Source organism: Homo sapiens, chromosome 5, assembly GCF_000001405.40.
Source record: "Homo sapiens chromosome 5, GRCh38.p14 Primary Assembly".
NCBI lineage: Eukaryota > Metazoa > Chordata > Mammalia > Primates > Hominidae > Homo > Homo sapiens.
In genome coordinates this window covers 28,534,620-28,606,708 of record NC_000005.10, presented here as the reverse complement: position 1 = coordinate 28,606,708, position 72,089 = coordinate 28,534,620, and the positions used below count along the sequence as shown (strand labels likewise).

Genomic DNA, 72,089 nt, shown 5'->3' with positions numbered 1-72,089 from the left:
AATAAAAGAGAAGAAAGATTTTTAAGATTTAGTTTAATATAAATTATGGTATATGGGTTTTATTTTCTCAGTTATTCTTATTAAACTGATTTTCATGAATTTCTAAAAAAAGTGTTTATAACAAAACAAACCATTGCATATTTCCTACAGCTACTACTAAGTAAATGCTCAAGAAAAGATAAATCCTGGAATCTAAATATTCTAGGCATGGAACAAAAAATTTTGAAAGATACATTTTTCAGCATGTATCTACAATTCCTTTAATTTTCTCGTTATAGAATAGCATTGTGTGCCCAAAATGTGTTCTTCGTCTTGAAGGATCTTTTTTGAAACAAAAACAGAAACTGAACAATACTAAGCCAAGCAAGTTACAACTTATTGATCACTCTTCATACTCCCTATCAATCAATTCAAAAATATACATTTTTCTCTATCATTTATTTTCTTCTATTTAAAATTTTTGAAATGTAGGAGATAGAATATAGATACATATGCTGATGACGGTTAGAAAATTAGGAATATAGCTACCTATATATTATAAATTATCACTTAACACTACCAGTTCTTATTATAGTTCAAACAGGGTTTCATATTCATATTTTGTCTATGTTCTTTTATAATATCAATATATTATTAATATTGAGTTGGTCATTTTTTAAAAAATACCTATTAGGTAGATACATTTTCTAGCTATTTGAATGGCTACGATGTAATTATCATATTAAGAAACATTTATAGGGTGTTCAATGTATGTCTTGAGCTGTACAAATGAGCATCTTATTTCACAAAACCTATATGTAAGAACATTTACTATACTAATTTTTTCAATGGGTAATTGAGGCACAAATAGCATAATAATTTATCTAAGTTCACACAACTAATTATTGGCACAGATAAGATTTGAACTCAGGCAATCTCGCTTCAAAAACTGACTATCCTATAAAGTTTTATTGTTTCTTTTTTTTTTTTTTTGAATGTTAAAGTCTAAAGCAAGTGCCCTTTTTAATGCTGACATTCTTGCTTAGAAATAAAAAATTATTTGAAGTTTTGCTGGTCAACAAAATAAAGTATTTCTATACCTCTGCTTTTACTTTTTTGCAGGGCATTTTTAGAGTTTTCTGTCATTATAACACATGGATAATATGTTGTAAATAAGATGTCATTTTAATATAACACATAAATGGTTTAACATTTTAATAACAATTTTGTTACACAGATCAGTAAAGGAAAACATACTTTTTTTTTTTGAGACAAAGTCGCTCTATTGCTTAGACTGGAGTGCGGTGATGTTACTATGGTTGACTGCAGCCTAGACCTTCTGGGCTCAAGCGATCCTCTTATCTCAGCCTCCTGAGTAGCTCGGACTACAGGCCTGTGCCACCGCATCTGGCTAATTTTTTGTTACTTTCTTTTAATTTTCGTAAAGACAGAGTCTTCTTATGTTGCCCAAGTTGGTCTTCAACTACTGGGCTCAAGGGATCCTCCCAACTTGGCCACCCTAAGTACTGCAATTACAAGCATGAGCCACTGTGCCTGGCCCTAAAAAATACTTTAAAAGTTTTTATGAAACTTAATTTCAGGCTACAACTGAAATCTCAAAATTAGTTTGTAAAGTTTCTTATATTTTCTGAAAATTATTTTGGTTTATATTGGTTTTATAAGCAAATATACAAGTTATTTCGTCTAATATTCTTTATAAAAAATCCACTAATGCAATGAGATTAAAATATAATAAACATCAAATAATAAATTAGTACATAAAAAAGAGTCAAATTACAGTGTATAAAACTTAGTTATGCCAAAGAGAAGCTGTAAAAACTGAAATTAATGTCTATTTTTAATTAGAAATTTTAAAAATAATTGGAAGTTACTTAATTTTAAAATTATTTTTGGAATGCAAATACATATAATTCATAATCCATATAGTTAAATTAATTATTTATTTCAATATCTTAAAAATGAAGCCTTCTATACCAATGGAAAAGAAAAAAAACAGGTATTTTAAGTATATCTTTTCATAGTTGTCTCCAACATGATTGATTAGCTGTAATTTTTCAATGACTAAAATTAGAAGATTTATCTGTCTGTATGAATGCTCCATTTCCTTTCCATAGCCTGTTGGAACATGAGTGTTCAAATGTTAACATAGTATTTTACACTTTGTATACCCTTAATGATAATGTCAACCAAAGTTTTATAAACTGAATACCTGTGATTTGAACTGTGGAGACCTTTATATAGTAGAAGGACCTTCAGGAATAAGTTGATTATTTTTGGCTGTCCCAGTAACCAACTAAAAACATTATACTTTTGACTGCCATTCTCAGTTTTCCTAAGGTGTTCTACCAAAGCAAAAACAGAAGCAGAATAAATTTATAATACAATTACTTCTGAAATAAAATGAGTTGAAAATGCACAGAAAAACAATAGTACAGTAGTCCTCCTTATCCCAGTTTTACTTTTCATAGTTTTCAATTACCAGTGGTCAACTGCAGTTTGAAAATATTCAATGGAAAATTCCAAGAATAAACAATTTCTAAGTTTTGAATTGCGCACAGTTCTGAGTAGCATGATGAGATTTTTGCCCCATCCCAGGTGGAACTGAATGTGAATCATCCCTTTGTCCCACAAATCCATGCTGTGTACGCTTCCCGTGGGTGAATCACTAAGGAGCTAGCTGGGTTATCAGATCAACTGTTGGTATCACAGTGCTTGTGTTCAAGTCACCCTTATTCTACTTCATAAGTGCAAGAGCAGTGATGTGCAGCAATTTGGATATGTCAAAGAGAAGCTGTAAAGTGCTTCCTTAAAGTGAAAATGTCAAAATTCTCAACAGGGAAAGAAAAAATATATACACTGAGGTTGCTAAGATCTATAGTACAATAGGAAATGTTAAGAGAGGCCGGGCATGGTGACTCAAACCTGTAATCCCAGCACTTTGGGAGGCCAAGGCAGGTGGATCATGAGGTCAGGAGATTGAGACCATCTTGGCTAACATGAGTGAAACCCCATCTCTACTAAAAGTGCAAAAGATTAGCCGTGTATGCTGGTACCCACCTGTAGTCCCAGCAACTCAGGAGGCTGAGGCAGGAGAATCGCCTGAACCTGGGAGGTGAAGGTTGCAGTGAGCTGAGATCGCACAACTGCACTCCAGCCTGGGTGACAGAGGGAGACTCTGTCTCAAAAAAGAAAGAAAGAAAAAAAAGAAATGTTAAGAGAGAGGGACCATATTCACTTAACTTTTATTGGAGTATATTGTTATAATTGGTAAATTTTATATTAAATAATGTTGTTAATCTCTTTCTGTGCCTAATCTATAACCTTTATCACGGGTATGTATAAGAAAAATCATAGTACAGGAATATATAGCTTTCAGTACTATCCATGGTTTCACGCATCCACAGAGGGTCTTGGAACATATTCTCCATGGATAAGGGGGACTACTACTGTTCTGAAATCTTAGAACACATAACCTATTAATAAAACAAAAACAAAAACTGGTTACTGGTGACATAGGGTATATTTTTGGAAAGCAGATATTTATTACATGATAAAAAGTATGGAATTTCTTCATATAAAGATACTGTATTTCCCTCTTCTTCACATATAGGAGGCGGTTTAGGAACTATAATAAATCACATTATATATCATACTTTCTATGTATTTGGAAAGTAAGAAAAGACGTATCTAAATAGTGGATCACTTTGGATATATTTGTAATACTTATCATTTAAAATGCTTAAATTCTTTAATGTTTATAAAACTACAATGTGAAACTTTCAGCCAAGCCCAATATTGTTAATATAAAGACAGAAAAAATATATACACAGACAGACTACACATTCCTTGTAAAGTATAAATCTAAATTTGTGTCTTAATCATGGCCCTGAGTGTAACATAATTTTTGTGGTTGAAAAAAATGTATTCCTACCATATCCTTGCTACATAAACGATTAATCTAGGAAGAAATAAAGAAATAGGATTTTTACTAACACAATTTCTCTTGACCTACCTGTGACAAAGACTGTTTCCTTTGAGTAAACCTTTAGTCAGGTACTTGAGTCCTTCTTGACTTGTCCTGACCTCAGACATTTCTCTGTCCTTGTAGAACCCTGTTTGAACAACAATCTTGCTGAGTCAGTGAAGGAGTAAAAAAGATTCCACCCCAAAATATGCTGCTCTAGCCTATCGCCTATTTTCAATAAAAACAATGCCCCCAACAAAAAAATAAAGCCAAACAAGCAAACAAAAAAACCCAAGGCAGGTTCAAGATCACTCTTACTTTAACTCTGTTTTTTTAAAAACAATAGATGAAATTACCGTGTGAAATACATATTCTCTATACCAAAAGTAGTAGCGTTCTTGCCATTAATAATTAGAAGGTGAAGATAAGAAAAATCTGTACAAATAAATCTTGTTAAACTAACCTTTTTCTTCTTAGTCACTTCTCTAACCAATAAATGACTGTAACCGAAGCCCCTTTGCCTCACCACATTTCACAACCACTCTTGTTTAATTCAGTAAATACGAGTTGGACTCTTAACTGCCTCTTTGGGTCTTCATTTCCTTATAAAGGCTCTTATGCTGAGTAAAATATATGCAGTTGACCCTTGAATAATGCAGATATTAGGGGCGTTGACCCTCCACATAGTTCAAAATACATGCATAACTTTTGTTTCCCCCCAAAATTAACTACTAATAGCCTACTGCTGACTGGAAGCCTTACTGATAACAGAAATAGTCAATTAACCCATACTTTGTACATTGTATGCATTATATACTGTATTTTTTTTTTTTTTTTTTTGACATGGAATCTCTCTCTCTTGCCAGGCTGGAGTGCAGTGGTGCGATCTCGGCTCACTGCAACCTCGGACTCCCTGGTTCAAGTGTTTCTCCTCCTCAGCCTCCCGAGTAGCTGGGATTACAGGCACGTGCCACCACACCGAGCTAATTTATTGTATTTGTAGTAGGGACAGAGTTTCACCATGTTAGCCAGGATGGTCTCAATCTCCTGACCTCATGATCCGCCCGCCTCTGCCTCCCAAAGTGCTGGGATTACAGGCTTGAGCCACCGCGCCCGGCCTATATACTGTATTCTTACAATAAAGTAAGACAGAGAAAAGAAAATGTTATTAAGAAAGTCATAAAGAAGAGAAAACATATTTACTAATCATTAAGTGGAAGTAGATCATCACAAAAGTCTTCATCCTCATTGTCCTCACATTCAGTAGACTGAGGAGGAGGAGAAGCAGAAGAGATTGGTCGCTGTCTCATGGTGGCAAAGACAGAAAAGGTGGAGGCTGTGAAAAGGGAGGTAAGAGGCAGACACACCGGTGTAAATTTTATTGAAAAACGTCCACATATGAAAACCGCGCAGTTTAAAATCTTGTTGTTCAAGACTCTAGTATATTAAATAAATCAGTGTGTTTTCCTCCTACTTATGTATATTATCTTAATTTAATTCTCAGGTCTAGCATGGGACCTTAAGAGGGAAGGGATAAAGTTTTGTTTTCCCTACATTGGTTTAGTAAAAATTCCCCAACAATGGTATAATACCTTATCACCCTGGCCTGCCTTCAGCAATAATTCTATCAAGTCAGATTAGCCAGAAATACCTTGTTTTCAATGTTTCCTCATAGTGAGTTTTCATCCACTTATATTCACCCTGCTTCTTAATTATAAATCCCTACTTGCTCTTGTTAGAGTCAGATTTGAGTCGAATCTCTCTTCCCCACTGCCAGACACCATTGCAGCAGTGCCTATACCGATCACAATGGCCCCCTTGAATAAAGTCTGCCTTACCGTCTTTAACAAGTGTCATAAATATTTTTTTCTTTAACATCAGTAATAATTTTGCTACGCAAAGGTATATTTCAGACATATTAAATGACAGAGCAAATGAGAAATAGAATTACAAAAGCAGAAGAAAATATAAGAGAATTAAAGCTGATTAAGGTTTGGATCTCATAAGGTCATTATAAAATTGTTGGAAAAAAAACCCAGAAACATCCAGTTGTATAGATAAATGGAAAGTCTATTTAGAGAGCAGTTAAAACCCCATAACTCCAGCCCTTTCAGAATACTGAAAGTTGATTTTCAGGAGATGATAAAGCCATTAGACACTTGTTCAATTCAAGCATGAAAATATATGAAAATCTACATACAGAAGCTTGTGTCTTTTAGCAGCCTCCCTGAATGCAACAATAAAATCACTGCATTTCTTCAATAAAATGTTATATTTCCCCATCCTTTATAATTTCCACCAGTCAATAGGCATTTCTATGCAATTGTAAATTACATTTCTATGCAATTTCTATGCAATTGTAAATTACAGTGGGTCTCAGTGGGTGTACAATAATCTCCAGATGGCTGAGGAAATCCTCTATTATTAAAAAAAAAAAAGAAAAGAAAAACAACAACAAAAGAGGATCAAAGAAAAACGCTGTAAATGCCTGGAGAAAAATCAATCCAAGACAAAACAAAAAGAAGAAAAAAAATGAACAAGTCTTGGAATCCTCTAAGATAAAGAAGTTGTCTACTAGGAGCAACATAATTAATTGCCAATTAAAAAGTTAAAACAGGCCGGGTGCAATGGCTCATGCCTGTCATCCTAGCACTTTGGGAGGCCAAGGTGGGTGGCTTGCCTGAACTCAGGAGTTTGAGAATAGCCTGGGCAACACGGTAAAACATCGTTATCAGGGGAACCAGCCCCAATATTTCACATTGGTTCTTTTCTATTTCCCTAAGTGTCAGCCGGTCTGAGAAATAAAGGGAAAGAGTACAAAAGAGAGAAATTTTAAAGCTGGGTGTCCAGGGGAGACATCACATGTCGGCAGGTTCCCTGATGCCCCCTGAGCTGCAAAACCAGCAAGTTTTTATTAGTGGTTTTCAAAGGGGAGGGAGTGTGTGAATAGGGTGTGGATCACAGAGATCACATGCTTCACAAGGCAATAAAATATCACAAGGCAAATTGGGGCAGAGCACCAGGGCAAAATTAAAATGGCTAATGAAGTTTCGGGCACGCATTGTCATTGATAACATCTTATCAGGAGATAGGTTTTGAGAGCAGACAACCTGTCTGACTAAAATTTACTAGGTGGGAATTTCCTCATCCTAATAGGCCTGGGAGGGCTATGGGAGACTGGGGCTTATTTCATCCCTTACAACAACCATGTAAGACAGACATTCCCAGAGTGGCCATTTCAGAGACCTCCCTATAAGAATGCATTCTCTTTCTCAGGGCTGTTCCTTGCTGAGAAAAAGAATTCAGTGATATTTCTCCTATTTGCTTTTGTAAGAAGAGAAATATGGCTCTGTTCCACCTGGCTCTCAGGCAGTCAGACCTAATGGTTATCTCCCTTGTTCCCTGAACATTACTGTTATCCTGTTCTTTTTTCAAGGTGCCCAGATTTCATATTGTTTAAACACACATGCTTAATGAACAATTTGTGCAGTTAACAAAATCATCACAGGGTCCTGAGGCAACATACATCCTCAGCTTATGAAGATGATGGGATTAAGAGATTAAAGTAAAGACAGGCATAGGAAATCACAAGAGTATTGACTGGGGAAGTGATAAATGTTCATGAAATCTTCACAATTTATTTCAGAGATTGCAGTAAAGACAGGTTTAAGAAATTATAAAAGTATTAATTTGGAGAACTAACAAATGTCCATGAAATCTTCACAATTTATGTTCTTCTGCCATGGCTTCAGCCAGTCCCTCCATTCAGGGTCCCTGACTTCCCGCAACACTCCGTCTCTACTAAAATAAAAAAAACTAGCTGGGCGTGGTAGCAGGTGCCTGTAGTCTCAGCTACATGGGAGGCTGAGGCAGGAGAATTGCTTGAACTGGGGAAGCGGAGGTTGCAGTGAGCTGAGAGTGTGGCACTGCACTCCACCCTGGGTGACAGAGAGAGACTCTGTGTCCAAAAATAAAAATAAAAATAAAATAAATGCATGATAACTTGGAAATTAAAAACTGAAAGCAGAATTTTTTAAAGAATTAAAAAGAACAGTTGAGGAAATTTTTTGAAGTGTAGACAAAAACATGACAAATAATAGAAATTATATGGAATTGGTAATGTTAGTAAATGAGCAGTACAACGTAACACTAAGAAACAGAACTGAATGGGAGGCCGAGGCAGGCGGATCACAAGGTCAGGAGATTGAGACAATCCTGGCTAACACGGTGAAACCCTATCTCTGCTAAAAATACAAAAAATTAGCCAGGTGTGGTGGTGGGTGCCCATAGTCCCAGCTACTCAGGAGGCTGAGGCAGGAGAATGGTGTGAACCTAGGAAGCGGAGCTTGCAGTGAGCCGAGATCATGCCACTGCACTCCAGCCTGGGGGACAGAGTGAGACTCCTTCTCAAAAAAAAAAAAAAAAAGAAAAAAGAAATAGAACTGAACATATAAACATTTAACATGATATAATAACATGGGGGGCATTTCACAAAAGTGATTAAAGTTTAGACAATACATGGAGAATTTGCCATTCATATTGATCAATATAACTAGAAACCTATCATATACCATATATCACATGATTAAAGTTATACATGTAAAATTCAAAATTTTATTTTTGGGTAAAATATAAGAATTATATAAGGATTCATAATAGCAAAGACTTGGAACCAACCCAAATGTCCAACAATGATAGATTGGATTGAGAATATGTGGCACATATACACCATGGAATACTATGCAGCCATAAAAAAGGATGAGTTTATGTCCTTTGTAGGGACATGGATGAAGCTGGAAACCATCATTCTCAGCAAACTATCACAAGGACCAAAAACCAAACACTGCATGTTCTCACTCATAGGTGGGACCTGAACAATGAGAACACTTGGACACAGGAAGGGGAACATCACACACCAGGGCTTGTTGTCGGGTGGGGGACTAGGGGAGGGATAGCATTAGGAGATATACCTAATGTAAATGACGAGTTAATGGGTGCAGCACACCAACATGGCACATGTATACATATGTAACAAACCTGCACATTGTGCACATGTACCCTAGAACTTAAAGTATAATAAAAATATATATATATAAAATAATTATATAAGGAGATATTTTTATGATATTAGGTCTGATAAATTTCATTATAAGAAACAAACTTCAAAATCTTGAATACAATTATGAAAGTATTTTATAAACTTGTTCTGAAGAATTTCTTTGAAAAGATTAAAAATGCATACTTATATCACACAATTAAGGAAATATCAAATCATCAATTTTTTTAAATCTGTGAATAAAAAAAGTTATATCTAGTGATATTTCAAATAAGAAGAAAATACCTTTTAATGTGTATAATACTTGAAAACTTTAAAGAATTTTGTAACATAAAGTCTTGACAAAGATGCTAACTGTAGAAATTTTTTATTTTATATTCTCAGGAATATGAATTGTACCTATGACCATTTAGCAAAGCAATTTAGCAATATCTAGTTAAGCTGAATATGTGACTATTCTACAACACAGCAATTCCAGTCATTTGTTGTAGCATTCTAATAACATGTTTCACATATATTTATATACAAAACGATTGATCAAAATGTTAAAATTATCATTATTTTTGTAAGGCCAAATATTTGGAAATGACATGTAAGAACATCAACAAAATTCCGCCCCGTCTGGGAGGGAGGTGGGGGGGTCAGCCCCCCGCCCGGCCAGCCGCCCTGTCCAGGAGGGAGGTGGGGGGGTCAGCCCCCCGCCCAGCCAGCCGCCCTGTCCGGGAGGGAGGTGGGGGGGTCAGCCCCCCGCTCGGCCAGCCGCCCCGTCCGGGAGGTGAGGGGCGCCTCTGCCCGGCCGCCCCTACTAGGAAGTGAGGCGCCCCTCTGCCCGGCCAGCCGCTCCATCCAGGAGGTGAGGGGCGCCTCTGCCCGGCCACCCCTACTGGGAAGTGAGGAGCCCCTCTGCCCGGCCACCACCCCGTCTGAGAGGTGTACCCAACAGCTCATTGAGAACGGGCCGGGATGACAATGGCGGTTTTGTGGAATAGAAAGGGGGGAAAGGTGGGGAAAAGATTGAGAAATCGGATGGTTGCCGTGTCTGTGTAGAAAGAAGTAGACATGGGAGACTTTTCATTTTGTTCTGTACTAAGATAAATTCTTCTGCCTTGGGATCCTGTTGATCGGTAACCTTACCCCCAACCCCGTGCTCTCTGAAACATGTGCTGTGTCCACTCAGGGTTAAATGGATTAAGGGCGGTGCAAGATGTGCTTTGTTAAACAGATGCTTGAAGGCAGCATGCTCGTTAAGAATCATCACCACTCCCTAATCTCAAGTACCCAGGGACACAAACACTGCGGAAGGCCGCAGGGTCCTCTGCCTAGGAAAACCAGAGACCTTTGTTCACTTGTTTATCTGCCGACCTTCCCTCCACTATTGTCCTATGACCCTGCCAAATCCCCCTCTGCAAGAAACACCCAAGAATGATCAATAAAAAAAATAAAAATTAAAAAATAAATAAATAAATAAATAAATAAAGAGAGAAAAAAGAGAAAAGAAAAAAAGAAAGAAAGAGCCCCTCTTACAACTAAAAAAGTCTGGGCATAGCAGAACAAACAAACATGAAGACTTTCAAAGATGATGCTGTGGTCTGAAGGTTTATGTCCTACTCAAATTCAAATGTTGAAATCCTAAACCCCCAAAATGATGACATTAAAAGGTGGGGCCTTTAGGAGGTGAATAGTTCATAAGGGTGGAGCCCTCATGAATAGAATTAGTGCCCTTACTAAAGTGGCCTGAAGAAATGTGTTCCCTCATTCTACCATGTGAGGACACAGTGAGAAGACACTGTCTATGAGCCAGAAAATGGGCCCTCATCAGACTCTAAATCTTCTGGCACCTAGATCTTGGACTTCCTAACCTCCAGAACTGGGAAAAATAAATTTCTATTGTTTATTTAAAAAAAAAAAAAAAAAAAGAACATTAACAAAATAACGGATAAATAGTCATGTAGCTATATAAGATTTTACATCAGAAAATAATCAGAACCTTACATATGTCAACATGATTAAATATTGCAAACATAGTATTTATCAAGGAAAGAATGTTATAAAAAGAAACAGATATTCAAATCACTTATATTTTGATATATGCAAACCACTAGGTATAATTACAGATTTAATTATATCTAATTATAATGTTAGATCTAATTCTATCTAATTATGATTATGATTAGAAATAATTCATAGGTGGATAAAAATGGATGGATAGATAGATAGATAGATAAGAAAAGTCACATATGGTAAGGATAAATACAAGCCATTCAGAATAATTGCTTGTAGTATTGAATTGTATTCCTGAATGACATTCACAAGTTAGAAAGAAGTTCTAATAATTACAACATTATTGGGAAGTTACAGAAAAGACTTTAAATCAACTTTTAACATTTGATTTATTCAGTTGATGCATGATCATTATTATATTACTAATAAGCATTACAAATAAAATATTTTCTTATAGAAATCATAATTTTAAACTTAATATTGAGAAGGTAAATGAAGAAATAACTAGAATTTTTGCCGTATAAAGTATATTAAAAACAAAACCCCAAATCCCAAAAAACAGATGCCAAAATAAGAGGCCCTTCTCTCCTACTGCTAACTGAGATCCATAAGCTGTGAACAATAAATGATAAACATAGCACTTTTGCTAAATTATATATATATAAATATACACATTCTCTCCTAACATCCATGAAGTATTACATATTCACATAATATTTTTAAATAACATGAAATATCAAAGTTATGAGGCAGGTGATATACACAGATGATGATAATCCGGGAAAATTTTAATAAAGGTATTATTTTTAAAGGTATGGGTAGCTGTAGGTAAAGCAAAGCGATTGGCTAGTCAACTGAGCCTAGTTGCAACAGAGTTAATACCTCTTTTAAACTGGGAAGAACAGGGATGGTAGCAGGGGAAGACGTATTTACCAGAAACTAGAACAACATCACATAGAGAAGAGAGCCTTGAGAGAGCCAATGATCTTTGACTAAAAAGCAAAGGTAGCAGGGGTTTAAAATGGTGAAAAAATAAATAAATATTCAGTTTAAAGCACATTTTACATGATCCCATATTCATGAGCTTTAGGTTACTAGTAATGACCCAGTTCCCATTGCATTTGCACTCCATTAACAACTGAAAATGTGTTTTATTTGGTTCCCGAGAAGTGATTCAGCATTCATTATCATATAATATGATTGTTCAGTGGTCTTATTTTTATTGTTTTTCAACAATTTTCCATTGACTAGAATTATTAGGCAAAAATTCCTCAACCAATCCCCTGAATTCCAAACTTAAATATCCTTACTCAAATTATGTAGCAGAAACTCTGTTTCCTCCTAATAATCTAAATCAATAACATCAATCAATAAAATAAACTCCTCTGCCTGTTAATTCAGGGGTACTGGTATTCTAAAATTGCCAGGGACTGACTTAGCTTCTAATTCATCAAAACTGTGACAATCTTTCCTATGGAAGCAATTCTCTCCTGGAAAGTAAAATCTCCAAAGCAATGGAGCCACAGGTTTTGGGGATCAGCAAAAATTGCATCACGTAGGGTTTATAATTGCACCTCACTATATTGGTTTCTGAAGTTGTGTATCTAGACTGTGAGAAAGTCTGCAAAATATATTGCACTACAATTTAAAAGCATTTGCCACAGAGTATAGGAGTGTACCTCAGCTTTACAGCATGTTATTTTCCAGGCAGTACCATAAATAACTTCTTGGTGAGCTTTCCAACCATCAACCCAATGGCTCTGGGTGATGGCTAGTGAATTCCATGGCTGTGAACCCATTGCTATATTTTCTTTGCTGAGGAATATGCCCAATGATCAGAGGCAATCCTGTGTAGGGTACCATCGAAAAAGAGAAGGCATTCAGGAAACTCATCAATGGTGATGCTGGGCAGACAAACTGCATATATGTCCATCAAAATTCAGAAAATGAACTATCCTCCTCCATCATGGGAGGATTCCAACAAAATCAACCTGGAAACACTAGTTGACTGATAATCCCAGACAATTATGTTATATTGGGAGCTTAGCTTTGGCCCAAGAATGTTGGGATTTTGGTGAGTCAGCAGAGGCTTTCACCAGATCAGCTTTTGAGACTGTGGGCAGACTCTTTTCTTGTCATCATGGCTACGTTGTTTATGGAACCTCCAAGGCATATTTAGAATGACCAGAGAAAGAGACTGTCTGCTATCCATAGGATAAGGCACCTTAGCCATCTAATTACTGAGAACATCTACCACCTTGAATGCTCACTGTTTGCATTCATTTGTAATCAAAATGTCTTCCCACTCAGTGACTATCAACGCCTGTTCTAAGAAGTCTATCTACATTCATTTCACTCAGATATCCTTGTTACCAACTTTTCCAATGCTATTTATTTTTTAATATCAGTTTCCAGCAGTTTTCTTGCGTACAATGGATATGTTTTGTGTTACCCTTGTGTATAGTCTTGCTTCCTCATGTGTTAACTGGGGAGCTTAGGAAGCAGAGAAAAAGTCAGTAAATTAATAGCTAATTGACTTATAAGCCACTTGCTGATGAAGTTTACTTTAAGCTTCTGGACCTTCTATATCCAAGTCTCCTATATGCAAGCTTAAATTTATAACTAGATTCTGCTCTGCATGATGAATTTGATGATTCATTGAATCAAAAAACACCCAGGACATGACGATCAGCACACCTCTTGTTCAAGGTCCTACTCAAAACTGTCAGCTTCAGGGGATTACCCAATAAATGCACTGAAAAAGCATGACTGGAGATGATGTTTCCTAATCTAAATGTAACCAGCAAAAGCTTTTTCATTGGTCAAACAGAATGGATCATCGTATCTTTCTCATTTTAGAAGAAATATCTTTACATGCTTTGACCACTTATTCCCTAGAAATTTAATAATTCCCTGGAATTGATCCAAGTTTATGTCTCACCCTTCATTGCACAGTTACATTACTAAGACATATAGGGTGTTTACAAGCTCATATTTATTATATCTAATTAGCATAATGCCATCAACATAATATCCAATGGAATCTTCTGTAGAATTTGATCATTATAATTTTTTTCCAGATTGTATTATGCAGCAGCAACATATTGACTTAGTAATGGAGCAAGAGAAAGTCTTTTTCCTGTTCAAATTGTATTGTTTTGTAAATGCAAACTGCTTGATATTTTTCTTACTGATGGGAAAGGCAAGGAAGAATTTGTAGCAATTCTTGCACCAAGTGCTGTGTTGATTTGCTCAAGTAAAGACACTATATCTGAAAAGAAAGCTCTGATGGACATCACAACCTGATTTAGCCTGTAACCCTCTATAATTATTATGCATTATTCAATTGGTTTCTGTGCCAGGTAATCAAACAAGTTAAATGGGAGATGTAGGAATCAATACCCCTGCATCTCTGAGGTTCTTGATGATAAAAATAATCTCTTCAGATCCTGAGGAATGAAATAATTCTTTGATTTACTTTTTTTTCCAGGAGTATGTAGTTCCAGGGACTTCTGTGTAGCTCTTTCTGCCGTAATACACTTTACTCCATAGATATTGAAACCAGTGTGGAAATCCTTCTAATTTATTTATGATTTTGAAAATAACACACAATTTATCATCAGTCACACTGGACTTTTGTTAAATTTACCTGGACTGGTATCCTTTGTATTACCTAACGTCTGTAAATCTCTTGTTTCACTAGTGAGCCAGAGTGGAATTGGGTCTCTGGGAAGCAGTGCAAGTTCAGAGCCAACATATGATATTCTCTGAAAATTATAGGTAATTCTCATTTCCTAGCACTTGAGCCGCAGGTCTTTCTTGGGACCTATGGCCATGTTGTAAGATTCCCTTTATATATTTTCCTCCCTCCCAGTTAAAGGGCTCCTCTTGTATAAATCAACATCTGGAAACTGTATAAGAGGTTTAGCATCTCATGGCTTTCACTTGAGTGAAGGTTCTGGCTTTCTGTACTAGACTTTTTCCTTCTGTACGTATCAAGTAGCACCTTAGAAGGCTGCTCATCTCTGACATTTCTAGAGACTCATAATTTGTTTGATGACCACTATAGATAGCATTCCATTGCCCCTTGTCTTTGATAAAGCATTGCCATCTGACCTCTAAGATCTTCTTTTTTCATTGAGCTAGAGAAATTCAATTCTACTCAGAGCTTGCTACCATCATTTCCAGCCCATAGGTGCCATTTATAAGCTTTTCTTTTTCTCCTTCTTTCTTTCTTTTTTTTTTTGAGACACCATCTTGCTCTGTCACCCAGGCTAGAGTGCAGTGGCTCAATCTTGGCTCACTGCAGCCTATGCCTTCTGGGTTCCTCCGAAGTAGCTGGGATTACAGGCATGTACCACCATGTCCAGCTATTATGTTTGTATTTTAGTAGAGATGGGGTTTTGACATGTTGGCCAGGCTGGTCTTGAACTAGACTCAAGTCATTCATCAACCTTGGCCTCCCAAATAAAAGCTTTTCAATAATATCCTTTCCCCTCTTCTCCCAAATTTTAAATGTCTTGGTGAAAGTACCATCTTCTGGTTCCTCTGTGTGGTATCGGTGGATAATATTTCTACTATTCCCAGGTAAGTGAGGATAAAGTGAAGGTCAACATAAGAGTGTGGGACTTAGCTGAAATATTAATAGTTTTACTTCTCATATTGGAATTTATGGAAAGTAAAGAGAAAAACTGTTTATTTTTTAGTATTCTCAATTGAAATGTAAATATCCCTGAAATATGCTACACAGTGTTCCTGAAATGTGATCCAGGCACCACTTGTATCAAAATTATCTGGAGGCAGATATTAGAACTGAAGCGTCCTGGGCCTCATACAGGTACAGTTCAATCAAATGCCCTAGAGGAAATATCTGATAATGTGCATTTTAACAAAACTTGAGATGGCAGTTATGCATACCAAAATCTGAGATGCCATAATATGGAGGTAGTTAGAATAATCATAGTATAGAATTATACTATCATTAAACAAATTATATGGAAGGCCTGTTTTTTTGGACTGAGCTCCAGAACCAGGCCCCAACAGACCTGACCAAACCAAAATGTAGTCACTCAAGCTAAATGCCAAATAAGCAAAGTGAAATTTTACGAAAGCAGATAAATCCCATAACAGATCAGTTTTTTTTTATTATTTTCTGAAAACAGGAGATTCAGGTCTACCTGATTCAGCATGAAAAGGAAGTTCTCTCTGCTTTAACCCTTACAAAAACCAAGTAACCTGAAGTAACTTGATGTTAATCAATCAACTACTTTTCTATTGTTCTATTTCCTTATCTCGCCTTACAAAAGCCACGTTTCAGCTATTGTTCTTTGAAAGATCTCATTCTGTTCTTTAGAATGGAGGCTGCCCCAACTCATGAATCAAGAATAAAAGCCAATTAGATTTATGACAGTTTGTTTTAATTTTGTTTTGAAATATTCAAAACAGATTCTCATAGTGTATCAGGAAAAAAGAGACAGAAGAAAGAAAGAAGAGGTGCCATGTTGTCTTTATAATAACTCCCTTTTCCTTTGGGTCATAAAATAATGTCTAAATGCTTGCATTAAGTAGCACCCACAGTACGCTACTTAACACTCACCACATACTTTCCTATTTGCTTTGGTTTGCTTTCACCTCCAAACTCATCTTGAAATTTAATTGCCCTTGTAAGAGTATTAGGAAGTAAGGCCTTTAAGAGGCACTTAGGCCATGAAGGCTCTACTCTTATGATTAGATTAATACCTTTATTGGGAGAATGGGGTATTTAGAAGTGGGTTCCTCTGATAAAAGGATGGAGTTTGTCTTGCTTTCTCTCTCTGGCTTCTGTGCTCACTTGCACTTCCACCATGGGCTAACACAGAAAGAAGGCCCTCACTAGATACCAACACCATGCTCTTGGACTTCCCAGCCTCCAGAACTCTGAGCCAAATAAACTTTTTTTTAATTTATAAATTACCCAGTCTGTGGTATTCTGTTATAGCAACAGAAAACTAAGACACTACTTTTAACCTCAACTATCATAGTGGTTGGAGAACATTTGCTAAGCTCTTTATTAACATAGGACTAGGACCTCTTAAAATGGTAATTGACAGCTATCTTGAAGTGAGACTAGACCTAAATAACTCCCAGTAGGGATGGGTTTGATAATTGTTAGATACAGCTCAGTAACCCCCCATTTAAACATGCTTCCTGAAATCCAAATCCCTTCAAAATGAACTTCTTCCACTCAAATCTTTGTCTCACAGACTATTTCTAGGTTAGCACAATTTAAGACAAGAAAATATTAACTATATGAGCTTGGTTATTTTTAGTGTTTGGACAGGATGTGGGAAGGTTAAGTTGACTATTAGAATTTAAAATAGTTTAGTCTTTTCTCCCTACATTAAGATTACAAACATCCAGCTCAAGGAAGAAAAAATTAGAATTCATTTAAAATAAGTAAAAGATTTGAAAATCCTTTGTTTATTAGAGTAAGCACTATGTAAGAATCAGTGATGAGGCTGGAAATAGGGGAAAATTATTTACTGCAATGAAGAGGTTGATTTGAGGGATTACTTTAGAATTAGGGTTAAGGTTAGGCCAGGCATGGTGGCTCACACCTGTAACCCCAGCACTTTGGGAGGCTGAGGAGAGCAGATCACAAGGTCAAGAGTTCGAGACCAGCCTAGCCAACACAGTGAAACTCCATCTCTACTAAAAATAAAAAAATTAGCTGGTCATGGTGGTGCACGCCTGTAATCGCAGCTACTCAGGAGGCTGAGTCAGGAGAATGGTTTGAACCCAGGAAGCGGAGGTTGCAGTGAGCCAAGATGGTGCCATCACTCTCCAGCCCAGGCAACAGTGTGAGATTCCTCAAAAAAAAAAAAAAAAAGGAAAAGAAAAGAAAAGAAAGAAAGAAATAGGGCTAAGTTTAAATTTAATTCCAAGTTTTTCTAAGGTAATAACAGTGCTCATATAATCTTTGAGAACTTATGCCACTAAGGTTTTATATATGAAAAATTTGACCTTCCAGTTCTAAATTAGCAAACATTTTAAAGTAAACCGAACTCAGGGAATATGGCAACCATGAATTATTCATGGAAACAAATGACAACATTGAATCTTGAATATTGAAGTCTTGTTAACATAATACTCTGTTACTGCTACCACGTTAACAAAAAATCTAGAATTAGGATCTCTTGAAAATTGACCACTGGTGAACATTAAAGTAAGGTACATATAGAAAAAACAAAAAAGACTAAAATGATTAAACATTGATCATGTGACAAAATGGGAAATGGATGAGGTGAACAGAATGTACATGTGTTTACTTTGTTTTTTATTTTTTTTGTTTTAATCTGGAAATCAATGGATAATGTAAGATACAATTGTAATTATTTTAGAAATTAAGAAAAGAAGACACTGCTTGCCATTTTTTTCTCATTATTACAGAAGATTATTCTAGGACTAATAACTATCATTGAGAAATATTTACTTTAAGTTCTTAATTTTACATCAATTTCTGCCAAATTCAATAAAATTTAACATATTTTGTTTATCATAGTTTAAAAGCAGGCACTCAGTTTTAACTCCTGTCATCTTATTTTTACAAATAGAGAGATATGGAATTTTGTACCACAATAATGACAATTATTTCTCAGTGGGAGTATTCCTGGGCTTTTTTTTTTCCCCGTTCTTTACTTATATATTTCTTAACATATTCAAAATAAGCATGCATATCTTTTAAAAAGCCACAGCATTATTATTACCTTGAGTATTTAAAAAAGAATAAGAAGCTTTAATATTTAACTCTATAGTTTTTACAATAGAGTAAGATAATATGTTAGAATAACAATTGTGTCCCTGTTTTTCACCATCATAAAATAATCTGGAACACATACTAATTTATAGGGCCAATGGCACATAAATTTCTTTTTCTAAACTCCATATTTATTTTAAATCATATGTCATATTTTAGTTTCAGTGTTTTATCAATATGCTTCTATCCGTATTCAATCATACAGGCATTCATGGCAAATCTGTGACCTTCTCATATTCATTCTTCTGCTCTAAGCTTTCCCATGTGTTTCAGATTGTAGATAGACATAGCTACTGTCGATGTCTTTGGACTTTATGTGGAGTGGATCACCATCTTGAACTAGAAATACAGCATTCTGCTTTTTTGTTATAATTTAGATAATCTTCAGTCCCTGGAGTTTACAAAGCTGTGTCTGTTATTCTTGAAAGCCTTGTGTCCTTTCCAGAATAAATGAAAGGATTGCTGCCATTGTAGAAACACCACTACAGTTCACTTCAGCCACTAGCCACCTAACTTTCCTACTGCTTACAGCACCGGCACCCATTCCAGGCACTACCCACCTCCCACTACAAAAAAACACTCATTCCATTCAAACAGCGATTTTCCCTGTAAGTTTATAATCAAACACAATCACCATCATTCACACTGCCCTCCTTAACTTCTGCTATTCACTATCCATTCTCCCAACAGCCACTCTTAAAAATCTACCATCTGTCTTTAGTTTCTATCTGTCCTTTATTTTGCTATCCTCTTGCAGTATATTGCCTTTTTCATCGGTGAGTTCATAAATAACACCTCTCTGATATTTATCAAGAAGGCTTTTACAAAGAGACAGTAATTTATACACCTTCAATAATTTTGTATGAGTGTGGCATTCACTTGCATTTCCATCATCATGTTCATTAAATACATTTGTGACCCTCAGTTATACAGACACATCCAAATTAATCTTCCCAACACGTTCTTAAGTACAGTTTTAGCGATGATGATCTGAACTAAGGGGTTAATACTTTCCTTTTGTTGTTTTTTATGTTACTATATTGCTTTGGAACACTGTTTATAAAAACAGAATTTTTGTCCATCTTATAGCAAGTATCGTTTTGTGGAATGGAAAACCAATTAACACTGAATTGAAGAGTTTTATAAAATTTTACATGCTCTGTTTCCACGTACATGAAGGTTTAATATAACATTGATAATATATTTTTTTCAAATACAAAATCTATTTCCTATCTTTATTACTCAGATCCAAGGGCATATTAATCACATCTTTGGGTTTTATAATTTTACTTGCACTTTGACCTGAGAATTGTTTGGGTTGTTTAACTAAACACTACTTTTGTTAAATTCCATCACATGGAAATTCATTTAATGCATTTATAAATGCTCAATTAATGTGGGAAACTTATTTCCCTTAAGTATTATATTAGTAGTTTCCACCTTATGGGAACATTATTGCTTACTTCTGCCACTATTAATTTTACAGAAAATTAATATTAAGCTATTATTTGATTCTAAAATAAAGTAACTTTTTAATAATTTGTGAACCATCATAATAAATTGCGTGGAAATTAGAGTGTATAACATCTACTCCAATGAAAATTTCTTGTTGATGAATGGATATTTCAAGTATGTGTCTGATAATATTTTACATGATCACTTTAAACTAATTTCTGTAATTTCTTTACAGATCACTTGCGCCAAGCAAACAATCACTGGAACATTTATTACAGTGTTTTACATTGCAATTAACCTCACAAAATTGTAAAATGTGAATAAAAAAGGAAAGTTAGTGTTCCTTGATTAGCTTTTAAATCACATATAATAATACTTTTTGAATGTTCCCTATTCAGAGAAACAATAAGCAGAAAAATGTATAAAAAAATTATTTAGGTTCTTGTTTGAAAAATAATAAAATAAATTATTACAATGAAACCTTTTTATTATTTTTTCACTTAACTGATTTTATGCTTCTAAAACAAAATATTGAGTAGTACACAAGTGTTAAATCTTAAGTTGTGGATATAGAATAAGTTATGAATTAGCTATCCATTGCTGCAAAATGAAAGACCCCAAAATTTGACTTAAAATAGCAAATATTTATTATGCACAGATTATGGGTGTTAGGAATCCAGGTGTACCTCGGCTGGATGTTTCTGACTCAGGGTCATGGTAAGGTTGCAGACATGGCTTCAGCTGGGACTGCATCTGAAGACACATTTACTCACTGGCCTGGTGGTTGATGCCTCAGTTTGCTGCCTTGAGCTGTCTCCATAGGGATGCCTTGAGTGTTCTGAAGACACGGTGGTTGCTTTCCCCAAAGTGAATAATGAGAGAGAGAACAAAACAGAGAGAGAGAGAGACAGGGAGACAGAGAAACAAGATGGGAACTTCAGGCTTCAAAATCTAATCTGAGAGGTGACATAGACCACCTCTCAGTTTTATTAGAGTATGTTTAGAATAGACACTTAACTATGATTGAGCAAAGATGTGGTCATAACACCTGGCAATATATCACTTTGCCTCCATTTGCTTTGTCTATTTGTATCACGCAATCCATTTATTTACCTTGAACTAAAAATAATAACAGAATATAGACTCAGTTTAAATGTGACATTTATCAGGAATGGATTAATTTACTAAATCTTCTTGGCTAGTGAAGTGAGCTTGCTTTCTTCAATAGTGTGTTTTAAAGTAGTTTTTATTTTAGTGAAATATATGTGGCATAAAATTGCCATTTAACTATTTTTAAGCACAGTTCAGTGGTATTAATTATATTCACAATGTTGTGCAACCATCACCACTATCTATGTACAAAATGTTTATATTACTCCAAACAGAAACACTATAACATTAAGCAATAACTCCCCATTCCCTGTTCCTTCAGACCCTAGTAAGCTCTAAACTTCTATGAACTGGCCATTTAAAATATTTCCTATACATAGAATTATATTTGTCCTATTGTGTCTAGCTTCACTTAGCATAATGTTTTTAAAGATCATCCATGTTGCAACATGTATCAGAATCTAATTTTTTTTATTGTTGAATGCTATTCCATTGTGCATACATACTACACTTTATTTATCCATTCATCTGTTGTTTCCAGTTTTTGGCTTTTGTGAATAGTACTATAATAAACATACAAGTGTCTGTTTGAGTCTCTATTTTCAATTATTTCTAGTGTATATACCTATGAGTGGAATTACTGTGTTATATGGTAATTCTGTTTACTATTTTTTAACACTGCCAAACTTTTCCACAGAGGTTACACTGTTTTACACTCCCATCAGCAATGAAGGAAGTTTCCAACTTCTCCATAGCTTAATACTTGTTATTCCCCATTTTCAAAAATTATTTTCAACCTTGTAAGTATGGCATGATACATCAGCAAGGTTTTGATACGCATTTCCATAACGACTAATGATGTTGAGCATTTTAATGTGCTTATAAGCTATTTACATAGCTTCTTTAAATAAATGTCTATTCAAATACTTTGCCTATTTTATAATTAGATTGTTATTGGTGTTGAGTTGAAGGGATTCTTTGTACAATCTGGATGGATCATTATCTCTTATCAAATGTATAATTTGCAAATATTTTCTTTATTTTGTAAGTTTTTTTTACTTTCTTCCTAATGTTCTTTAATTTGCAAATATTTTTGTTCATTTGTTGTCATTTATAAAGCCCTATTTATTTGTTTTTTTCTTTTGTTGCTCATGCTTTTGTCATATCTAAAAATCTATTGTCAAATTCAAAGTAATTAATATTTACCTCTATATTTTCTCCTAACAGTTTAGGGTTAGCTTTTATATTTAGGAGATTGATGCATCTTAAGTGAATTTTCATATATGTTTGAGATAGGAGTCTAGTTTTATTATTTTGCATGTGAATATCCAGTGGTCCTAACATCATTTGTTGAAGAGGCTGTTAATTTGCCATTGAATAAATTTGATAACCTTTGTCAAAAGTAAATATGCCGTAGATGTATGAGTTTGTTTTCTGTATGTCTTACAGATTTTCCATCCTTCATTTCCTCCATTACTGACATATTTTATATTTAGTTGTTTTATTTTCAGTAAACCATAGTTTCCCTTTCAATCATTTTCTCTATACCTTTTAGATTTTCTCTTAATGGTTACCACACGTGTTACATTTAATACCCTAAATTTATGACAATCTAGTTCAAATTGATACCAACTTAATTTCAGTAACATAAAACATTCTGTACATATAAAGTCTCATACATCCCACACATACGTTGTTATAATCTGTCTTTATTCATTTTTCACACAACATTAATTTTATATAATTTGTTATGTATCTCTCTTTTAAAATCTGTATGAAAGAAAAGTAGAGTTATAAGCCAAAAATACAATAATACTGGTTTTGTATTGGTCCATATATTTGTCTCTACCAGAGGTTCTTATTTCTTCATATGGCATTGAATTACTGTTCAGTGCCCTTTCATGTTAACCTGAAGGACTCCCTTTGGCATTCCTTGTGGGGCGGTTCCAGTGATAATGAATTCTCTCAGCTTTTGTTTACTTTGAAATGTCTTAATTTTACCCTAATTTTTAAAGGACAATTTTGCCAAATTAAAATTTTTGGTAGATAATTTTTTTCAGTACCTTACATATATCACCACACTGTCTTCTTGCCTTCTTGGTTTTTGCTGATAAATTGCTGTTAATCTTATTGAGAATCTTTTGTATGTGATGAGTTGCTCCTCTCTTGCTCCTTTCAAGTTTGGTTGTAAATTTGGTGAGTCTCTTGAATTCATCCTATTTATGTTTGTATGTCTTCTTGGTTGTAGATTCATGTCTTTATTAAATTTGGGAGTTTTCAGCCATTATTACATCATATTTCTTCCCCCATCCTTTGTCTTCTGGGCCTCCCATAATGCATTTGTTGGTGTCCTTGGTGGTGCTCTATAATCCCCTTATGCTCTGTTCATTTTTTCACCCTTGTTTTCTTTCTGCCTCTCAGAATTAATCATTTCGTTTGTATTATCTTCAAGTACACTGATTTTTTTTTGCTTAGTTATTGTGCTTTTTAGCTCCAGAATTTCTGATTGTTTCTTTGTTAAAATTTATATTTCTTAATATTCTTATTTTGTATATATACTATTTCCCTGATTTCCCACAGTTATTTGTTAATGTTTTCTTTTAATGTTTAGAGTTTAGCATACTTAACACAGTTGTTTTTTGTTTTAAAAATTTTATTTACATATTGAATTATTTATAACTGACTAATAAGGTTGTATACATTTATGCTGTGCAACATGATGTTTTCATATATGTATACATTGTAGAATGGCTAAATCAGGCTTATTAACAGATCCATTGCAAGACGGTTATTTTAAAGTTATTGTCTTGTAAGTCCAAAGTTTTGGCTCCATTAGAGAGAATCCACATATTTCACTACTTTGAATCAGCATATTTTTCTGTTACTTTGTACACCTTGTGATACTTTTGTTAAAGGTGGACATTTGAATATTGTAATGAAGTAATTTTAGAAATTAGATTTTCTCCCTTCCCCAGAGTTTGTTGTTATTTTGTTGTTGCCTGTGGTTGTTTCAATGGAAAGCTATAGTAGTCAATTTGCTTAGTGTCTTTTTCAAACTATTTTTGTAAAGGCTGTATCCGTTGTATGTAGTCAAAAACGTCTCTGTACCTTAGTTAGTGTTTACCCAGTGTTTTAACAGAGATTTCCTTTGAAGGATAATGCCAACAGCTAAAACCAGCCAACCAACCAAACAAAAAAACACTTTTCCGAGTCTGAAGGGGATGCTCCTTCAGCACTTTACCAGGCTTGTACTGAGACTAAGAATCAACTAAAAATGATAGGTTTGTGTCTTCCTAGATTTTTCTAAGCATTTTGTCTTGCTCTGGACCTGAGCACAGCCTCCTAAATTTCTCCTCATATGAACGTGCTTTTGAATGTCTTAGCTTCCCAAAGGAACTCTTTCTAGCTTTTACTCCCAAGCTACAGGTAGTCTATTGCATGTTTCAGCGTGTTCTTTGCCACAGGAGTCTGCAGGTTATTGGGTTGGCTTGCAGTGTTTTTGAGCAATGTCCAGTGCTTGCTTCCTGGCCTGGATTCTAAATTAATTGAAACAGATATGAATGCCTTACGTCACTCCCTCAAGTGGCCTTCATACAGGTGAGAATACACACACAAAATAATTTGCAAATAGAGTCTGTTCTGGTTCCTCCACAACCAGAGACCAGAGTATTACTCTGGGAATGTGGACATCTCTCTTCAAAAGTGCCGCCATGCCCAAGGGGGTTGAAACAAGGAGAGTAAAAACTTCACAAATATTTTTTAGATTTGTTGTTTGTTTTTGTTTTTATTTTTTGTGTGATTTTTTTGCTGTTTTTCTTAATATTTATTTTAGATACAGGGTACACATGCAGACTTGTTACATGGGAATACTGCATGATGTTGACGCTTGGAGTACAGATACTGACACTCCAAACGTGAGCATAGTCCCCAGTAGGTAGTTTCTTTTAATTCACACACTCCCCATCCTCCATAGTAGTCCTCAATAACTACTGTTCCCATATTTTTGTCCATTTGTATTCAATGTTTGGCTACCACTTATAAGTGAGAACATGTGGTATTTGGTTTTCTGTTTCTGCATTAATTTGCATAGAATTATGACCTCCAGCCCCATTCATGTTGCTGCAAAGGACTTGATTTCATTCTTTCATGACTGTGTAGAATTCCATGGTATATATGTACCACATTGTCTTTATCTGATCTATCATTGGTGGGCACCTGGGTTGATTACATGTCTTTGCTATTGTGAATAGCACAGGAATGAACATACAAGCGCATGTATCTTTTTGGGAAAATGGTTTATTTTCTTTGGGTATATATCTAATATGAGATTGCTGGGTCAAATGGTAGCTCTATTGTAAGTTACACGAGAAATGTTCACACTGCTTTTCACCGTGGCTGTACTAATTTTCATTTCCATCAGGAGTGTATAGTGTTACATTTTCTCCCAAGCCTCACCAGCATCTGTTGTTCTTTTAATAATAGCCATTCTGACTGGTCTGAGACGGTATCTGACTGTGGTTTTGATTTGCATTTTTCTAATGATTAGTCATGCGAAGCATATTTTCATATGTTCATTGGCCCCTTATATGTCTTTTTTTTGTTTTGAGAAGGGTTTGTTAGTATCCTTTGTCCATTTTTTAATGGGATTATTTGGTTTTCACTTGTTAATTTGTTTAAGTAACCTACAAAATCAGGATATTATACCTTTGTCAGATGCATGGTTTGCAAATATCTTCTCCCATTCTGTGGGTTGTCTGTTTGCTCTGTTGATAGTTTATTTCTCTGTTCAGGAGATTTTTAGTTTAATTAGGTCCCACTTTATTTTTGGTTTTGTTGTGATTTCTTTCAGAGACTTAGTTAAAAATTTCTTGCCAAGACTGATGTCGAGAAGAGTATTTCTTAGGTTGTCTTCCAGGATTTTTATACTTTGAGGTTTTACATTTAAATCTTTAATCCATTTTGAATTAATTTTTTATATGGCAAAAGGAAGGGGTGTGGCTTCAGTCTTCTGCATATGACTAGCCAGTTATCTCAGCACCATTTATTGAATAGGGAGTCCTTTCCCCAGTGCTTGTTTTCATCAGCCTTGTCATAGATCAGATGATTGTAGGTGTGTGACTTTATTTCTGAGTCTTCTATTCTGTTCCATTTTTCTCCATGCCTGTTTTTGTACCAGTACAAAATGTTTTGATTACTCTGGCTTTATACTACAGTTTGAAGTAAGGTAGTGCAATGCCTCTGGCTTTGTTCTGTTTACTTAGGATAGCTTTCACAATTCAGGCTCTTTTTTGGTTCCATGTGAATTTTAGCATACTTTTTTCCCCAATTCTGTGAAGAATGACATTGATAGTTTGATAGTAATATCATTGAATCTGTAAATTGCTTTGGGCAGCATGGCCATTTTTATGACATTGATTCTTCCAATTCATGAGCATGAAATGTTTTTCCATTTATTTGTGTCATCTCTGATTTCTCTCTGCAGTGTTTGGTAGTTCTCCTTATGGAGATCTTTCACCTCCTTGGTTAGCTGTATTCCTAGGTGTTTTATTTTCTTTGTGGTTATTGTAAGTGGGATTGTGTTCCTGATTTCACTCTCAGTTGTTGTTGAGTAAAAATGCTACTGATTATTGTTCCTTAATTTTGTATCCAGAAACTTTACTGAATACAAATCCTTTATCAATACTAGTAACCTTATGTCAGAGTCTCTAGGATTTTCTAGGTCCAGAATCATATCGTCAATGAAGAGACACAGTTTGACTTCTTTTCTTATTTAGATGCCTTTTATAACTTTTTTTTTTTTTTGCCTGACTGCTCTGTCTAGTAATTCCAGTACTGTGTTGAGTAAGAGTGGTGTGAGTGGACATCTTTATCTTGCTCCAGTTCTCAAGGGGAGTGCTTCCAGCTTTTGTCCATTCAGTAGGATGTTTACTGTGGGTTTGTCGAAGATGGCTCTTATTATTTTGAGGTATGTTTCTTTGATGCCTAGGTTTTTGAGGATTTTGTCATGAGGGGATGTTGGATTTTATCAAATGCCTTTTCCGCATCTATTGAGATGATCATACGGTTTTCGCTTTTGGTTCTGTTTATGCGGTAAATCACATTTATTAATGTGTGCATGTTGAATCAGCTTTGCATTCTAGGAATAATGCCTACTTGATTGTGGTGTGTTAACTTTTTGATGTGCTGCTGGATTAAATTTGCTAGTATTTTGTTGAGGACTTTTGCATATATAATCATGAGAGATATTGGTCTGATGTTTTCTTTTTTTGTTGTGTCTCTGCCAAATTTTGGCATAAAGCTGATGTTGGATTCATAGAATGAGTTAGCAAGGGGTCCTTGTTCCTCAATTTTTGGAATAGCTGCAGTAGAATTGGTATTAGCTTTTCTTGGTATGTCTGGTAGAATTTGGCTATGAATCTATCTGGCCCGCAGTTTCTTTTCGTTGGTAGGTTCTTCAGAAGTTGGTATTTGTCTATTCAGGGTTTCAAACTCTTCCTGATCCAATCTTGGGAGATTTTGTGCTCCCAGGAATTTATCCATTTCCTCTAGATTTTTAAATTTTTGAGCATAGAGTTGTTCATAGTGGTATCTGAGGATCTTCTGTGTTTCTGAGTGATCAGTTGTAGTATCATCTTTGTCATTACTGATCGTGCTTACTTGGATCTTCTCTTTGTATTTGTTAACCAAGCCAGGGGATCTCTATCAATCTTATTTGTCTTTTCAAATCACCAACTCTTGTTTTCATTGAAGTTTTATGCGGATTTTTGCATCTCAATTTCAGTAAGTTCTCTAATTTTAGTTATTTCTTTTCTCTTGCTAGCTTCAGAGTTGGTTTGGTATTTTCTTTTTCTGCCTAGATTCTTCAGGTGCAAACTTACATTGTTAATTTGAGACATTTCTAACTTCTTGATAAAAGCATTTAGGACTATAAACTTTCCCCTTGGTACTGCTTTAGCTACATCTCAGATATTTTTGTAAGTTGTGTCTCTAGTTTTATTAATTTCAAAGAATTTTTATTTCTGCCTTAATTTTGATGTTCACCCAGGAGTTATTCAGGCATAAGTTTTTAAATTTCTGTGTATTTGTGTTGTTTTGAGAAATCTTCTTGCTGTTAACTTCTATTTTGATTGCACTGTGTTCAAGAGTGTACATGGTATGATTTCAAGCTTTTTAATTTATGGAGGTTTGCCCTATGACTAAGAATATAGCTGATCTTAAAACATGTTTCATGTGCAAGTTTGAAGAATGTCTATTCTGTGGTTGTTGGATGGAGTTTTCTATAGATGTCTATTATGTCCAATTGGTCAAGAGTTGAATTTAAGTCCAGAGGTTCTTTGTTTTTGTTGTTTTGTTTTGTTTTGACTTGATAGTCTGTCGAATGCTGTCAGCAGGGTGTTGAAGTCTCACAATATTATTGTGTGGTTGTCTAAGTCTTTTTTTATGCCAAGAAAAAGTTGTTTTATAAATCTGGGTGCTCCAATGTTGGGTGCATATATATAGGGGGTAAAGTTTCTTGTTGGATTGCATTCTTTATCATCATGTAATGCTCTTCAATGTGCTTCTTAATTTTTATTGACTTAAGTTGCATTTTATCTGACATAAAAATAGTGCTTTGTGTTTTATTTTGTTTTACATTTGCATGGAAGGTCTCACTCTTCCCTTTTACTTTTTGGCTGTGGGTGTTGTTACATGTGAGATGGGTCTCTGCAAGACAAAAGATGGTTGGGTCTTGTCTTTTTATCCAGCCTGCCACTCTGTGCCTTTTAAATGGGGGATTTAGCACATTTCTATTCAAGTTTAGTGTTGATATGTGTGATATTAATCCTGTAGTGTTGTTAGCTGGTATTTATGTAGGCTTGATTGTGTAGTTCTTCTATAGTGCCTGTGAGCTATGTGCTTAAGTGTGCTCTTGTGGTAGCAGGTGTGGTTCTTTTGGCTTCATTCTTATCAATCTCTTAAAGTCCTTCTGTATGGCTGGTCTAATTGAAATGTATTTCTTCAACATTTGCTTGCCAGAGAAGGATTTTATTTCTTCTTCACTTATGAAGATAAATTTGGCAGGATATGAAATTATTGACTGGAATTTTCTTTCCTTAAGAACACTGAAAACAGGCCCCCAATCTCTTCCGGCTTGTAAGGTTCTTGCTGAGAAGTACACTGCTAGCCTGATGAGGTTCCCTCTGTAGGTGATGTGCCTGTTCTCTCTAGCTACTTTTAAGATTTTTTGATTGACCTTGGTGACTATGATGACTATGTGCCTTGGGGATGACCGTGTTGTATATTATCTGGTCAAGACTGTCTGTATTTCTTGGATTTGTGTATGAACATCTCAAGTTTAATTAGAGAAGTTTTCATGGACTATAGTGTCAGATGTGTTATGTCTTCCAAGTTGTTTTTTTCTCTCCTTCTCTCTCAGGAATGCCAATGAGTCACAGATTTTGTCTCTTTATATAATCCCACATTTCTCGGAGGTTTTGTTCATGTTTCTTCATTCTTTTTTCTTTATTTTTGTATGACTGAGTTGACTTGAAGAACTGGTATTCAAGCTCTGGGATTTTTTCCTTAGCTTCGTCTATTCTGCTGTTATTACTTCCAGTTGTATTACAAAATTCTTATAATGTATTTTTCAGCTCAAGAATTTCAGTTTGGCTCTTTCGTAAAATGGGAATTTCATCTTTCAGCTTTGAATCATTTTACTGGATTGCTTGGTTTCCTTGGATTAAATTTTAGCTTTCTCTTCAATCTCAATGAGCTTCCTTGCCATCCAGTTCCGAATTCTGTCTGTCCTTTCAGATAATTCAGACTGGTTAAGAACCATTGTTGGGGAGCTAGTGGGCTTGTTTGGATTTAAGGTGACACTCTGGCTTTTTGAATTGCCAGAGTTCTTGTGCTGATTCTTTCTCATCTGAGAAGACTGATATGCTTTTAATCGTGGTGTAAATTGATTATAGTCTGCTGGCATCATTTCTGGAAGTTTTCAGAGGACCAAGGCACTATATAGGACTTTGTTGTAGAATTCTTGCTATTGGTTTTGCAGGGGGGAAATTCTAAAGTGATCTCTGGTGTAGCTTCAGCTGCGATCCAGTAGATGGCTCTTGAGAGTAATGGGCAGTAGATAGGCTTTTACTCAGCCATGTGGTTCCTTCATGTATCTTTGAGTTTACAGCTGTGTTCTATGGTGTGAGGGCAAGAGAGGTGATTCCATTACCTGGTCTGCTTGTGGGCTTTGGGGGAGCCATCTCTCATCACTGTCACTGTGTCCACTATTTTGTTGTTGTTGTTGTTGTTGTTGTTGTTAGGTCTTTTGGGCCACAGGGCTCCCTTGGGGGAGATATCTGGTAGAGAAATACCCTTACCAGACCTACCCTGTGGAGAAAGGGAGGGCTAGGTCCCATGCCAGCCCACAAACCTGTGCAACTCAGCACTCTCAGTTTTCTGAGCGTGTGGGCTCCTGCTCTACTCAAGTGCCAATCACAGATTATAGCTTGACACTCCTGAGCCACAGGCCACTGCCCTGGGACACAGGATCTGCTTGTAGCTCCCTCCTATGGATGCCTGGGGTTGGGTTCTGGGTGTGATATGGGGTCCAAGGTGTTCCCAGGCTGCCAGAACACAGGCGAGTGGAGCAAAACACCCAGCCTGGGCAGCAGAGGCTGCATTGTGTACACACTTCTATAGAGTGGCCAGGCAGGGGTCCCGGGAGGGGCTGGTGGGCAAGCCGTCCTGCAGGACAGATATGCCCCAGTCCCACATGGAAGCAGACCCTGCCTTCTCCCTAGCAGTTACCTAGCTCCTCTCAGGGAGAGCCAGGTAGCCCTGGGAAGTGCGTGCTTATAGCCGGCTCCACCGGAGCTTCCCCATGCTCAGTTCCCAGCTCTGTGCCTGCTCGGCTCTGTTTCTGTCTAATATCCAGAGAGTTCTCTCTACCAGCTCCCACATTTGTGGGGGTATGGGGTCCTCTGCAGCTAGGATCCCAGAGATATGTGGCAAGTGTGAGCAGTTTCCCAGCCCTGTCAGTCACCTCTTTCCCAGGAGCCATTCAGGGGCAGAAACCAGTGGTAACATGCAGGCACCCCACAAAGAGTTCTTATCTGCCTCCCTCTTCAGCCTCAGTGACTGCATCTTTTCTCCATCCACATTCAGCATTTTCTCCCTAAAGATCTGTTCAAATTATGTTGGTGTAGTTGAAATTGTCTCTCTGTGGGAGCAGCATTTTCTGGCTGCATCTAGTTGACCATCTTGGAAAAAGACATTTTCAACAGTTTTGAAGTTGCCTTTTTCTCAACTCAATATTTACTTGGTTACCATAAACCTTCCTAGAGTTCTGCCAGAATTGGTTCTAACTGTTTCTGCATGTTTTTCAGTATTTCTTTAGGAGGGATATGAGCTTGGAGCTGTCTACTGCAATGTTACGCTTGAATCACTCACACCATTACTTTTTCCACATGCTTCTGGTCACACATACCAACCCTAGGACATGATTAAAAGGGACTATGTAAGAATGTTAACATCAGGAGTCAGGGACAAGAGCAGTCACCCCCTCTTAGTGGCCTGCAGGCTCCACCAAGCATGGACATAAAAGAAAATATTGAGTTCCTTCAAGGGAAATTCCAGGAAGCTGACTAGCCTTGAAAAGTAAAGAAGCAACTTGATAAATAAGAAGATAATAGTAACTTAAAACAATAGTGAAAAGACTTAGAGTCATATGACTATATGGTTCCCTATAGAAACTAAAGGTAACTTACTAACATATGTCTCTGGGTTGTTATTCAGAAATGCAGACTTCCACCAAATAAGTCTACTGGCATGTAAACCTCAAAGGGGAACTGAGGACTGAACTCTGATCACCATTCTTTTTTTAAAATGTCTTCCTGAGGGACCTGGAGGAGGTCACATCCCCAGGCCAGAACTAACATTCTGTTAATCCCAAATTTTTAGGCAAAGCTTTGCCTCCTGAACCGAATTCAAATCATAAAATATTTGAATTGACCTAGGAATTGTGGGATCCCGCTTCAAAACCTCTCTCCGTTTTAGGCCCAAACCAGGGTGTAACCTCTATGTGTTGATTTACAATTTTGCCTGTAACTTCTGTTTTCCTGAAATTTACCCCTTTCTTTATAAACTCTTGCATACCCACCATTGGAGAGGTCAGGAGTTAGGTGTTAGCTGCCTGGTCCTCCTTGCTTGATGCCCTGCAAATAATCACCTTTCTTTCTATGGCTGCAAACGTTGGTGTAGATATCTGGTCTTACTGCACTGGGCAAGTGGACCCCAGTTCAGTTCTATAGCACCATCACAAGTTAATTTTAATTTGTTTAAGTGACATTGAGAGAAATAAGACTAGATAAACAAAGCTATTAGGAGAAAAATTTGTTAATTTTTTTTTCCATTCTGTGCTTCAGAATCTTGGCTCATAAAAATAAAAATAATTCACTTAGTTCACATTTGTGACTCTGTACGTGTACACTCATGTGTGGATGCACACAATAAAATAGGAAGTGTCTTTAATCAAACAATTATTAAGATGCCTTGATCAGAAAATATCTCAACAGGAAACAAGATACATGGCAAGAGTTAACAGAAGACAGATAGAAGAGTGACTTTTATAAAATTTTGAATAGGTTTAAGCAAACAAAAATGGCTAAACACCAGGCTGAGAGCAATAGTAGGAAGCCAATGTCATATCCAGGCTTGAGATGAAAAAGGAAGAAATTTTGTAACCAAAAACTGAAGACTTCTATGGTCACCGGTGGGAATAACATGATAAGAGTTATGGCTGCTGTCAAATCACAGCACAAAAAGTAAAACAAACAAACAAAAAACCCTGGAGACATTGATAGCTCAAACTCATTCACCATCTTCCAGTCCCCCTGATCTCTAGGCTACACCTCCCATTAGCCAAAGATATGCTGAAGCCTGAGGAAAAATGAGCTGGGTTGCTGTCATTCACAAAGTTCAGCTTCCAAAGACACAGTTCAAAGTGGAGGAGGATGGATGCTGCATCAGAATGGGTAAATGGAAAATAGTCAGCATAGTTTAAGTTGACTTTCATATATTCAATAGAAGAAAATGTAATGAAACAATAAAAAACAAATAAAAATAGAGTAGCATAGGTAAAAAAAAAAAGCCAGGTGAGGTTAAATATGAAATATATGACTTAAATTCCTCTATGATAAAGTTGGACCATTTACTTGCCTCTTCCAGGCAATGCAAAGATCAAATTTTGATCAGCTAAATATATGGTAATGTTATAAAGGAACAGAAAATTTACTGAGGTACAGCGTTACTATTCCCAGTTCAGTGGCCAAGAAGACATTCCTAGTGTCAGTCCTCATATAGAAAACTGAAATTTATCGAACACTTCAATTTTACAAAAAATAGAGGACAAGTTTAATAAAACTACATCTTATAGCATCCCATAATGGCTGTTGCCAAACGTATTTCAATAAAACCATTCTAAGGAGGCTGAAATAAAGTACTTTATATTTGCAGCCTCAGCTGTTCTGATGTGATCTAGGGATAGATTACGTAGAATGGATAAACTGCATGCCCCAAAGGTTACATCAAAAAGGTTGTATTTTCTGCAAAGCACCAAGGAATTGGCACTTATACTTCCTGATAGGTACTTGGGGTGCAGATAAACTACATTGCAGGTCACATTAAGGGCCAGGTGATATTTCTTGCAACTCTCCAGCCACCTATGTTCCCTTCCATTCTTCTTCATGAACTCTCTTTCTTTCTGGCTCTTAAAATTAGTGTTTTCCTGGGATTTCTTTCTGCCCCATTTACCTTTACAATGCATGCATGCCATACATGAACAATGTAATCAATTTTTATATTTTCAATTTTTTATGTAATGATGACTCCCAAATGCTTGCAACCTATCCTGATTTTCTTCTTGTGCTCCAGACCTCAAAATTCCATTTATGTGCTGGACACCTGCATTTGGGTGTTTTATCTTTGATGTGGTTCTACCATTGTGGATAAGTCTCTTTTTTTTTTTTTTTTGGATTGCCCACAAATGATCAACTCTACAACTGTATTGTTCTTTTATTATTTTACAGTCACTAAGATCATAGTTTCATACTTACCAGAATTCTCTTAATATACTTCCTCTGCTTTTCTGTAAGCACAATTAAGATCATTATTGTTGACTGTGAGACAACATGGAAAAAAAAGTCTTCTTCAGTTTCTCAGAGACACGTTGGCCACCAGTCTAAACAGAGACACATTGGCTACCAGTCTAAATAGGTTTTGTTTCTGTGTTGTTTTGTTTTGCTTTGTTTTTGGTCTGGGCATTTGTCGAAGTTCTGAGGATCCTGTTACAAATAACCTCGTGCAGCTTTCTTTGTATCTTTTTGAAATATGATCTTTCTATAGTTTTCTTCTAACCTCTAGCCAAAAAGAAATGTTTCTATATCACTGAAGGCAACGGTCTTGACTTAAAGCTGCCTCATGAGAGTCTACTTTTGCCAAGTACTGAGAAGTGGTTCCACTGGCCTATCCACCTCCCACCTCGTTTCAGAGGCCTAAACTTTGGAATGGATAGACTAAGCACATCAGTTTGTTTGGGGAAGACTAGAAAGGTGAGTATTCCTTCCTTCAATGTCAATAACCAGGTGAATGTGTCTGTGTCCTTTCTCCTTATCTCTATAATCTACGCCAATTTTTCACAACCCTAAACACACTATTGAATTGTCTGGTGAGTTTTTGTTACTAATATGCAGAGGTGAGATTAGCTGATCTAGACTGTGTACTTTTACTTGGACAGCTGCTCTCAGAAATATACTTGCCTTTTCTATTCCTTCTAAAATTTGCTCAAAAATCATCTTCTGATTGAATCCTATCCATATCACCATGCAAAAAAATTGTCATCCTTAGCACCTTCCTGGTACCCTCTCTATCCTCTCTCTGAACAGTCATGTATCTGCCTCAGTGCATCACACAGCCAGTATTTCTAGGACTCTGCTGGGCCTCATTGGGACTACAAGGATGCTTGACACTGGATAGACTCAGGGCACTGAGTACCTGTAATTTCTGTCTCATTATCCAGCTTAAGGATTATTTTGTTAGTCTTAAGGGGGACTTTTCTCTTCATCTTTTTAAAACTACCACCACCTTTACCCAATAGTGTTCTTTCCCATAAGTTTTCTTAAGGCTTGACTATTTGAGAATTGATAGCCTGAAGGTGTTATTGACCATGTCTCTTTTTTTGATGCTCTATGTACCGACAATGAGAAATTAAATACAAAGCTATCTTTTTCAATGGAAGAAAAAGTCAGAGACACACTGATAAACACATACCCATACTATTTCAAAATATTATTCATCCACATATATGTGTAATACTGAATATAAACAGATTGATTCATTCATTGATACAGAATGTTAAAACATGTTCAATATCAGATTGTGTTGCCTAAATCCTGTGACCCATATGGGTCTTTAAATAGGAAATTTTACATTGTAATATATAAAGAGGTAACTGTATACATTTAAAAATTATTTAGAAATATTCCTTATGAAAGAGAAGATAATGTAGAGGTGAGAAGCATTGCTTTATACAGTGTGTTAGGCTAATGTATGCAGAAGGGACCATGACTGTAGGCAAACAAATTGCTAGGGATCACAGAATGCCCTTAAGATTAGTCCAGCAATAAATCATCCTGTTACTGTGTGGTAAAAATTCCAAGGCCCAGACAGAAAGTAATCTGTACTATTGAAAGTTTGTACCTGTTGGGCACTTGTTGGAAAGCTGGGAAAATTGTGTTCTCCAGTGCCATACAGAACTACCATTCCACAAATTTACTAAGGTAATCATCCTCTAGAATCTGCCTTTATTACTAGATCTATCTAAATTACATCTATCCTATGTAGATTCACAGATTTGTGCTATCTGGGGTGGGGGGGCGGTGGTTATAAGTGATTACAAGAATGAAAGGCAAATGGGAAGGTGTAATTATGTCAGTATTAAATTTATGAACTCCTAGATATCCACTTTCAATATTTAAATATTAGTTTTATATGTCGTGGTAATCTTATTATAAGCTCATATGTTACCTACTTATTTATTCATTTAATGCTTTTATGTAGTCCATGTCAAACCATGCCCAAAGGATTTCTAAATTATTAAATTGCACCTAGATTTTCAAGGGGCCGTGTCAGCTAGTAGAAAGAAATTCCTCTCTCAAGAATTAGGACATTTCACTACATTTTAAATAAGATAGACTGAAAGAAGCATGGTCAGCAGATGCTTAGTTCTATAGTTTGATCTCTTACAGCTAGAAAAATAAATGATATACAATCATGAATATAAAAGATACATAATCAAAACATTTAATAACTGAACATTATAAATAACAGTATATATGCTACAGAAAATAATAAATATTTTAAAATATAATATTTACATTCAAGGAGAAGAGAACTATTACTAAGATGAACAGAATAAGGTCTATTTCATCCTAAATGTGTTGTACAACATGAATCTAGAAAGCCAAGTCTATTAGATTTAGGGTAAAATTTGTCTCGTCAGATTCTGTAAATAAGATTAACTCAAGGAGTGGGGAAATTGGAAGGAACCACCTGCACAACTATTTCAAACTCAGTTACCAAGCTTACCACAATCATTCTGGTGTCATTCTGTGGTCTGTTCCAACGGTTTTAAATGGTACTGTGCACCAAAATCTCTCGTTATATTTTGTAGAGACAGATTTTCATGCCTCAAATCCAGATGTGCTAATGTAGTAAGCCAAGGAATCTCTATCATTTAGAATGAGTAATGAATAAGGATGTTTGATATATAAAAACATACCTAGCAAGGTAAAAAAGTAAAGCAAATATAATGTTAAAACACAAGAAGCTACCAAAATATCAAAAACCCTCTAAAAATCTTCCCATGCATACATGTATAACATGTCTGAATTTCTATAAATGGATGTATAGATATAAAGATTAATACATTTGTAAAGAATACAGGGTGCAACAATTCCATCAATACCCATGTATTTAAATATTAAATTTAAAATTAGACAAAGTCAAGAGTAATTCTGAATTTCAGACATATATATATATATATAACACAGTCCTAAAATTATTTATATGTCAAATTACAATAAAAAATTACTATATATTTAAAGGTAGTATGGTTGGAATCTGACTTTTTAACAAACATCTTCTGTAATTTTGGTATGCATAATTCTTGGACTATACATTGGAAAAGAGATCTAATGTGTGTGTACCCCAACTAAAAGTCAAGAACTTATGTTAACATCCTCATGAAATAACCCTATACTCCAAATTAATAATATATTGTAATTAGACATTTCCACTACTTCGGGTATTAAGTCAGACAAAATCTTTGCAGAATTTTAACCAGTATAAACATATGTTACTCACACAGAATTAGAACTGAAATTAATAGCATAATAAACTTTTGCACTTTCTGAAAACAATTATTTAAGCAATTTAGCTTAACCAAACAAGCTCAATTAATATGTCATTGCAAATAAACCACACCTACAATTTTAAGTGGATTTGCTAAGACTTCTTCTTTATAAATATAAATACAAACAAAAATAACAAAAATAAATATAATACTGACTTTTCTACAATAAAATATGATAATTTTGTCATAGCTTAACACTATTTTTCCTCCAAACTATGTTACTAAATATACTAAATATGTTACTAAATATATCACGCAGTGGCGTGATCTTGGCTCACTGTAACCTCCACCTTTTGGGTTTGAGAGATTCTCCTGCCTCAGCCACCTGAGTAGCTGGGACTATAGGCATGCGCCACCACGCCTGGCTAATTTTTGTATTTTTAGTAGAGACAGGGTTTCATCATGTTGGCTAGGCTGGTCGCGAACTCCTGACCTCAGGTGGTCCACCCACCTCGCATTCCCAAAGTGATGGGATTACAGGTGTGAGCCACTGCACCTGGCTAGTTGATGTTTTTTAAATGTCCAAAATATATCATCTTTTAAAGCACATACATTTTTCTGGATTTTTCTTTTTATTAAAATATAATATATAGTTGTGTCTTTTCTGTCAATATATTTCCATGCTGCTTTGGTTCATTTATTGTTTGTAGTCATGAATGCCTATACTATAAATTAACAATATTTTTTTCCTTCATAAATGACTTTCTGATTTATTGCATAGAAATTAAATTTACAGATGCGAATGTTATTTCAAGAAAACCTGTTGATTTTTTTCTTCTCATACTCACAAAAAGAATAGAAGTTACAACAATTTCACACTAACCAATTAGAAGGACTTGAAGTTTTAGAAATTTATTTTTGCTTAAAGTAATTCTGTTGTTTGTTGTAACTTCTATTCTTTTTGTGAGTATGAGAAGAAAAAAATCAACAGGTTCTCTGGAAATAACATTCACATCTGTAAATATAATTTCTATGCAGTAAATCAGACCATGTTTAGGGCAATCAATCAGCAAAACATATAATTATGGTGAAGTAATGTTGAAAATAAAGGAAGTATTTTATTTACACATAATGTGTTTTCTAATGAGATTTTATTAAGGAGCACAATTTTGCCATAGATACGAATAGGCAAAGTAAGTTATGTAGCCATGCTTCGTAAAAGTACAAATGATCTCAAAGCATATTTGATTTCTGAAATGATTAAAATAATTTTTACATTCCTCAAAGTAATGGATATTAATGTGTTTATATATAAACACGCTTTATCACGTTATTTTTGGGTAGATTTTTCATCATCATACATTCTCAAAACATGTTGGTTCTATAAATAATTAGAACATAAAATATGTTATTTACCCATCCTAAAGGAAGATAATAGTACTATAAGTGTAAATCACCTGGGTTATTATGCTATTTATTTCAGTGTGCTAAATGCAGACACCAAAAGAAAATGTCTACCCTCAACCATAGCGTTCGATTACTTTCACATCAGTTTTTTTTTGTTGTTTCTTCATTTCTTAAATAAAAAACCATCAAACTTCTATACTTCTCTCCCACTGTCACACGCTTACCCCATATTTTCAGAAACCTAAGTAATGCAGAAAATATTCATTGGAAGTATTTTGCTTTGCTAAGCTAAATTTTGTTCTTAAATTGAGCATTAGGTTTGTGATCAAAAAATTTATGATTTATGTGTTAGATCATTGCATCAAGTCACTTTCTTCACATCCATCGTTACCTAGTGAAAAAATAATAGAAATATAACGTGCTTCCTAACTTTCGCCAAGATTATTTTAAAATAGAATAGTGTAAAAAGTGAAAGGAAATGAAGCAAACAGATTTGCATTTAGCTTTAATAAGTTTGAGTAATTACTTCTGACCATAGCTCAACTCCTAACATTCTAGAGAGACTAAGGAATGGTGGTCATAGCCTTTGTAATACAAATTATATTATCAGACACTACAGAAAAGTCAATTTTGACCTGTTTCAATTTCTGAATGTTATCAGGAGCTACCATTGATTAACATATACATTTTGTATATTTATTTATTTATTTTTGTTGATACATATTTTACATACTTCTGGGGTACAAGTGGTATTTTATTACATGCATAGAGTGTGAAATGATCAACTCAGGTTATTTGAGGTATCCAGCACCTTCATTATTTATCATTTCAATGAGAAGGGAACAATCAAGTCCTCTCTTCTAGCTACTTTGAAATATATAACACCTTGTTGTAAACCATAGCCACCTTATTCTGCTGTCAAACATTAGCATTTATACTTTCTGAATGTAGCTTTGTACACATTAACAAATCTCTCTTTATCCCCCTTCTTCCACACTCACACCAGTTCCAGCCTCTGGTATCTGTCATTCTACTCCCTACCTCCAGGAAGGAAAACAACGTTTTTAGTTCCCACAGACAAGTGAGAATCTGCAAAATTTGTCTTTCTGTGTCTGGTTTATTTTACTTAACATAATGACATCTAGTTCCATCTTCTTTGCTGCAAATGGCATGATTTCACTCTTTATATGGCCAAGTGGTATTCCGTTTTGCAAATACACCACGTTTTCTCTATGTGTTTATCTGTTGATGGGCACTTAGGTTGATTTCATATTTTTGCTGTTGTGAATAGTGCTGTAATAAACATGCTAGTGCAAGTATCCCCTTGATACACTGATTTAGTTTCCTATGGATAAATACCCAGCAGCACAATTGATAGATTGTATTGTAGTTCTACCTTCAGTTTTTTGGGAAATCTGCATACTGTTTTCCACAGTGACTGTACTAATTTACATCCCCAACAACAGTCCATAAGAATGTCCTCTTGTCTGCACCCTTGCAGCATCTGTAATTTTTCATCTTTGTGATAATAACTATTCTAACTAGTGTAAGATGATGTCTCATTTGGGTTTTGATTTTCATTTCCCTGATTAGTGATGTTGAACATTTTTTCACATATGTTTGGCCACTTGTATATCTTCTTTTGAGAAATGTCTATTCAGGTGCTTTGCCCACTTTTTAATGGGATTATTTGCTTTTGTTACTGTTGAGTTGTCTGAGTTTCTTGTATATTCTGGATATTATCCCCTTGTTGGATGAATAGTTTTCAAATATTTTCTTCCATTCAATCAGTTGTCTCTTTATTCTGTTGTTTCCTCTACTGTGCAGAAGCTTTTTAGTTTGATATAGTCAGTCCTTTTTGACTGTTATTGTTTTTGTTGCCTGTGCTTTTGAGGTGTTAGCCATAAAACCTCTATTTAGACCAATGTCCTGGAGTATTTTTCTTATATTTTGTTTTGATAGTTTTGTAGTTTCTAGTCTTATGCTTCAGTATTTAATCCATCTTCAGTTGATTTTTGTATATGATGAGAGATAGGAGTCCAGTGCCATTCTTCTACATATGATCTCCTATTTCCCTGGCAACATTTATTTAACAGGGTGTCATTTTCTCAGTATGTGTTCTTGGCACCTTTGTTGAAATCAATTGGCTTTAAGTATGTGAATATATTTCTTAGTTCTCTTTTCTGTTGCATTGGTCTATGTATGTGTTTCTTATATGAAGACCATGACAATTTGGTTACTATTGCCTTGTAATATATTTCAAAGTCAGTTAGTGCGATGCCTCCAGCTTTGTTATATTTCATTTTTTTATGCTTAAGATTGCTTTTGCTTTGGCTATTCAGCCTTGGTTTTGTTCAATACTAATTTTAGGGTTTTCTTCTATTTCTGTGAAAAAATGATGTTGGTATTTGGATAGGGATTGCATTGAATATGCAGATTGCTTTGGGCTGTATGGTCATTTTAACAATATTAATTTTTTCAACCAATGACAATGGAATGTTTTCCAATTTTTTTGTGTCATCTTCAATTTCTTTTATCACTGTTTTGTAGTTGTCCTTATTCGGGTTATATTAGCCTGTTTTCACACTGTTATAAAGAGACTGGGTAACTTATAAAGACAAGAGGTTTAATTAACTCACAGTTCCACGTAGCTAGGGAGGCCCCAGGAAACTTACAGTCATGGCAGAAGGCAGACAGGTAGGCATGTCTTACATGGTGGCCCGAGAGAGAAGTGGGAAGACTCATACACTTATGAAACAACCAGATCTTGTGAGAACTGTATCAGGAGAACAGCATGAGGGAAACTGCCTACATGATCGAATCACCTCCCATCAGCTCCCTCCCCTGGGAATTACAATTTGAGATGAGATTTGGGTAGGGCCACAGAGCCAAACCATATCCATACCAGAGGTCTTCTACCTTCTTGGTTAAATTTATTTCTCAGTATTTTTGTAGCTATTATAAATTGAATTGATTTCTTGATTTCTTTCTCAGCTATCTAGTTTTTGGTGTATAGAAATGCTCTTGATTTTTGTATGCTGATTTGTGTCCCAAAATTATGCAATTTATTTACCAGATCTAAGAGGATTTTTTGGTGGATTCTTTAGGTTTTTCAAAATATAAGATTATATCATCTGTAATGAGGGACGATTTTACTTTTTCTTTTCCACTTTGATTCCTTTTATACCTTTCTCTTGCCTGATTCCTCTGGCTAAAACTTCCAGTCCTATTTTGATTAGGAGTGGTGAAAGTGGGCATAATTGGTCTTGTTCCAGCTATTAGAGGCTTTCAGCATTTCTCCATTCAGCATGATGCTGGCAATGGGTTTCTCATGTATTACCTTTATTATTTTGAGATTTGTTCCTTCTATGCGCAGTTTTTGAGAGTTTTTATCATAAATTGATGTTAACTTTAATGCTTTTGCTGGGTATTTTGAGATGATCATATGGTTTTTGTCTTCTATTGATGTCATGCTTATTGATTTGCATATGTTGAACCATTCTTGAATCCCTGAGATAAATCCCACTTGATAATGGTGTATTATCTTTTTAATGTGCTGTTGGATTTGGTTTGCTAGTATTTTACTGAGAATTTTTGTGTCTATGTTCATCAGGAATATGTGTTTGTAGTTTTCTTTTTGTGTTGCATCCTTGTCTGGTTTTGGTATTAGGATAATGCTGGCCTCATAGAATTAGTTGAGTAGAATTCTCTCCTCTTCCATTTTTTTTTAAGTTCCAGGATATATCTGCAGAATTTTCAGGTTTGTTAGATAGGTATACATGTGCCATGGTGGTTTGCTGAACCTATCAACCCATCATCTAGGTTTTAAGCCCTGCATGTGTTAGATAGTTGTCCTAATGATCTCCCTCCCCTTGTCCCTCATCGCTCAACAGGCTCCAGCGTGTGTTGTTCCCTTCCCTGTGTCCATGTGTTCTCATTGTTCAACTCCCACTTATGAGTAGAACATACTGTGTTTGGCTTTCTGTTCCTATGTTAGTTTGCTGAGAATGATGGCTTCTAGCTTCATCCATGTTCCTGCAAAGGACATGGTACAATTTGACCCAGCAAAGCCGTTACTGGTATATATCCAAAAAATTATAAATCATTCTACTATAAAGACACATGCACATGTATGTTTACTGCAGCACTATTTACAATAACAAAGACTTGGAACCAACCCAAATGCCCATCAATGATAGAATGGATAAAGAAAATGTGACACATATACACCATGGAATACTCTTCATTTCTGTGAAATAGCTGGATAAGAATTGGTGTTAGTTCTTCTTTGAAAGTTCAATAAAATTCAGCACTAATGCTATCTTATCCTGAGCCTTTTTATTACTGATCCAATCTCATTCCTTGTTATTGGACTGTTCAAGTTTTCTATTTCTTCTTAATTCAATATGGATAGGTCATATGTATCTAGAAATTTATTCATTTCCTCTTGGTCTTCCAGTTTCTTTCTTAGTATCCAGTTTTCATAGTATTCTCTGATGAATTTTTTGGATTTCTGTGGTATCAGTGGTAAATTAATCTATTTAAACTTCTCGCCTATATGTGTGTTTACATGTCATATCTGACTTTCTTTTAGGGAGTACCTAGTGGAATTATTTTTTAAGTCCATTTAACAAGTCTGTATCTTTTAAGTGGAAAGCTTTATTTGTTTACATTCAAGGTTATTATTGATATAAGTGAGCTTATTCCTTTTATGTCATTAATTGATTTGTTTGTTTTGTATATCATTTGTTCCTTTCCCTTTTCTTACCATTGTGGTTTGTTAGTTTTCTGTAACAGTATAATTTAAATATTTTTCACTCCTTGTTTGCTTTACCAGCAAGTTGGGTTTTATATTTTAATGTTTTTCATGATGGTAAACATCATTCTTTCACTTTTGGATGTGGGACTCCCTTAAGCATTTATCAGAGGGCTGATCTGGTGGTGATAAATTCCCTCAACTTTTGTTTATCTGAGAAAGAATGAGTAGAACATCATCCTTCATCTATGAATGATAACTTTATGAGTATTGTATCCTTGGCTGGAAGTTTTTATTTTTCTTTCAGCACTTTGAATATATCATCTCATTCTCTCCTGATCAGTGAGGTTTCTGCTGAGAAAACTGCACTAGTCTGATAGGAGTTTGTTTACAAATGACTATGTGCTTTTCTCATACTTTGTTTAGACTTCTCTCTTTGTCTTTGATTTTGTCATTTTGATTATAATGTGCTGTAGAAAAGACCTTTTTGATTTGTATCTACTTCAGAATTTCTGGGCTTCCTGTATCTGGATGTAGTGCATGTTGGCTTTGATTGTGCTTGCATACAATAGCATGTCTTCCATTTGATTTTTTTTGGCAGTAACAGGATCAGTGGTGACTGATTTCCTCAGTGGCTTAGGATGCAGTTGCTACCGGAGCCTGTAGTGACTGGGATACCAGTTGGGCCCCTTTGGTGGCAGTGACGGATCAAGTATAACTGTTCTTTGGTCCAAGGGTGGTGTCAATGTTAGCAGGTGCAGGCAGGCCAGTTCTTGAACCTTGCAGCAGCTTTGTCAGATGCAAGAAATGGTAGCAGTGGGCTGGAAAGGTGGGAAGGTTCTCATGCCCCTGGGTAACAGGTGTGGCAGGTGTGATGACAGTAGCAAAGTTGGGACAACTTTAAAGGCCCCAAGTGGTTCACAATGGTGTTGGTGTTGGTTGTAATGGGTGGGGTGGGCCAGTTTCCAGGTTCAAGTGTGGCATGTGTAGATGGGTATCAGATATGTTGGCAGAGGCCTGCTGAGTGGGTCCAAGCTCAGGCAACTGAGAGATGTTCTCAGGTGCCAATGTGGTGGACTGGGCTGGGCAATCTCCAGGCTCTGGACAGTGTGCCCAGGTACTGGGGGGAGTGAAATTGGGCCAAGAAGACCTGCCCTCAGGTCCCCTGATAGCACATACAGGCACTTTCTGTGTTAGGCAGGTGCAGGGCAATCTTGAGGCCACCAGCAGAATGCTTGGTGGAGGCAGCTGCTGTGCCTGTAGCCCTTCTATTGGGGAAGGTGGAGTTGCTTTCAGTGGAAACAACTGTAGGCAGCCATTTGGGGGGTACACTTCACTTGAGCTTTGACCCTTAAAGTGGCAGCTGCTTAGGACTTGAGGGTTTGGGGGATACCCTGTGGGCCCCCTCTCCAGAGCGATCCTATTGCATTTTCTCCAGGCAGCTCCCCATGTTGATTTCAGCATCCAACTGGGTCAAGGGGCTCTCCCATCAATAGGATAGCATGGTGAAAATATAGAACACTGAGAATCTCCCTTTCCCCCTATTTGGAGTCTCTCCAAGTTCCCAACCAATCCCAGCCAAGCAACTGCTTTGCTTTCCTATGTTTCCTTGCTTTAGATGTTCCCTGTCACTTCTTTGTTGAATTCCAGTGTCCTCTCTTAGGTGATCTATTTTAAGTGTGTAGTTATCTACTCACTATTTTGGTTCTCTTTGTGGAAGAGCAAATACCAGATGTATCTAGTCAACAATCTTGAAGCTACTTTCCCACATTATATATATTTAGAGTTAAATATTCATACCTTTAGTCCACATTATGTTCACCATGAATGGTTAAAAAGATGCAATAAAATTCAAGAGTACATAATAAAGTCAAAGTCGTATGCTTTATGGAGAATAGTGTGCCATAGACAAATTATCCTGAAAACATATCCTCTTCTACCTCTTACAGGACCAGCTCAAAAACCCCATACACCTCACTTCTAGACATCCTTTTAGATAGAATTCATAAGATCAGTGCAATTCCATGAGCACATTATATAATCTCCACAGATTTCTATGATATATATGTATTGTGTATGATATACAGGTATATCATATATATATATATGATTTCTTAATCAGAAAAAAATAATTTCTCAATTTTTATTAACATGTATGAGGGCTGGGCACCGTGGCTCACACCTGTAATCCCAGAACTTTGGGAAGATGAGGTGGGTGGATCACTTGAGGTCAGGAGTTTGAGACCAGCCAGACCAACATGGCAAAACCCTAACTCTACTAAACACACAAAAATTAGCCAGGCATCATGGTGCATGCCTGTAGTCCCAGCTACTTGAGAGGCTGAGGCAGGAGAATTGCTTGAACCCGGGCGGTGGAGGTTGCAGTGAGCTGAGATTGTGCCACTGCACTCCAGCCTGGGTGACAGAGTGAGGCTCTGTCTGAAAAAAAAAAAAAAGAAAAGAAAATATATATATATATATATATATATGAGAGATACTCACTAATTCATTTAATAATGTCCTTATGATACAGAACAGATGATGACAAACATCTTTTCTGTTCTGCCCTCATGGCTCTCGCAATCTAATTGGGAAAAGAAACACTAAACAAACACTTACTAAAAAACACCAATTCCAACTATATTAACTGTCACAAAGGAGAGTACAAGATGATCAATAAAATGCCATGTCTAAGGAATCAAGCAAGGCATTCCTAGTAGGCTGACACTTAGAGTGACCTACAGAGGTCAAATAAAAGGTGCCATAAGGAAAAGAGAAGAGAATGGACCTTAAAGAAAAAAAATCCTCTGAATTCATATAAAAACATATCCTGTGTTTATAATATTAAAAACAATATATTCTGGATAATAGCATTTCTCTTCTTATTTTTTAATTTGATCATATGTCATTACAGACTTGCATGATTGCTTCTCACAAGTCCCATTCAAAGATATTCTTTATGTTCCAGACTCACCCCAAAAAGGGGTATGTCAAACAGGTCTGCAATGCATGGAGACAACCACACAAAGATGCAAATTTTTGATTAAGAAACCTCCGTAATTTTGAACTCAGTATAATATAGATTATTGAAGACTAAGTCAAGCAGGTCGACTGAGAAAAACAAAAGTCTTTTGTGACCCTTGAAGGAAAATAATGTGTGCAAATAACAACTCAACCTAGTCAACTATACCTATATATTAGGAATGTATGCCTAATATACCAAGAATGATAAGGGACAAAAGCAAAAGAGGGAGAAAGAGAAAGATGGGGGGAGGGTGGAGAGAGAGAGAGAGAGAGAGAGAGAGAGAGATTATTTGTAACAATCCAGTTTAAACATTTAATGTATACACAGAGAATGTATTTGAGTATTTTTTGGCTCAATAAAATTACAACATCACTAAATAGTCAGTATGCTTCAAGGGTTAAGAGCATGGATTTTTCTAATTGGACATATTTCTACTCTTTGCTTCATTACACATGAGCAGTGTGACCCTAAGCAAGTTACTTTAATCAAAATGATCTTCGTCAGTAAATTGAGAAAAATATTAGATCTCACAAGAAATAAGCCTTATAAGAACTAAATGTAAATCGATTAGGATAGTTCCCTTCACAAATGTACTCAATATGTGCTACATAAAAAATGCATTTGGTATAATTAAGTATCACCTAAAGTGCCGAATACAATTTCTCTGGTGCATTAACATAGTTAAATGTATTATTCCTTTATTCTTGGATATTTTGGGTGTTTACTTTGATGGTAGATATATAAAAAATGAATGTCATAGTGATCCTCAGGAATTAATCCTATATTTATGGCTATTTAAAAAGGGTAGTTTATGAACTATAGTATTATGACATTTTTAGGCTTCTAATATATATTGAAAAATTATTTAAAAAAAAAACAGCAAGATTGCTGCTCATCCTGCCATTAATGATGTCAAGTAGTATTCATTTCAACATTCCTTTCCTAACCTTGAATTTTCATGTTCCTGCTGTGTCTAATTTAAGTTTTCTAGTTTTATAGATGAGAATGATACCCCATAGTTTTAATTTAAAATTTTTGGAACAGTAATAAAGTTGAACATTTTCCCAAAAGTACTATTTGAAATTTGATGAGACATTTAAAAAATAGCATGTTGTTATTATGCTCTATGTAGATGGAGTTCAATAGATGTAGTTCTTATGTTGTACTACTTGATTGCCACCTTAAAAATTAATTACTTTTTGTTTATACTTCTTCTTAGATTACAATAAATCATGCCATTCACACAAGTTCTTACAGGGATTTAATTGCATCTTTGAAAGGTTTGGCAGATACATCAAGCCAGTTCATTAATGCACAGATGATTCCTTCACATTAAGAAAGACACGTTGGAGCACCATAAATGTCAAGGCAGTTATTACACACAAAAAGCATAAAATGGCAACCATCAAAAGGTGAGCCCTTATTCAGTTGAGATCAAAAATAAAACTGCAATAACTCCTTTGTGTAATAATGGAGAAATATTAGATTATTTTAAGGTCATGCAAGGAGAATCTTTCATTTGTCAACTCTGTCCCTTTGAGGAAGGATTGTGTGTGTGTGTGTGTGTGTGTGTGTGTGTGTCTCATGATTCTGTTCACACATCAGTCTGCAAGGAACAGCAGATTTTACCACTATAATGCATTTGTTTGGATTCTTTTGCCCAGATATTTACTGAGTTCACATTATTTCCAATGAACATTTATATGAGTCTCTTTCTCTTTAATAATTAAGAGTTTACTAGAAAGAATAAAAATTCAAATATTGTTATATATTTAAAAAACATTTAAAAATGCACTAATAGCAATTAAAAAAGGGTTAAACATGGGAGTTTGGAAATTCATAATTACTACTAGCTCTGAATTCTAACACAGTGGAGTCAATATATAACAATATTTCATTTGATATTAGAAAACTTTCTAATTCTCAAGTGTTTAAGCAATCACTTAAACATTCATATATTTATTTAGCTGTGTGATCTGACTTTAACTGAACAAGAAATGAAATTAAATTAAATGCAAATGGCTAATTACTATGTACCTACTATTACTTTACCTTGTATCGTGGATACCAGCTCAGCCACAGCAGGATAGGGCAACAGTCAGAGTTGCAAGGTCCCCTATCTGGGCCCTAGCTCCTAGATATTTCTAGACACACCCTGGGCCATAAAGGAACCCACTGCTTTATAGGGAAGAGCCCAGTCCTGGCAGGATCCATCACCTGCTGACTAAAAAGGCTTTGGGGCCTGAATAACCAGCAGTGATAAAGGTAGTACACTGTGGGCCTTGGGTGAGACTCTTGAGACTAGCTGGCTTCAGGTACCAGGTCAGCCACAGTGGAGTAGAGCATGAAGCAGGCTCTTGGGGTCCCCAGTTCCAAGCCTTTTCTGTTGGAAGATATTTCTGGACCTGCCATGGGCCACAGGATAGCTCACTGACCTGAAGGGTGAGTCCCAGGCCAGGCAGCATTCACCACAAGCTGACTAAAGAGCTCTTGGGCCTTAAGGGAACATTGGCAGTAGCCTGGCAGTGCTCCCTGTGGGCCTGTGATGGTGGTGGCCATGGGGTGAAATTCCTCTGCCTGTAAATAGTGGAAAGAAGAATGAAAATGCATCTCATGTTTTGAGTGACAGCTTGGCTACAGTACAATAGAACACCAGGAAGACTTGTAAGATTTTTGGCTCCAGTCCGTGGCTCCCTGATGTCACATCTGGACCTGCCTGGCATCTGGGGGAACTTATAACCCTGAAGGGGAGGACACGAATGCTGGCTTCAACACCTGATGATTGTAGAAACACAGGGCATTGAACAAATATAGGTAGTATCCAGGTATTGGTTACAGCAGGCCTTAGGCAAGACTCAGTGCTGTGCTTCCTTCAGGTCTAACCCAGCACGATCCCAGCAGAGGTGGCCACAGGGGTGCTTGTGTCACCCTACTCTCAACTCCAGGTGGCAGGGAGAGAGAGAGAGAGAGAGAGAGAGAGAAACTCCACTTGCTTGAGAGAAAGTAAGAGAAAAAAACAAGGGTCTCTTCCTGGTAATTCAGAGAATTCTTCCAGATCTTACCCAAGACCAACGAGGTCGTACATCTATGAGTCTGCAAGAACTGCAGCATTACTGAGCTTGGGGTGCCCTCTAATGCAGATATGGCTTAGATCGCAACACCCAGGTCCTTTCAAATACCTGGAAAACCTTATCAAGAGAGACAAGTGCAAACAAGTTCAGACTGTGAAGACTGCAACAAACACCTAACCCTTCAATGCACAGACACAAACAAATATGTACAAGCATGAAGACCATCCAGGAAAACATGCCCTCATTAAATGAACTAAATAAGGAAACAGGGACCAATCCTGGAGAAAGAGAGATATGTGACCTTTCAAACAGAGAATTCACATAGCTTTTTTGAGGAAACTCAAAGAAATTCATGATAATACAGAGAAGAAATTAAGAATCTTATCAGATAAGTTTAACAGGGAGATTGAAATATTTTTTTAAAATCAGGCAGAAATTCTGGAGTTAAAACATGCAATTGACATGATCAAGAATGCATTAGTCTTTTCATAACAGAATTGTTCAATCAGAAAAATGAATCAGTGAGGTTGAAGACAGACTATCTGAGAGTACACAGTCAGAGGACACAAAAGAAAAAAGAATATAAAGCAATGAAGCATGCCTATGGGGTCTAAAAAATAGCCCCAAAAGGGTATACCTAAGAGTCATTGACCTTAAAGAGGAGGTAATGAAAGAGATAAGGGTAAAAGGTTTTCAAAGGGATAATTACAGAGAACTTCCCAAACCTAGAGAAAGATATCAGTATCCAAGTATAAGAAGGTTATAGAACATGAAGCAGATTAACCCACAAAAGTCAACCTCAAGGCATTTAATAATTAAACTCTGAAAGGTCAATGATACAGAAAGAATCTTAAAAGCAACAAGAGAAAAAGCATAAATAACACACAGTGGAACTCCAATATGTCTGGTGAAAACTTTCCAGTGGAAACCTTATAGATCAGGAGAGAGTGGCATGAAATATTTAAAGTGCTGATGGAAAAAAAAAATAATAAAAATAACTTTTACTCTAGAATAATGTAATCAGTGAAAATACTGTGCAAACATGAAGGAGAAATAAAGAACAGACAAATGAAAACTGAGTTATTTCATCAACCCCAGACCTGTTACAAGAAATGCTAATGGGAGTACCTCAATGAGAAATAAAAGGACATTAATGAGTAATAAGAACTCACCTGAAGGTACAAAACTTACTGCTAATAGTAAATACACAGAAAAACACAGAACATTATAGCATTGTAAACTGATGTGTAGACTATCTTTAACCAATCAAAAGTAGTACCTACAACAACTGTTAAAGACATAGACAGTAAAATAAGATATACATAGAAACAACAAAGCATTAAAACATAGGGGGACAAAGTTAAAATAGAGTTTTATTAGGCTTTTTTTGCTTGTTTGTATATGTAGACAGTGTTAAGTTGTTATAAGATTTAAATAATGGGTTCTAAGATAGTATTTGTTAACCTCGTGGTAACTTCAAATCACAAATCATAAAACAGATACACAAAAGCTGAAAAGAAATTAAATTATACCACCAGAGAAAATCATCTTCACTAAAAGAAAGACAGGAGAAAGAAAAGAAGAAAGAGAAAACCACAAAACAATCAGAAAACAAAATAACAAAATGGTAGGAGTATGCCCTTACTTATCAATAATAAATTGCATGTAAGTGGACTAAATTGCCAATCAAAAGGTGTAAAGTGGCTGAATGAATAAACAAACAAGGTCCATTGATCTGTTTTCTGCAAGAAACACACCTCACCTATAGAGACAAACAGACTGAAAATAAAGGAATGGAAAAAATTACTCCATGTCAATGGAAACCAAAAGCGAGCTGGAGTCGCTATTCTTAGACAAAATAGATTTTAAGACAAAAACTTTAAGAAAAGACAAAGAAGGTCACTATAGAAAGATAAAGGGGTCAATTCAGCGAGAGGATATAACAATTGTAAATATATTTGCACCCAACAGTGGAACACCAAGATATATAAAGCAAATATTATCACAGTTAAAGAGGGAGACAGACCCCAATTCAGTACTAGCTGGAGACTTCAACACCCCAGTTTCAGCATTGGAAAGATATTTCAGACAGAAAAGCAATAGAGAAAAAACAGACTTAACCTGCAACAGACCAAGTGGATATAATAGATATTTACAGAACATTTCCTCAAATGGCTGCAGGATACACACTCTTTTCCTCAGCATATAGATCATTCTCAAGGAAAGATCATATGTTAGTTATGTATTAAGATAAGTATTAAAACATTCAAAAAAATTGAAATAATGCGTCTTCTCTGATCACAATGAAATAAAACTAGCAATCAACAACCAGAGGAATTTTGGAAACTGTACAAACACATGGAAATTAAACAATATGCTCCTGAATGACCAATGAGTGAATGAAGAATTTAAAAAGGAAACGAAAAATTTCTTGAAACAATTGATGTAAAATACAACATACCAAAACCTATGGGATACAGTAAAAACAGTACTAGAAGGGAAGTTTATAGCTATAAGTTCCTACATCAAAAGAAGAAAAAAAAACCCATCAAATTAAAAACCTAACAATGCACCTTAAAGAACTAGTAAAGCAAGAGCAAGAGCAAACCAAACCCAAATTTAGCAGAGGAAAAATAAATAAAGATCAGAGCAGAAACAAGTAAATTTTAAGTGACAAAAACAACACAAACATAAATGAAACAAGGTGGTTTTTTGAAAAGATAAGTAAAATTGACAGACCTTTAGCCAGACTAACTGAAAAGAGACAGAGAGAGAGCCCAAATAAATAAAATCAGAGATGAAAAAAGGATATTATGACTGATAACACAGAAACTCAAAGGATAATTTGTGACCACTATGAGCAATTATTTGCCAATGATCTGGAAAATATAGAAGAAATGAATAAATTCCTTGACATATACATTCTACCAAGGCTGAACCATGAGGAAATCCAAAATCTGAACAGACCAAAAATAGGTAACAACATTGACGTTATAATAAAAGTCTCCCGGCAAACAAGAGTCTAGGATCCAATGGCTTCACTGCTGAAATCTGCCAAACATATAAAGAAGAACTAATACCAATTCTACTTCAGCTATTCTGAAAAATAGAGGAGACGTGAATACTTCCAAACTCATTATATGAAGCCGGTATATACCCTGATACTGAAACCAGACAAAGACATATCAGAAAGAGAAAACTATAATCCAATATCACTGATAAATAGTGTTGTAAAACGTTATCAACAAGATACTAGCAAATCAAATTCAATAATACATAAAAAAGATCATTCATTATGACCAAATGAGATTTATCTCAGGGATGCAAGGATGGTTCAACATAAGCAAACCAATCAATGTGATACATCATATCAGCAGAATGAAGGACCAAGTCATATGATCATTACAATTGAGGCTGAAAAAGCATTTGATAAAATTCAACATTTCTTCTGGATAAATACCCTAAAGAAACATATGTCAACATAACAGCAGTCATATATGACAGACCTATAACTGGTTATATGCTGAATGAGGAAAAACTGAAAGCCCTATGATCATTGCAACTGAGGCTGAAAAAGCATTTGATAAAATTCAACATTTCTTCTGGATAAATACTCTAAAAATGTTAGATATATGTCAACATAATAGAATCCATATGTGACAGACCCATAGCTATTTTCATAATGAATGAGGAAAAACTGAAAGCTTCTCTTCTAAGATCGGGAACATGACAAGGATGCCCATTTTCAACACTATTACTCACCATAATACTGGAAATGCTAGCTAGAGCAATCAGACGTGAGGAAGAAATAAAAGGCACTCAAATTGGAAAGGAAGAAGTCAAATTATCCTTGTTTGCAGATAATATGATCTTATATTTGGAAAAATCTGAAGATTCCATTCAAAAATCTATTAGAACTGAAGAACGAATTCAGTAAAGTTGCAAGATACAAAATCAACATACAAAAATCAGTAGCATTTCTATATGCCAACAGTGAACAATCTGAAAAAGGAATCAATAAATTAATGCCATTTACAGTAGCCACAAATAAAGTATCTAAGAATTAAGCAAAGAAATGAAAGGTATCTACAATGAAAACTATAAAACACTGATGCAAGTAATTGAAGAAGACAAAGAAATGGAAAGATAATTTGTGTTCACGGATTAGAGGACTCAATATAGTCAAAATGTCCATACTACCCAAAACAATCTACAAATTTAATGCAATCCCAATCAAATTACCAATAAGATTCTTCATAGAAATAAAAAAAAAAATCTAAATTTTACAGGAAACCACAAAAGACCCGGAATAGCCAGAGCTATTCTTAACAAAAAGAACAAGACTGGAGGAATCACATTACCTCACTTTAAATTATACTACAGAGCTATAGTAACCAAAATGGCATGGTACTCGCATTAAAACAGACACACAGATAAGTGGAACACAACAGAGGACCTAGAGATGAATCCATAAATCTACAGTGAACTCATTTTTGACAAAAATGCCAAGAACGTATGTTAGGGACACAACAGTCTCTTCAATAAATGGTGCTGGGAAAACTAAATATCTATATACAAAAAAATGAAACTACATTTATATATTTTGCTGTATACAAAAGTCAAATTAAATTGGATTAAAGACTTAAATTTAAGGCTTCAAACTATGAAACTACTACAACAAAACATTGAGGAAACTCTCTAGGACATTAGAGTGGGCGAAGGCTTCTTTAGTAATACCAATAAGCACAGACAAGCAAAGCAAAACTGAACAAATCAATTACATCAAGTTAAAAGTCTTCTGAACAGCAAAGGAAAAAATTGACAAAATATAGACACAGCCCACAGAATGGGAGAAAATATTTGCAAACTACCTATTGGATAAGGGATTAATAACCAGAATATATAAGGAGCTCAAACAACTCTATAGGAAAAAAATCTAATAATCTAATTAAGAAATTGAAAAAAATACCTGAATAGACATTTCTCAAAAGAAGACATGCAAATGAAAACAGGTATATGAAAAGTGCCTCAACATCACTGATTATCAGAAAAATGCAAATCAAAACTGCAATGAGATATGATCTCATCCCAGTTAAAATGTCTTTTATCCAAAAGTTAACAATATCAAATGCTGGTGAAAATGTGGAGAAAATGGAACCCTGGTACACTGTTGGTGGAAATATAAGTTAGTACAACCACTGTAGGAAACAGTTTGGAGGTTCCACAAAAATCTAGAGCTACCATATGATCCAGCAATTTCACTGCTAGTTATATATTGAAAATAAAGAATTCATTATATTGAAGAGGTCTTCATGGCAGTCCCTCCCATCCCAGACCTGGAGATGTAGGAGGAAAAAATAGTTTCCTGGGCCAGGCCCAGGGACCCACAGCTCTATGCATCCTCCAGACATGGTGCTCTGCATCCCAGCTGCTTCAGCTCCAGCTGTGGCTAAAAGGGACCAATGTACAGCTTAGTCCATGGCTTCACAGGGTGCAAGCCCCAAGCCTTGGCAGCTTACATGTGGTGTTAGGCCTGCGGGTGCACAGAAGTCAAGAATTGAGGTTTGGGAACCTCTGCCTAGATTTCTGAGGATGTATGGAAATGCCTGTGTGTCCAGGCAGAAGTTTGGTCCAGGGACAGAACCCTCATGGAGAACCTCTGCTAATGCAGTGCAGAAGGGAAATGTGGGATTGAAACTTCCACAAAGAGTCTCCACTGGGGCACTGCCTAGTGGGTCTGTGAGAAGACAATCACCATCCTCCAGACCCTGGAATGGTAGATAACCGATAGTTCGCACCATGCACCTGGAAAAGCTGCAGACACTCAATGCCAGCCCATGAAAGCAGCCAGGAGGGGGGCTGGACCCTGCAAAACCACAGGAGTGGAGCTGCCCAAGGCTGTGGGAAGCCCCCTCTTGAATCATCGTGACCTGGATGTGAGACATGGAGTCAAAGGAGATAGTTTCAGAGCTTTAAGATTTGACTGCCCCACTGGATTTTGGGCTTGCATGGGGCCTATAGCCCCTTCATTTTGGCCAATTTCTCCTATTTGAAATGCATGTATTTACCAAAAGCCTGTACCCCCATTGTATGTAGGAAGTAACTAACTTCCTTTTGATTTGACAGATTCATAGCCAAAAGGGACTTGCCTTATCTCAGTTGAGGCTTTGGACTTGGAACTTTGAGGTAAGGCTGGAATGACTTAAAATCTTGGGGGTCTCTTGGAAGGCCAAGATTGTGCTTTGAACTGTGAGGGCATGAGATTTGGGAGTGGCCAGGGTTGGAATTATATAGTTTGGCTGTGTACCTACCCAAATCTCATCGTGAATTGTAGTTCCTATAATCCCCACATGTCATGAGTGGGACCAAGTGGAGTTAACTGAATCATAGAGGTGGTTTCCCCCATGCTGTTCTCCACGATAGTGAGTTAGTTCTCACAAGGTCTGATGGCTTTATAAGGGGCTTCCACTTTCACTGGGCACTTACTTTTCCTCTCTGTCACCATGTGAAGAAGGACATGTTTGCTTCCCCTTCCACCATGATTGTACGTTTCCTAAGGTCTTCCCAACCTTGTGGAACGCTGAGTCAACTACACCATTTTCTGTTTTTAAATTACCCAGTCTCAGACAGTTCTTTATAGCAGCATGAGAATGGACTAATCCACATACAATATGGTACTGAGTATTTAAAATAATTTCTTAGAATTTTTCTTATAGTGATGAATAACTGACTTTTATAACAAAGAAGTGGTTCATGCTCAATTGTACAAAAGCATAAACTAAGCAATACATACATTCTTCATATTACTTTGCCCTTGTCCCTCAATACACTATTTAAGTACTTTTGACTTTGTCCTAAGTATACTGCCGTGTAATGACTTAAGATGACTTAATTTTCAGAATATTTGTTCCTATTTAAACCACTAAGTAAATGTTCTTTGTACAGCCACTCTTGACCTCACTTGATCTTTACTTTGTTCAGAAGTAATCATAAAGTCAAAAGCAAACTTGCCTGTGGACACTGAATTTATTCATTTACCTTTCTAATGCAATGGTCGTTTGTGTGATTCAAAATGTATTATATTAAATTTTATTAGGTTAGGATTAAAAAATCAAATATAACACTATCTCTTAAAGAATTCACAAATGCAAAAGAATAGGTCACTTGCAGAATGCCACAGATACTTCAGAAGTGGTGATTCTTTATTTGAAAAACACTTGATCTATCATGTTATGTGTGGAGTTGAATGTGATGTCCTTCCTACAGACTTACAATAAATGGTACTGGGCTGGAAAGTCTTACACAACCAAGCACATTTCAGTCGAATCATCAAATTAATTGCCTTTTGCCTTTAATATACCTTCGCTGATAATAGCAAAGAAAGAATGAAGCTTATTTTGTAAGACTTACCTTCTAGGAGATGAGATCAAAAGAAAAATTGAATGAAGGGTTAAGCTAATGGCACATAAAATAAAGCAATTAGCTTTTGAACTCCTTAGTCTAGCACATTTTTTCAGACAGTAATCTGTAAAGTTTGAAGGTGCTAACAGGATCACCGTGGTGACTAAGTTAAAATCCATATTAGACTCCTCAAAGTACTTTCATTGAATGGCTAAAGCAGTGTCATAAGTACAGTGGAAGCTGACACATCATTAGACAGAAGTTAGCTAAACTTCCTACCACATGGGTAGACTAGAACAGTCACAGAAGTTTCACTGAACTTCTTAGAAAAGTGAAATCATTACATTTTTCTAGCATGATGCAAAATACAACTCAAAGTGAATTTATCAATACCTGAATAAAACATGACCTAAAATGAAACAATTCAAATATTATATAACATCTGAAAAATGTGTCAGAGAACTCAATAAACATAAAGCTAAAACATTAAAGCTAATAAAAAATGTCCTGGATTATACAGCTGCTGGTAATGTTTTCTGTATGTTCTAAAGCCATTCTACGTTTTATCACAATAATATTGAACCAGTGTGGATGTCAGACTTTGCATTAAATCTCTCTGATCTCTTTCTGAGAACCTGGTAGGGCTGGGCTATTCTAGCCTCAGGTGATTGGTGTTAGTCAAGTGATTTGCATAGGTCATCAGCAAGCAAAAGGGTTGTGGATCAAGATAAAACATCTAAGAACCAAAACATGGTATGCCATCTTCTTTCTGTCTGTCAGAATAACCAGCAATGTTCCAGAAATTATCTGCTCTCTCGCCCTGGTCTCAACTTGCAGAAGATGGGAAGCAGAGCTCCCAGCCTGCCCAAGATGAACATGTGGTATAGACAAGAAATACACCTCTGTTCTTTTAAGCTTCTGAGATTTTGTATATGTTTGTTTCTTACCAAACCACATATCCAAAGTTACTAATTGATGTAATTTGTATTTGGAAAGAAACTCATTTACAACTATTTTTATTCTAAATGATTTCTAAAATGTCCACTTTATTAATTTTGATATATCCAACATATAATCTAGATACCAAGTTTGAATCATTTTTATTTTGTCAAATAACACATATATTTTATAAATTGCATACAAAAACTGTAGCAATCTTATTTTGTTGGGATGATCAGACCCAACACCAGGCTGTGGGGGCTACAAAGTATGGCGGAGTCAAAGGAATGAGAAAAGAGAAGTTTAAGAGTGCATGAAGTGGAACCAGGGGGCCAACGCTAGTATGGAGGCTGCGAAGGCCCTGAGCTCTGGAAGCCCGCACTATTTATTGGTGATCAAACAAAGAAGCAGGTGGTGAGGAAGTGGGGGTTGAAAGAAACTGGTGTGTCAAGTGCATGATCTACAGCTGTGACGGTTTAGCATTTTCTTTGCAGCATATGGAACATGTTCTGCTACTTGAGATAATGGGAAACATGTTCTTCTAGTTTAAGATACAATCAATCTATGAGACTGTGAGTGCTAGAAGCAAAGAGCCAGCAAGTCTAGACATATTCCAAAGGCCACGAGAGGTTTTAGACCCCAGACCCCTGACATGTTCCAAGACTCTTTTACATTAAGTCAGACATACAAGCCCTGCCTCAGCATTTTTCCCAACACTCAGCTTTTCCCCAGGATGCCCCTTTTTCTTTTTTGTAAAACCGCCACAGCTGTCATTGCTTGTTCTCAACGGTGGCTTTCTCTCCAGAGGTGGCTTCCACATCTGCAGACTAAAAGGAGACAGTACAAGCACATAATTATTAGAACAAAATTTGCAAGTGTAGAGCTTCCAATGGCCTTAATCCATTTCAGAGGATTGATTGCAGACAACCCATTGGTTTCCTTGTTCAAAAGACCAGTTCCAAGGGGCAGGGCTTTTCTCCCAACTCTCAGCTTTTCCCCCAACATACTTTTTTTTTTGTTATTTACCTCAAAAATATATTTTTCTGATTCTCCCTTAGAAAATCAGATCATATTAAGAATATAAAAACATTATTTTTATAGTCATTTTAAGTTTTATAATTATTTGAACATTTATAAATAAGAAATAAGTCAAAATTAACAAGAAGCTAACCACTAGTTTTAGAAAATGTTGAATTTGATATTTGTTTATAGTTTGAGGCAGAGAGAGGTCTATTGTTATTAATACTATTTATTTTCTCTGGAACAAATAATTTTGAATCAAGACTTTAAATCGTGTCTGAATAAGAAAATACTAAATACTGAGATTTTATTATTAATGAAATATTCAAAAATAGTTGGAGTAAGTGTTAACTACAGTATAAACAGTATTGAAGGATTATAAATATAAAATTAAAGTTACATTTAAAGTCAACCTCTGAAAGCAATTACAACCAAAGTATTTATACTTATGTCTATAAATCACATAATTTATTTGCTGACAAAGAGAATCATGATTATAAAACAAGTAAAAAGAATGCTATTTTTCATTTACTTCTGTGGAAACCACACACACAAACACATTATACTTGGAAGTAATATGTAACAAACCTGCACGTTGTGCACATGTACCGTAAAACTTAAAGTATAATAATAATAATAATAAAAAAGAAGAGTAACAAAACACTGAACAAAATCTGGGTTATATCTTCATTTACTTAAGTATAAATAAACTGAAAACTGTGCTGCGGAGCTCACACAGAACATCATTATTGCCTGGGAAAAAGGGATAAAGAGTCTTTTAACATCCCTATTTTTCTCTAGTTTAGAAATACAGAATTCAAGCCAACAGAAAAGGAAGCAATTACAGGTTACATGTTCTCAGGTTGGGGATATTTACCCAACCTCTTCGTTCATTCAGCTGAATGAAACAAAGCAAGTATAAATGAAAGTGAGAAGCAGCATACACAGTCCAGAGAAACAGAGGACCTGTATTCACAGCCTCAGAAGCATTTCATAGTGAAAATTATAATTCCAAAATATTGATTCTTATTAGCATAAAACAAAACTACACAGACTTTAAATTCACTCAAAGAATGGTATATATCATAAACACCTTGGAAACAAAACATAGATTTATTGCCCCAGTCCAAACCTAAAATATAATGTTTCTGTGAAATTCAATTTTAATAAGTTTATCAAGTGATTCTTACATATCTAGAAGATTGTCTCTTCACTTGGATAGAACCTATCATACTTTACAGAACTCCCATGAAGCTAGAAAAGGAGCTTTCTGCTTTGTGCAATAAACAAACCTAAAGATTTATACATATAAGAGGAGAAAAATGTGAAAATGATACATGCGGATGTACATGTGGAAATACACAACCTAGAAACTGCAGACGTTTTACAATGAAATAATCAAATTAAACACAAACACTCATAGAAAAGAAGTACTTTCTGGTTAAAAAATGTGTCAGGCTTATTTGTAATAATGCAACTGTATAAGAAATAAAAGGTTTCAATTAAAGCTTAAAATACATCAATCATGGTATTTCAAGTTATGAAATTTTATGATTCTATGTAGTTCTCAAAAGTCCTTCTTGAGAGACAGCAATAGCTCAGTTGAAAGTTTGGGAATGGTGAACATGTATTCTTGGTAATTTTTTTAACTTTTATTTTTTAAGTTCAGGAATATGTGTACAGGTCTATGACATAGGTAAACTTGTGTCATAGAGGATTGTTGTACAGATTATTTTATTACCCAGATATTTGGCTTGGTACTCATTAGTTATTTTTCCTGATCGTCTCTCTCCTCCCACCCTATACCCTCTGATAAGCCCCAGTGTATGTTGTGCCCCTCTATGTGTCCATGTGTTCTCTCACTTATAAGTGAGAACGTAAGTATTTGATTTTCTGTTCCTGTGTCAGTTTCCTAAGGATAATGGCCTTCAGCTCCATCCATGTCTGTGCAAAGGACATAATCTCATTCTTTTTTATGGCTGCATAGTATTCCATAGTATGTGTGTGTGTATGTGTGTGTGTGTATATATATACACAAGTACATATATAACATATATATATAACATATATATAACATACATATAACATTTTCTTTATCCAGTCTATCATTGATTGGCATTTAGCATTTAGGTTGATTCCATGTCTTTGCTATTGTGAATAGTGTTACAATGAGCATAGGTGTCCATGTGTCTTTTTAAGATAATGATTTAAATTCCTTTGGATGCATACCTAGTAATGGGATTGCTGGGTCAAATGGTATTTCTGTCTTTAGGCCTTTCAGGAATCGCCACATTGTCTTCCATAATGGTTAAACTAAAGGCTTATACACAGCAAAGGAAACCATCAACAGAGTAAACACAACCTACAGAAGAGGAGAATTTTTTTTTGCAAACTACGCATCAGGCAAAGGTCTAATATCCAGCATCTATAAAGAACTTAAACAAATTTACAAAAAAAAAAACATAAAAATGGGGGCAAAGGACATGAACAGTCACTTTTCAAAAGACATACACTTAGTCAACAATTACATGAAAAAAAGTTCAACATCACTGATCACTAGAGAAATGCAAATTAAAACCACAGTGAGATACTAGCCCACACCAGTCATAATGGCTACTATCAAAAAGTCAAAAAATAACAGATGCTGTAGAGGTTGTGGAGAAAAAGAAACACATGCTGTTAATGGGAGTGTCAATCTATTATGGGTGTTTTTATTTAGAATAGGACTGAGCTATAACCTGTTGTAGGAATATTCATGTTGTAGGGAAAGTACTTTGTAAAATTTCTCTCACCTAGTTTTCAAGTATATTTGCATTTAACAAAATGCAGTTATATTCATTATTATTATTGTTAAAATCATTTGTGTATAGCAAGTTTATAATAAGGTCTTATATACAAACAAGGAGTCTTTTATGAAATATATATAATGGCAATCAGGAAATTTGGTCAATGAAGACAATCTGGTCTCTTTTGTCATAAGGTCTTTGGATGTTTCTATTTTAATTTTGTCTAGGTAACTGACTGTGAACTCACACAATCCATAGGAAGGTAATAATTTACTCCTTAATACTATTGAATAAGTCTGGAATAAATGACCAGATAAAGAATAACCGCTATGATTTTATTGAGAGAGTATTGTGAGGAATAAGCTTCTTACCTGAACTTAAGAGCGTGAAGGTAAAACATAAGGGCAATGGCTTCTGGCCTCAAGGTGGTGTTCATTCATATTTCAATATAATTTATTGTTTTAGGATGTTGTATTTTATAGGATAAAGGTAAAGTTTTGTGAACATTTATAGTCATTAAGAACAGTATTCATGGTACTTTTGTTGAGCTTGTTTGATCTTTGTCCTCTCATTAACCTCTTTTCATATTTACTCACTTGTGTAGCAAATGATGGTTTCATAATTTATTTTTCACTCCCTTTTATCTGGCCACTTGAGAAAAAATTAGGTCAGAGAAGACAGTTAAGCTTTTGAAGTTGTTATAATAGCATAGAGTCTGACAGGTGAAAAAACCAAGGGAGGCCTAATTCAAATTCACAGAGAATCTGACTAAAGCAAAATAATAGGTCTAGCAGAGAAGAATCCAAACTAGTAAGTGAATATCTTGGCAATGCATATGTTAGGCTATGATTTAAAATGCAGATGCCCTGAAGGAATTAGATCATCAGTATGTACTTGTTTGCATACTGGTCATTCCATTTGATTCAAATAGTACAGTCAATTTTGATAATATAATGTTAAAATTATACAGGGGACCAAAAATACACCTGAGTTAAAAAGGTATTTAAAAAGTACAAAATTCTTAAAGTCATCTGTCAGTCATTCATAGGAGTAATGACTTTTATACATCTGAACAATGTCTTTCATTTCTATTTTTTTGGCATCTTTAACATGAGTTTGTACAGTCATATCTACATGAGTATGTACAGTCATAACTATTTTTGTTGTAAAAAAATGATGCTAAAACCTAGTGGCTTAATGTTAGAACAGTATTTTTCCCCGACCAATCTGTTGTTCATTTGAGCACTGTAAGCAATTGGTCAGGTCTAAGTGATCTCATTTTGGCTTACTCACACGTATGTGGTTAGCTGATGGGTTACTTGAGACTGGATTGTCTCCAGCAGATTCATTTGCATATCTAGTATTTCCTTAAGTATTAGCTAGTAAGGTCAAGTGCCTGGATGTGGATGTCTTATCATAAGATTCTATCAGCCTAGCCTAGACAGCAAGGTTCCAAGAAGGCTAGGCAAAATGTGTAAGGTCTTCTGACACACGGGTTCAGAATTGGCAAACTGCCATTTTGGCTGCAATATGTTGGCCAAAGCAAACCACAAGATCAGTGCATTTTTAACCTTCTCTTAATGTGATGAATTTCAAAGTTAAATTATAAGAAACTGTGGATACAGAGAGTATTCACATTGTGTAATTGTACGTGTAGGCATGTTTTGTCCATATATGTATATGTGTGTGTATCTTTATTTATGAGCACATGGAGTCGTGTTTCTTATGAACAAGTTGATAATGATATAGGATGCAAAGAAGAAAAAAAACAGCCTTCTCCTCCCTCTTTTGTTGATATACAGCTGTAAGTGTTGACCTAGAACACAACTATGCCAGTTAACGTCATATTACCCGGTAGTTTTGGGCAGATGCTAAAGGTCACACTGTCAGAAATTCACAAATACAAAATAGTAATAGACATCTCTCAGGATAAAGATTTCTGATCACAGAAATGATCAATATTTGGTCATTTGTGTCTCTCTAAATACCTTTGCTATCCAACACAAGTATTTTCAATATAGTGGCTATTTGGGGGAGCAGAGGATAAGTTAAGAGACACGACATGTTGTGAGTTACTGTAATTTGGAAGTCAGGCTTTGGCAGTAGGGTAGACTGAGTAAAAAAATGGTGCCATTTCTCCAATGCTACTTGTGTCCACATGTTTTACAATGTAACTGTTCAGCTCCTATGTTCACTGTGGCGAAGTCTATTTTCATACCCTCTGTGCCTTGTGACCTCTTTTGTCCAGTGGAATGGGACAGAAATTACACTGTGCCAATTCTGAGTCTAGTGCTCAGTAGGCTATGTATCTTTCCCTTCTCTTAGGACCCTTGCCTCCTCTGTGTGAACAATCTAACCTGCCCTGCTGGAGGATGAGAAATCAGAGATGAGTGTCAGGTCAGTTCAGCTTCCCCAGGTGAGGCCCAAGACCTGTGAAAGAGTCAGGCTAAGATTAGCACAACTGACTACAGATGCATACAGAATCCTAGTCCATCCATAGAATTGTGAGTTAAGAAAGTCGTGTTTTAAGGAACTAGGTGTTGGATGTACTTTATGAGCAGCAATGGCTAACTGACACTGTTAGGAACGTTGATCTACTGCAAAGTATCTTCAACAGTTGTATTAATCGAATTACCTTGTATATAATTCCTATGTCTACAGTTAGAAGATGATAAAACATGACAAAATTAATAAAAATATAATCTCAACTATATATATATATGGGAAATTAAAAAAAAACTAGTGCCTAAAGAAATATTCTTATCAAATGATTGCTAATGAACTAATGTATATTAATTAAATATAAAATGGTCAACCTGTCTCATGACTCTGTGAGGAAGACAATAAAAATAAACTTTATTATCCTATTTTCTAATGTATACTTAAGAGATATTTAAAATATTATCATCAAATTAAGTTTACATAAGGCAGGATGTCTTCTGTTTCTTGCTAATATTAATTAAAAATAAAAAACTCTATCATTAATTTACTTTGATTTAAATAACTTGTCATCATTTTATTATTGTTACAGGATAATTCTCATAAAATGTGTCTGTTTATATAGTGCATGATTCTCTATTTTTAAAATAATCTATATTATTGAATTATTTTTACAAATGATAAAACCTATAATATGACACAAATTTAAATTAATACTTTTGGTAGTTTTAAAACAGAGCGGGAACATATTCTATTAATAGCTATAGACAGTTTACATAAGAAATCAGGATATACGCAGGGAGCGGTGGCTCACGCTTGTAATCCCAGCCCTTTGGGAGGCTGAGGTGGGTGGATCACTTGAGGTCAGGAGTTCAAGACTAGCCTGGCTAACATGGTGAAACCCTGTCTCTACTAAAAATACAAAAAAATTAGCTGGTCATGGTGGCACATGCTGGTTATCCCAGCTACTGGGAAGGCTGAGGCAGGAGAATCACTGGAACCCAGGAGGTAGAGGTTGCAGTGAGCCAAGTTCATGCCACTGCACTCCAGCCTGGGTGACAGAGTGAGACTTTGACTTAAAAAAAAAAAAGAAATAAATAAGGATATAAAGTTTGAATGATAATTTTTGATTTTATATATATATATATATGTTTGATGGATATTTACTCTTAGGGATTTACATTTCAAGGAGGCTATTTTGAACCATTTACTATTTGTACTGTGTTCTTTGCAAATGAGTGTGTCTATCTAGCAATCAGAAGACAAAGTAAAGAAAAGAGTAACTACCTACTCCTATGTAGGAAAATTCTAGGGTGTTTTTGTTTTTGTTTTTGAGATAGAGTCTTGGTCTGTCGCCCAGGCTAGAGTGCAGTGGCACAATCTCGGCTCACTGCAATCTCCACCTCCTGAGTTCAAGCAATTCTCCTGCCTCAGCCTCCCCAGTAGCTGGGATTACAGGTATGCACCAACTCACCCGGCCAATCTTTGCATTTTCAGTGGAGACAGGGTTTCACCATGTTGGCCAGGCTGGTCTCGAACTCCTGACCTCAAGTGATCCATCTGCCTCAGCCTCCCAAAGTGTTGGGATTACAGGCGTGAGCCACCATGCCCTGCCTGGATAATTTTGGTTTTAAGTACTAACTTAAGTGTATTAGGTATAGTGCAATTTTTCTTTATGTTTAAAATCTAATTATTCAATTAATCTATTTCTCACCAGGATTCTTTTTAATACATAGAAGTTTAACATTAAATTTTTCCAGTTTTGGTACAGAGAATTTAGATAATCAGAAAATGTGTCAAATATTATAAGCACTTTTTAACATTCACCAAATACTTTCAATTTGTGGCCCAAAACAACACCAAATAGTGTGGGCTTAGGTAAAAGCCAAATACATACTCTTCAAACTTCTTCCGTTGCCACTTCCCCCTTGATCTTCTAAGTGACAGCCCCCTCTTTTATTCTATCATGGGAAATTTAATAAAAGCAGTCACTTTTCGTCTTAGAGAATTTGTCAGCAATATTGGACAAGATTGTGTTTATAAAAGACCATGGAAAGAAAATACTGAGTTGAACAGAAGTCATGTTTAAATGGCTTATACAGTGTGGGAAAAATAATAAAATTTATTGAATTAATGTTTCCATATGTCAAATTTGGTTTATTATTTTACATATAGAGCAACACATAATGCTCCTTTAAGTAACAGTTACACACTGACATATGATTCATATTCAGTACAGATTTCATTAAATTCATCTTTCATTTTTCATTATTTAGTACTTCACTAAGACACAGGTATATCTCTGTCCTGAGTTGTGTGCCTCAACAGCCTTGCTCTTTGGAGAACCTTTGAAATGTCTAAGTTCTCCTTAGTGCCTGAGATCTTCTAGCATTATCAGGGGTGGTCTACATTTCTCTCTTAGTGCTTTCTCTGTCTCATTCCTGACCACTTCCACTGATCATGAGTTGAAACAGATACCCTGGGATCTGCAGGACTTTCATCATGATGACCATTCTATGGCTCCATGGTCAGTTTCCAACCTTCAGAGGATGACTTGGCAAGGAATACATTCTGGGTCCATGGCAGAATTTTTAAAATGGGATCATGGTGTCTTTCATACAATGACTTTGAGTGAAGCAAAATTATTAAAGACAGAGAACATTCACAGGAAAAATTTGCCACCAACCCAAAGCACACTCTAGAGGAGACCGTGCTGTTAATTTTACATGTTTTCAATCAAGACTTTTTTTTTTCAACCATAACTTTTACTGCAAAATGATTACAGAAACATAAAACAAGAGTATGATAACAAAGTAAAATAGCTAAAGAGTTAATAATTTTAAATCGGTTTTAGAGATTTGGGACTAAAACAATCGTGAAATAAAACTCAAATATAACTGAGTTTACGGACCCCAACACCGTCAGAAGCCATTTACATGTTAGTTCACTTCTTGTATGTATTTTTCAGTGAAGACACAACTATGTGTGTATCAAGTCTCACATACTCAAAGCTTCTTGTTAGAATAAGAAAGAGACCCTCTTCTTGTTATGTGCTGTATCTTTGCTTGTGTATATACCCATTTCGGTTCAATCATTATGCAAAAGCTCAGGCATCCGGAATGTGTAATACTGAATCTGGCATCCTTTAATGACATGATTGGAATGGAAAAATGGTCAATTCCTCTAAAAGAAGAAGCACTTGCCAAAGTAATAAACTTACTCTAGAAATATTTATATAATAAGAGTGAAAACAATAGTATAAATTATGAATACATATTCAAAAATAAATTCAGAAGCAGTTCACACTTTTTGTATAGATATGATTTCTAGTTGAACAATACTGTAGTGTGTAAAACAGCTAAACATCCTTCAATCATCAGACTGAAGTACAAATTCACTGAATACAAAATCATGAAATCTTGATTCTTATTTCAACTCTTCATTAATTTGCTTGGCTAGTTAGATAAGGTCTTTAGGTTTGTTGGAGTTGAGCTTCTTCACTTCTAAAGCAGAGCCTTTGATTAGGTCTTCAAATATTCTGAATGAAATGGGAACAGGGGACTATACGGCATCCCCCTTTAACGCTTTTTATTGCTCTTTTATGAGACACCCACTCCTTTATTGCTTTTCACACCTGCCTAGTTCATAAGAAGCCTTCAGAAAATGTCATGACAAAACCCTCTCTAGTATTGCTTTAAACCATATTGTAATGATAGAAATAGAGAACCACTTAGGATATAATAAAAATGGCATATAACTTTAAAATAGAAACTATTGAATGCATTTTTATTATGCAATAGCTTATTATGCATTTTTATTATGCAATAGTTTCCTTCTGAAACTATTCCAATCAATAGAAAAAGAGAGAATCCTCCCTAATTCATTTCATGCAGCCAGCATCATCCTGATACCAAAGCCTGGCAGAGACACAACAAAAAAAGAGAATTTTAGATCAATATCCCTGATGAACATCAATGTGAAAATCCTCAATAAAATACTGGCAAACCGAATCCAGCAGCACCTCAAAAAGCTTATCCACCAAGATCAAGTTGGCTTCATCCCTGGGATGCACGGCTGGCTCAACATATGCAAATCAATAAATGTAATCCAGCAAATAAACAGAACCAAAGACAAAAACCACATGATTATCTCAATAGACGCAGAAAAGGCCTTTGAGAAAATTCAACAGCCCTTCATGCTAAAACCTCTCAATAAACTAGGTATTGATGGGACATACTTCAAAATAATAAGAGCTATTTATGACAAACCCACAGCCAATATCATACTGAATGGGCAAAAACTGAAAGCATCCCTTTGAAAACTGGCACAAGACAGGGATGCCCTCTCTCACCACTCCTATTCAACATAGTGTTGGAAGTTCTGGCCAGGGCAATCAGGCAAGAGAAAGAAATAAAGGGTATTCAATTAGGAAAAGAGGAAGTCAAATTGTCCCTGTTTGCAGATGACATGATTGTATATTTAGAAAACCCCATTGTCTCAGCCAAAAATCTCCTTAGGCTGAAAAGCAACTTCAGCAAAGCCTCAGGATACAAAACCAATGTGCAAAAATCACAAGCATTCCTGTACACCAATAACAGACAAACAGAGAACCAAATCATGAGTGAAATCCGATTCACAATTGTTTCAAAAAGAATAAAATACCTAGGAATCCAACTTACAAGGGATGTGAAGGATCTCTTCAAGGAGAACTACAAACCATGCTCAAAGAAATAAAAGAGGACACAAACAAATGGAAGAACATTCCATGCTCATGGATAGGAAGCACCAATTTTGTGAAAATGGCCATACTGCCCAAGGTAATTTATAGATTCAATGCCATCCCCATCAAGCTACCAATGACTTTCTTCACAGAATTGGAAAAAAACTACTTTAAAGTTCATATGGTAACAAAAAAGAGCCCACATAGTCAAGACAACCCTAAGCCAAAAGAAAAATGCTGGAGGCATCACGCTACCTGACTTCAAACTATACTACAAGGCTACAGTAACCAAAACAGCATGGTACTGGTACCAAAACAGAGATATAGACCAATGGAACAGAACAGAGCCCTCAGAAATAACGCTGCATATCTACAACTATCTGATCTTTGACAAACCTGAGAAAAACAAGCAATGGGGAAAGGATTCCCTATTTAATAAATGGTGCTGGGAAAACTGGCTAGCCATATGGAGAAAGCTGAAACTGGATCCCTTCCTTACATCTTATATAAAAATTAATTCAAGATGGATTAAAGACTTAAATGTTAGACCTAAAGCCATAAAAACCCTAGAAGAAAACCTAGGCAATACCATTCAGGACATAGGCATGGGCAAGGAATTCATAACTATAACACCAAAAGCAATGGCAACAAAAGCCAAAATTGACAAATGGGATCTAATTAAACTAAAGAGCTTCTGCACAGCAAAAGAAACTACCATCAGAGTGAACACGCAACCTACAGAATGGGAGAAAATGTTTACAATCTACCCATCTGACAAAGGACAAATATCCAAAATCTACAAAGAACTTAAACAAATTTACAAGAAAAAATCAAACAACCCCATCAAAAAGGGACAAAGGATATGAACAGATTCTTTTCAAAAGAAGACATTTATGCAGCCAACGGACACATGAAAAATGCTCATCATCCCTGGTCATCAGAGAAATACAAATAAAACCACAATGAGATACCATCTCACACCAGTTAGAATGGCGATCATTAAAAAGTCAGGAAACCACAGGTGCTGGAGAGGATGTGGAGTAATAGGAACACTTACACTGTTGGTGAGACTGTAAACTAGTTCAACCATTGTGGAAGTCAGTGTGGTGATTCCTCAAGGATCTAGAACTAGAAATACCATTTGACCCAGCCATCCCATTACTGGGTGTATACCCAATAGATTATAAATCATGCTGCTATAAAGACACATGCACATGTATGTTTATTGCGGCACTATTCACAATAGCAAAGACTTGGAACCAACCCAAATGTCCATCAATGATAGACTGGATTAAGAAAATGTGGCACATATACACCATGGAATACTATGCAGCCATAAAAAAAGATGAGTTCATGTCCTTTGTAGGGACATGGATGAAGCTAGAAACCATCATTCTGAGCAAACTATGGCAAGGACAGAAAACCAAACACCGCATGTTCTCACTCATAGTTGGGAATTGAACAATGAGAACACTTGGACACAGGGTGGGGAACGTCACACACTGGGGCCTGTCGTGGGGTTGGGGTGGGGGGAGGGATAGCATTAGGAGATATACCTAATGTAAATGACGAGTTAACGGGCGCAGCACACAACATGGCACGTGTATACATATGTAACAAACCTGCACATTGTGCACGTGTACCCTAGAACTTAAAGTATCATAATAAAACAATAAAAATATATAAAAAATATTGAAGATAATTCCGTTTATATCTTATTTTTATTTATATTATTTTCAATTGACTAATCATAATTGCATTACATTTAATTGTAATATGATGCTTTGATATGTGTATGCAATGTGGAGTCATTAAGTCAGACTAATTAACATATCCATCATCTCACTTGATATTTTTGTGGTGACACATTTAAAATATATTATGTCAGTTATTTTGAAATATACACTGCATTATTAGTTACTGTAGTCACCCTGTTGCACAGTAGATGTCAAAACTTATTCCCCATTCCCTTTCTACCTTCCTCCTCCAGCTTCTAGTAATTATTATTTTACCCTCTACCTCTGGAAATTCAACATGTTTTAAGTTCTACATATAAGTGAGAACATGTGGTAGTTGCTTAGCATAATGTCCTCTAGATTCAGCCATGTTGTCTCAAATGACAGAATGTCATTATTTGTTAAGGTTGGATAGTATTCTATTTTGTATATATACCATATTTTCAATTTCCATTTATCTACTCATAGAAACTTTGGTGGTTTTCTTATCTTGACTCCTGTAAATAATGCTTCACAGAACAAGAGAGTGGATATATCCTTTCAACATATTGATTTCAATTCCTTTGGATATTTTCCCAGAAGTGGGATTGCTGAATCATAAGGTAGTTCTATTGTTAGATTTTTGAGGAACCTCCATATTATTTTCTATAAGGTCTATACTAATTTATATTCCCATCAACAGAGTGCAAGTGTTTTTTTTTTCTCTGCATCCTCTCCAACACTTTTCTTACATTTTTTTTATAAAAGCCATTCTAACAAGTATGAGATATCTCATTTATTCAAATTTGCATTTTCCTAATGATTAGTGATGCTGAACATATTTTCATGAACCTATTGGCCATTTGTATGACTTCTTTGGAGAAGTGTGTTTCACATTAATAAACTGAAAAGGATGCAGAAAACAATATTTACAGAAAAAGCATTTGACATCCTTTTATGATAAAAGCTCAAAACAAAATAGGTTAAAAAAGAATATGCCCCAACACAATAAAAGCCATATATCACAGACCCACAACAAACA

At 35.6% G+C, this 72,089-nt stretch overlaps 1 long non-coding RNA gene across 1 annotated transcript; it reads left to right on the top strand.

Annotated features, from left to right (window-relative positions):
- Window positions 1-34,852: 34,852 nt before the first annotated feature.
- On the top strand, window positions 34,853-58,334 carry LOC105374701 (uncharacterized). The gene is made up of 4 exons (XR_001742620.2): window positions 34,853-34,967; window positions 48,237-48,368; window positions 56,154-56,213; window positions 58,209-58,334. It is a non-coding gene; the product is annotated as an uncharacterized LOC105374701 (long non-coding RNA).
- The last annotated feature ends 13,755 nt before the right edge of the window (window positions 58,335-72,089 follow it).